This window comes from Sturnus vulgaris, chromosome W (assembly GCF_052056855.1).
Source record: "Sturnus vulgaris isolate bStuVul1 chromosome W, bStuVul1.hap1, whole genome shotgun sequence".
NCBI lineage: Eukaryota > Metazoa > Chordata > Aves > Passeriformes > Sturnidae > Sturnus > Sturnus vulgaris.
In genome coordinates, this window is record NC_142282.1 from 28969711 (window position 1) to 29041573 (window position 71863).

Below are 71863 nucleotides of genomic sequence, written 5' to 3' on the forward strand. Positions count from 1 at the left end.
AGATCACCTGTTTCTCTGTTAGATTTGTTTCTCCAGCTGATTTTTGACAACTGCCCCTATCTTGTGGCACCGCTCGCTCGAGAGAGGTGATTGTCCTGCTATGCTCTGGGCTGGGACTGCGCTCTCTTCAAGCCCTGGGGGCAATTTTGGATGCCACAACGTCAGAAAGACCTCAGGCTATTGGAGAAATGTCCAAAGGAGGGACACAGAGATAGTGAAGAGGCTGGAGGGGAAGCCATACAAAGAGTGGCTGAGGGCATTTGGTTCAGCAGCAGAGAGGACACTGAGCTCACACCTCACTTGGGACCTGATTGAAAAACAACCAAAAAGAAACACCTGTTTGGAATGTCGTGGTGGTATTTGGATCTCGATCTATGAAGTCGATTGTGCCTTGCAAGTTCTAAAAGCAAAACAACAACAAAAAACACCCACCACACCGTTTTAACATAGGGATTTGCTTTCTTCTAAGAAATCCATACCCCTTCTCAAAATGGATCTATTTCAGTAAGAGATCATCTTGAATAGATCACTTACTATCTAAAGAACCTGGAACACTCAAATCCATAATGCTAAGCCTGTTACCTTGTCGTTTTCTGTTCCAAAGGCAAATGAATTTGCTCAAGTGCCGTTTGTAACAAGGACAGAGTTCAAAGTGTGGCTGTGAGAAATGTTTTGGTTTCCCTCTCCTATCTCTATCAAAAGCACTTTCTTCAATGGCTGAAACAATACTTGATATAGTCTGAATTTTAAAGGTCATGAAAATTTTCTCAAAAGTGAAAAATTAATGTAGCAGTCAGGTTTTAAACCCAGAGGAATTTTTGTTTTACCTGTTTGAAGATTTCCTTCACACTAAAATGCTGGCTGATGGATACCTAGAAGAAATCAATTCCCACAAAATGCTTCCGGGTAAGCCATTACGTCATCCATTACAATTTGCTTCAGTGTCCCGTTCCTGTCCAATTGAAGGTCCCTGTTTAAGAGACTCAAGTACGGAGGGAAATAAAATTAAATATGACTACAGAGCCTTTAAATCTAAATCGAACTTCCTGATCAAGCTCATAAAACCTTTAGGCTAAATGTTGCCATTGATCTGTTTCTACTGAACACAATCACGTTCTGGCTTGTTACAGCTTAGTTCATTACAAAGAAAGAAATGCACAGAAGTTAAAATATTTCCAAAGAAGCATTTGACATCCTTCCTTTTGGATGGGGAACCATTTCAACACTGCTTACATAAGAGGTCAAATAACTGTCTTCCATGTTAGTTCTGCACTGTGCTCAGCGGAGCCTATCTGGTTTATTTGCCTTTGACTTGGACATAAAGCTGAGTCTTGATTCAAGAAAAATCAATATTCACACTTGTTTTCATTTACACGGACATTGGATTGGTCTCCTAAACAAAGAGAATGATGGGGAATTTATGTAGGTGTTCAGATAGGTAACATTCTCTTTCCGCAACCTGGCATTGTATTTTCACTTGGTCTGTTACCTCTGGCTTTGTTTTAACGGCTCAAATTATTAGGAAGAGTATCAAACCTCCAGCTCTAGCCACAGTCCCACTGCGAAGTCTGTGAAGGTATGTGCATCTGCCCCTCAGGTCCATACTGCTCTTCTAATGCGCCTCTGATCGAGCAGGTAGGAAAGACTGTTGCATTTCCTAGATGCATTGAAAATGGTACATTCCGTGACCCCTGCTATGCCTTGTAGCTTGGTCCCTCTCCCCTCCTAGCAATACAGGGCTGGCTGGGATCCAATTTCTCCCCGCCACCCTTTGCAGACACTTGAAGAGATCTGTGCCCCCTGACCTCTGTCTCTTTTTCCCTCTTTTTCTCTTGCTCCCTCTTCTCTACCCACGAGAAATAAACCCTCTCACTTCATCAGGGAAAAGAGCCTCTTTTGTTATCTCATTTACATCCATGAGGCAAGGGCCCCGGGAGCCATCACCCTAACACCTGAGCTAGACCGGAGGAAGGGCGAAGAACCCCATTTTAGGGCCGAGAAAAAGCCGCAGTTGGCTCCCTACGTGAATGGTCTCTACAGAGCACCCCATTTTCGGCTCTGACTCCTATTTTCAGGATTCAAGAAGCCTTGGAGCTGATCAACTAGCTTAAAATTATTTAGCTGCATTTTGTGCAGTTCAAAGACTTTTAAGCACGAACCGGGAGACTGTCAGAAGCCCGGACAGGTCGGTTCTGGACGTAGACCCACTACAGTTACTCGGACGCCTCTGCCTGCAAGATAAAAAAGGTGAGTGGAAGCCTCCTTTTGCGGTGGGTGGGTTCCTGGAGCTCCGCGTGGGGGTCTCACCCGTGGCCTTTGGCTGGCGTGGCGCCGCTCTCTAGGAGAGACACGGCGCGGGCATGTGCACGGCCTGCGCGACGGATCGGTGTGCCCGCGACCACGTGGTGTGGCGTACGGACTGGTGAGGGCTGGACGCGGTCACCCAGGCGCGGCAGCAGGCAGGCAGCTTTGATCGGTTTCAAAGCGGTGGCACGGAGTTTTTTTTCCGTTTTTTTCCGGTTTTTGTGGGTTTTTGCGGCGGGGTCGGTCCCTATAACGTCGCAGGCGCCACGTGGGTTTTACCGACAGAAACGGCGAAATTAACATCGGGTCGGCATCCAGTAAAGCCTGAAAACCGTAGTGTACCTGGCACGTTTTAACAACTAACTGTCTTCCTGTGTTTTTAACTGTATTGGGTAGATATAGTGGCAAATTGCTAAACATCATGGGCTTACAGCAATCTGCCTTACAAAAGAGTATATGAAACCAACTCAGGGAAATATTAAGTTCAGGAAATGTTTTAATATCTAAGAAAAAGTTAGCCCGTTTTGCCAGCTGGCTGTCTGTTGAAAAATCTGACCTTGAATTGCAAAATATAAATTCAATTTCATTTTGGGATGAAATAGGGGATTTATTAACTTTAAAAGTGGAAAATGGAGATAAAACAGCTTCTGTATTCCTCCCGAATTTTTTACAAATTCGGAAACTTTTAATTCAGACAGAAAACAACAGACAGCAGCAGCAAAACGGTTCAGACTCACCTTCCCTTTCCCCAAAACCCTATAACCCGGACCTGGAGGGGACGCACGGGTCTCCCTGGGGGGTGCAGGGCACCCAGCACGGCTGTAGCTGTTCTGAGTCCCTGGGTCCTCCCCGGTATCCCGGTTCTGACAATTTTTCGAAAATTGTCAGCACTCCTTCCTTGTTCCCTTCCCCTCTGGGCCACAGCCACGTGGCTACACCTGAAGGTGTCTGGGTCCCAGATAGCTCTGGCCATGCGATACAGCCTGTAGGGGAAGGTCCCATATGGTGGCAGCCACGTGTCTCCTCCTTCATCCCACAACCCCCTTCAGACCTCTGGTCCCTGCCCCTAAGCCTGTCCCCTCCCATAACCCATCCCTGCCCTCGGCTCCACTGCCCCCTCCCCCCTCCAAGACCCAGCCCTGCACGGCACCCAGCGACCCCGCCCACAGGTGTTGCAACCCTGAATCCCACCACCCCTCCCCCGCTCCGGTTTCACATTCCTTCCCTCCAAGCTGCTGCGGGGTGGGGGAGGGCAGTGGTGCCCCTGCTGAGTTCAGTGCCGGTGGGGGCGGGGAGGGATCAGCTCATAGCCCCTGCGGGACGGATGGTGTCCCGGTGGTGGGGGGGGGTGGACAGCCTCCTGGTCCGGGTGGGGGGGGGGGATGCCCAGCCCTGAAAGTCAACACCAGGAAAAAGAGTATATACCATCAGTTGCTCCTGTAGTTTATCTTGGTAAGAGGAATGGTAGAAGAAGTTATCAACCTTTGTCCTATCAAGATAAAAAAGGAAATTTATAAAGTACAGAGAGAATTTGGTAGAAATAGTGAAATCTTTAAAGGCTTGATGAGAGCCACCTTTACCTCAAACCAACTGGTTCCATATGATATCAAAGAGCTTTTCCGATGTCTGTTAACTCCTTCAGAATATGATCTATGGGAAAACCTGTGGAAAAGATCTTTGAAAGTGCTTTTACTAGAGCTTTGAAAAAGCTCACATGATGCAAAAGATGCTGATAATAATGACATAACATATGAACACCTATGTGGGGAAAAGGATTGGCATTGCCCCGAAAGCCAAACCAGAGTACTATCCAAGTCTGTCCTGGATAAAATATGCAATGTTGCAGAAAAAGCTTTTAATCAATTACCAACAGTAGATACTAAAAACAGTTATGTTAACATTAAACAGTTTGCTTCTGAGAATTTCTTACAGTTTGTGGACCGCCTTCGTGCGCAAGTGGAAAGACAGGTGTCTGATCCAGTGGTACAAGCTGAATTAATCAAAGAGATGGCTCAGAGGAATGCTAATGAAACCTGCCGTAGGGTTATTCTTGGCCTTCCCCTCGAGCCAGCACCTAGCTTAGCACAGATGATAGAAGCCTGCGCCAGGAAAGCAGAACTGCTCAGTGGACATGAGAGAAATCCAGGACTGGCACACCCAAAGACCATGGCAGCTGTAACACCAGAAGCCAAGAAGCAACCAATGTCACCAGAGCAGCTGCAGCACATCATCTGCTTCCAGTGCAAGCAGCCAGGACACTTCGCCAGAGACTGTCCACACAACCAGAAACAGAAGAAGACCAACTGTGTTGGTTTGAAAGTAAAACCAGTGCGAGACTCCAAGTCAGTAATACAATTTAATAGGAGAAAAGAGAAAAAAAGATAAAATACATGCAATAATATAAAAGAAACAACCACCAACACAGTCAGAAATACAACCTGACACCCTGTCAGTCAGGGTGTTGGTAGCAGTCCCTATAAATGGTGGCTGCAGTCCTCCTGGATGACAGATGTGGTTCTGTTGAAGCAGTGCTCCTGTAGAAGGTGCAGTTTTCCTCCGAAGATCCAGCGATGATGTGGAAAAAAGGTCCGACTTTCCTCTGGGATCCAGTAGAAAGGTTTTCCCTCGGGTCCCAAACCCCAGTTTTTTATCTAGGTAGGAAAGGCTTGGCTCCTGCCCCTGGTTGGGGCATCTCCCAATGGGGTGATGTAATCTTATCAGTCACACAATAGGACTTAATGGCCCATTAACGGAATATATCTTCTGGAGGAAGGATGGGTTGTGAATAGATAACGATGATCATCCCCGACCTTATCAGATGGCACATCAGCAGAGGATATCTCCCACAGAGATAAGGATCACCACCCCTCCCACATTTTAACAGATGGTGATAGAATACACATTTTTGCATTGTACCCCAGGACACCAACAAACAAAAAAACTAGCTTTACAGCGCGTTCCCGCCATTAACACAATAGCGCGCTCGGCTCGCAAAGGACTGTCTCTTAATAAACAAAAAGGGGGAGGATGGGAGAGAGGGTGTGGGGATGAATGGCAATGAAAATATTAAATGTTCAGTTAACAAGGTTTGGAAGCCACTAGGCTGTTTTAGGCTTGAGACTACCAAAAGTTTTCATTTCAGGTCACCTGATTGGACATTCATTACAGTGGACTTACCTAACAGTACACAGGACGTGATGTTAAACCACATGAAACTGGACAGTGAGTAATTTGTGGCGGGGACACAGCACACACATCCCCAGAAATTGAGGTAGCTCCCATGACCATCAAGGGAAGCATAACTGGCCTCATTCTCCTGGCACGATGTCCTCTACCACCATATTACCTGGTTGAGGGATAAATCCTTGCCCAAGCCATTCCTGTTCCAACGGAGGTCCCAGTAGATGGAAAATCACCTGTAGTCTACAGGGCAGAAGTGGTGGGTGAGGACAAACCTTCTCTGGCATGCAACCTAACCCGTGGATCAGATCACCTCCATGTGGAGGGGGTACTGGACACAGGTGCTGATGTGACTATCATACCCGAAAGGATGTGGCCGTCACATTGGGAACTTCAGCCTGTGGCAGGCAGAATCCATGCTGTAGGAAGAGTAAAACTGGCAAAAATATCAAAAAGCATCGTACAAATTGAGGAGCCGGATGGAAAACTGGCTAGCATCCGTCCATTTGTTACAGACTATAAATGCCCTCTATGGGGGAGAGACACCATGTGCCAGTGGGGGGTAAAATTGATTATTCCTAAGACTTCTCGGGATTTTTAGAGGCGGCTACTGTACAGAGCCTTACCCAAAAGTTGAAATGGCTAGATGATACCCCAAAGTGGGTAGCACAGTGGCCGATGAGTAAGGAGAAGCTCAGGACACTTGAGGAGCTTGTGGAGGAGCAATTGGCTAAAGGCCACATAGAGGAGACCACAAGTGCGTGGAATTTCCCGGTTTTTGTGATAAAGAAACCTGGGAAGGACAAGTGGAGGCTGCTCCATGACCTCCGGCAAATAAACAAAGTAATTGAGGACATGGGGTCTCTCCAACCTGGGATGCCTTCTCCAAAAATGCTTCCTAAAGATTGGCAATTGGCTGTTCTAGACATCAAGGACTGTTTCTTCCACATTCCCCTACACCCAGAGGATGCCCCACGGTTCGCCTTCTCGGTTCCTTCCATCAATCGAGAAGCCCCAATGAAGCGCTACCACTGGAAGGTTTTGCCCCAGGGATTAAAATGTAGTCCCTCCATCTGCCAGTGGCATGTGGCCTCATTGCTGTCCCAGGTGCTTGCCCAGAGAGGGGAGGCCATCATCCTTCATTGCATGGATGATGTGCTTGTGTGTGCCCGCGATACTCTCTACTCCACGACACACTTGACCTAGTGGTTAAAGTTTTAACCTCTGCTGGATTTGAATTGCAGGAGGACAAAGTCCAAAGGATGCCACCTTGGAAGTACCTGGGCTTGGAAATTACTGCACGGACTATTGTTCTGCAGAAATTGGAAATTAATTGTAATCCAAAAACCTTAGCAGATCTCTATTCCCTGTGTGGGTGGTCATTGAATTGGGTCAGGCCCTGGCTAGGCCTCACTAATGAGGACCGAGAACCTCTCTTCAATTTATTGAAGGGGGAGAGAGAGCTGCTTTCTCCCAGGGAACTGACCCCAGAGGCAAAGACTGCAATCAAAAAGGTACAAAAGACTTTAGGAGAGAGGCAAGCTCACCGTTACCAGCCCGAGCTGCCCTTCAAATTCATTGTCCTAGGAAAACTGCCACACTTACACGGGTTAATATTCCAATGGATCCAGGGGCAGAGAGAGTCAGTCTTAATCATAGAGTGGGTCTTCCTCTCCCACCAAAGATCCAAAACTATCACTAAGCCACAAGAGTTAATAGCTCAACTGATTCGGAAAGCAAGGATGAGACTGTATGAACTAGCTGGTTGTGACTTCACATGTATTCACCTCCCAGTCAAACTGTCTGAGGACAGGAGGAACTCTCCTGAGAGATTGACTAAAGTCTCCAATTAGCCCTGGACACCTACAGAGGACAAATATCAGTCCATGCCCGGTCTCACAAGCTGTTTAATGAGGAATTCCACCTCATTCCTCGTGAGAAGAGTAGTCGGAGACCACTCAAAGCTCTCACAGTGTTCACGGATGCATCTGGGGCGTCCCACAAGTCAGTGATTACTTGGAGAAATCCTCAGACTCAGCATTGGGAAGCTGATGTTGAGTTTGTGGAGGGAATCATCCCAGGTAACTGAACTGGCAGCAGTCGTGAGAGCCTTTGAGAAGTTCTCAGAGCCAATCAACTTGGTAACAGACTCAGCCTATGTAGCAGGGGTAGTGTCCACGGCGGAGCAGGCAGTGCTCAGAGACATCGAGAATGAGCAGCTTTTCAGGTTGCTTTCCAAACTAATTTATTTGATTTCTCATAGAGAACACCCGTTCTATGGTATGCATGTGAGATCACACACAGATTTGCCAGGCAAAATTGCAGAAAGGAACCGTCAGGCAGACTCCCTTGCAACCCCACCAGAACAAGCAACCCCACCAGAACAAGCACGCCTTCCTGACATCTTCCAACAGGCAAAGCTGAGCCACCAGCAGTATCATCAGAATACACCAGGTCTAATGAGTCAGTTCCAGCTAACACGGAGTCAGGCTCGAGCCATTGTGGCCACCTGTCCCAATTGTCAGCTGCACACCATGCCATCAATAGGCATGGGGGTTAACCCCCGAGGTCTTGGCAGTTGTGAAGTATGGCAGACAGACATCACACACATTCCTAGTTTTGGTCGTCTCAAATATGTGCATGTTAGCATTGACACATATTCAGGCGCAGTCTATGCCTCTGCCCATGCAGGAGAAAGGGCAATGCACGCCAAAAAACACCTAGTGCAAGCCTTTTCAGTGTTGGGGATCCCTAGGGAAATCTTAACTGATCAGGGCGCAGCATATAAGTCCAAGGAGTTCTTGGAATTCGTCCAGCAGTGGGGAGTGGAACATAAAACTGGCACCTCCCACTCCCCCACAGGCCAAGGTGTAGTTGAGCGAGCCAATCAGATGATCAAGCAGGTTTTGGCTAAACAGAGCAGTTCAACTGCGTGGATGTCTCCACAGCAGAAGCTCTGCAAAGCCATGTTTACTATCAATTTCCTGAATTGTTCATTTGAGAACATGAGTCCACCTGTGGTACGTCAGTTTAACAGTGCTAAACAGTTCAAGTTATCCCAACATCCTACAGTTTTGATTAAGGACCCAGAAACCTGGGAAATCAAAGGTCCCTATGAGCTCCTTACCTGGTGGCGTGGCTATGCGTGAGTATCCACTCCCTCAGGCTCTCGGTGGATTCCCCAAATGTGGGTAAAACCGTATGTCCCCAGACATCCTGCTCCAACTGAGGGGAATGAGGAGCAGGTGGCTGTGGCTTCAAAAAGAAGACGCTGCCAGAAAAAAGAAAAAGAAATCCTCCTAAAGGATGACATTCTGGCAGATAGAGTATTTTAACAGGTTTTATAATGTTTGTCTTTCCTTTTAGAGAAAAGCTTCCCTTCTCTAGGTCCTGTGAGGAACCCCATTCAAGTTGTCTTCCTGTTAACACTGAACAGTTTAGCAGCGGCATGAATCGTCCTTCAGCCACGTCAGAACATCTGGGTGACCCTGGCACACACGCTCCAAAATCGTGCTGCTACAGATTTTCTCCTACTACTGCGCGGACATGAGTGTCAGGAATTTGAAGGACTTTGCTGTATGGACCTAACCTCGAAAATTCCTAACATCCATGCTACCCTAATCTGAAGATTAGTTCAGTGGACTGTTCAAAAGCTGGGGACTCACAGGGTGGTGGGCAAAATCATAATTTGAATGAAACTAATATCCTTTTTTCAACTTTGTTAAACAAAAAATGGGGAGATGTTGCATTTCCTAGATGCATTGCAAATGGTACTTTCCGTGACCCCTGCTATGCCCTGTAGCTTGGTCCCTCTCCCCTCCTAGCAATACAGAGCTGGCTGGGATCCAATTAATCCCCACCCCCCTTTTCAGACCCTAGAAAAGACCTGTGCCCCCTGACCTCTGTTTCTTTTTCTCTTTTTCTTTTTCTCCCTCTTTTCCAAGCTACCCACGAGAAATAAACCCTGCAACTTCATCAGGGAAAAGAGCCCCTTTTGTTATCTTATTTACATCAATGAGGCAAGGGCCCTGGAGGCTTCATCATAACACCTGAGCTAGACCGGATGAAGGGTGAAGAACCCGATTTTAGGGCAGAGCAAAAGCCTCAGTACACCACAGCAAAGGTGTGAGGAAGGGCACTGCCCCAACTTTTGGCCTGGCCTGCCTGTGCTGCGCCTTTAGCCGCATGCCAGAACAATGGCATTTCTTACCCTCAAGGTAAAAAAGGCGTTAGTGTAGCCTCAGTATTGACAAGTGCCGAGGCATTAAGATGAGAGACCACGTATGAGGGAGTCTTTAGAGGATCCCTCCCCCGTGGTGCAGGTGTATTCTCATTCTCGTGCTGAACTGCAAAGTCCGGGCATGGCAATTCTGGCCTGCCTTGTGCAGAGATGAACACAAATGTGGGGCTATGGATCCTCTGTTCCGGAGCTCTGCTTTTGGGTGTGTGGGGCGCCATGAGCCTGCAGCAGCCGCCGAGGACACTGTGGATTGTGGATGAGGCTGGGTTGGCCCCCGGCCCCCTTTGATCTGAGGGCAGCAGGAGTGGCGTCGGAGCGGCATCGCCTGAGGGCCCCATGGGGGGCGGGAAGAGAGCCGGGAGTGACCCCGGCGACACTGGAAGCGATATCCCTAGGGCCCGGAAGGCCAGCTGTGGCACTGAGTTTCACGGGGAGGAGGCTGCTAAGCTGCCTGGAAAGCTGGAGGTCCTCTGCTCTAGGACAGACTGGGAGAGCTGAGGGTGTCCAATGTGGAGAACAGAAGGCTCCAGGGAGACCTTGGAGCCCCTTGAAGTGCCTGCTGGGTCTCCAAGATAGCTGGGGCGGGACTTTGGAAAAGGGTCTGGATTCGCAGGACAAGGGGGTATAGCTTCAAACTGCCAGAGGGCTGGGGTAAATGGGATATTGGAAAGGAATTCTTCCTTGTGTGGGTGCTGAGGCCTGGCACATGTTGCTCAAATAGGCTGTGTGGGAGCCCCATGGCAGGAAGTGTCCAGGGCCAGGCTGGAGCTGACATGGAGCAACCTGGACTAGTGGAAAAGTGTCCCTGCCCATGTCAGGATGTGGGAAGAAGATAATCTATCATCTCTAAGGTCGCTTCCAGTCCAAACCATTCTGGGATTCTAGGATTCATGGAAGGCCCTTTTCCAAGTGAATTGTTGAATCTCTTGGCTCCCAGCTTGTAGTTGCCAGTTCTTCTGGAAGCAGGCCTTGCCAAGCAGCTGTTATGAGCCATGGGTTCTCAATAGGATGAGTGTGATATATTAGCAGAGAGGAAGGCTGCAGACAGATCTTCAAGGCCCAGGTAAAACAACCAAAGGATTGAATAAAAGCCAAACGTTGGTTGTGTTAGTCAGTTTGCTGGCTGTTGAAATGGCCCCAGGTCATTTTCAACATTTCTAATTTGGATTTGTTTGAGTAAAAAATGAATGTGTTACCTCCAGCGTAGGCTCTCCAATGCATCTTCATGTGCTCCCATCTCTTTGTTGTATATCAGGTTCTATTAACTGAAGACAGAATCATAACACAGTAGTAAAACATTTAGAGGTGTAGTTAGACAGCTTCAGGAGTTTTCAACTCTGCTGTTGACTTTTCTGGTAACTGTAAGCAAGGCAACACAATCCAGTAACTCCACTTTTCCTCTCTGAGGAATAGATGATCTTTTTTTTTTCGCAGTTTGAAAATAGCCTCGAATGAAGAGAGTTAAGCATGTGGCATGTAGGATTCATTATTTGACCTTTCTCTTCTGCTGTCTTTCGTGAACAGATTTTTTTAATTTTTTTTTATTTGCTGTTCTCCATTCAGTAGGTTTGAAAGAATTCTAATTGTTGAGATGATGGTTCTTTGAAGGCTCACTTAGCCCACCTTTTGGGTGAAGGAAAGAAGAAGACAAGGTCCTCTAAGAAGAGTAAAAAGCATACTTTAAAGAGACATTCAGAGATGCCTGCTGATGTCATGCAATTACCGTGTAATCAGCAGAAATGTGTTGTAAAGACACCCATCAGTGACTTCACAAGAAAGCCACACTCAAGACAGGTAAAGAACAGAAGCATAAAACCCCAAAGGTATGAAATGGACAGATTTTCTTTGGGAATGAGCAACTCCTGAATTCTTGGTTCTAGAACTAGGGGTTTGTAATAAATAGACCGTCTCCTTGCCAAACGTAAATTTGGTGTAATGAACTGCTCACTGCCCGTTGAAGTGCAGGGCTAGTAGACTAATATTTGTCATGGAAGGCATATTGTATGGCTTTCCTGTTAAAAAGAAATTGGTTTTGCTCATAGCCAACTAGATATGTACCCAGTCTGACACCTATTTTTTAGGCTATATTTCCAAGCAAATGGCTTCCATGATGATGCAGTAAGTTTATGTCATGAACAGGAATGAGGTGATTGCATGCATCCTTTTTTACCCTAAGCCAGCTTCTGAATAATGAGACAGAGACTCTCACTGACGCCAAGGAGTGCCCAAGCTTTTGGGAAAAGCACTGGGCAGATAAAGCCTATTTCCACATTTCTTGCTAGCGTCTCCTTCAAAGTTCATGGGTTTGTTCATCTTTTAGAGCTGTTCTAGATGTCTTTGTAGTTTACATGTACTAAATGTAGCAGGTATTGCTTTCATGCCGTCCTAATAGATTTGAAGTTGGGATCTACTCAGGCTTCAATGTCTCAGAAGAAGCAACGTTGATTCCTTGAATTCTAATCTTGAACGTGAGAATGATACTTATGTAGTTAATGAATTAATTAAATCGAATTCACTTGAATGGAAAAATTGTCTTGTTCATGTAGATTTTAACTTGGGAAATTGATATTTGAGTTCTACTTTTCATTGTTGTTGCTTTTCTGTATTCTTTGATTGCACAGATAGCAGATGTACTGACCAAGTATTCTGTGAAACTGGAGGAAATGTCCTTCCTCTTGGCAGCTGATGTTCACAAGCTCATTAACGCTAAGGCCATGGTAAATGTTTTACCTGGGGCAAGATAGCAGTCTGAATATTCCTAGAATGTCTTTCTTTCCCCAAATGAAATTCATTTTTTCTGCCTATCAATCACTGAAATATAGAAGAAATTTCTACTTGGCAGGGTATTGGTTATCATTTGTGTTCTTTTCTTCCCTCATTTTCTGTAGAAGAGACAATGTTTTGTTTGTTTTTGCATGTTGTATGCTGCTTCTACTTCTAGTTTTATTTTTTAATACACAGAATATAAACAGAGCGCTGCTGGATAATGAGAGGGCAACTGCCAAGCTACTCTTGAATCGAAGGAAATCAGAGCTTGAGAAAGAAAAATGGCATCAACTGAAATGGCAAGGGGGAGTCAAGGACTGGAAGCTCATGCAAAAGAAGAGTGTAGTTCAGAGTTTCAGGTCAGAAATTTGGCAGTCTTCTTTTGGACAATGAGCAACACAAAGTGGCTAGTGTTCACTTTTGGTTTCTATCAAAGTAATACTTGATCATTTTTTCTTTCTACGTGATATAACATATGATATCACATATATCATGTGATTCCATTCTACATATCTACTTTCCATCCTGCAGAGAATTTATGGCGAGTGAAGAAATACAGAATCCCCCAACTGTGAATATGGAAATGGAAATGTTGGTAAAGGAGCAGATGGTACTCAGTGAACAGAGACTGAAGGTTTTGCAATATATCGCGTATGGCAAAAGAGGGTATAGCATAAAGGAAAACAATTGTAGGAGAAGGGAGACGCGGACACCATATGGTCATCAGCAAAGTCTCGTTTATTGATACGCAGAGTGGCGATTAAATACAATGCTTAATTAGCTCATGCATAGTGCAAAATCTTAGCTCCTCATTGGTCTAGATGTGCTGCTTAGCTAAGCACTTCGGCATTCATGTTTTTCTCAATTCTACGTGCCTTCCTTATCTCAAGGACACTGTATCCTTGAGACTGAGGCCTACTTTGCTAGCCTCACCAAGTTGATCTGACTACGGCCTTTCTCTTCTAGCCATTCCTGCACCAGGCTCTCTACACTTCCCCCGTTTTCTTTTTGAGCTAGAAAAGTGGCATGCCAAGCTTTGCTAACAGTCTTTTGAATAAAATTTTGTAAGCAAGTTATCAAGCAAGGTAGCAATAAAGCTAAGCACAAGAATATACCTAACACCATAATAGCATACTTAATAACGGTTCGAATCCATCCCCCAAGACCTAGGCTTTTTAACCACTCGTCGATGCCCCAACCATCTTCTTCTTTTAGGTTGTGTAATTTCTGCTGCATGTCTTGTATCTTTTTGTGGATGGACTCAGAGTGGTCAGATAAATTCATGCAGCACATTCCCTCGAACTCCTCGCAACCATGCCCCTAAGCTAGGAGTAGGAAGTCAATGGCTGCTCTGTTTTGCAATACTGCGTGGTTCACGCTTGAGACATCCTTGGCCATCATGTCTAACACCTGAGAGGTGGTATTGAGTTCATCTTTTGCCCAGCACCCTAATTTCTTGGCCAGGGTCATAGCTTTGAGGGCTGCTGCTCCGGGGAGGAGTGTGGCAACCGCTACCTGTGTGAAATCATTCCAAAAGTTTGGTTGCCCTATGTCGGCGCAGTCAAGATCGTGTAAGTTGCGTTTCTGTCTCCCTGCACTTTCGTTCCTTGCGAGTTGCATGAGGGTAGTTACATTGGGGTGAAACATGTTTAGTTTCCCTAGATAGCAAGGTCCTCCTTGTGGCTTTACGGGGATGCCATTCCAAGCACGGTCCCCACAGATTAGAAATATTCCTGAGGGTAACGCTTTGGGCTCGGTAATATTACTACCGTTGCACTGCGAGTAAAGTTGTGTATAAATTTTGGTTGATTCAAGGGCCGAGTCAAGGGTCGCCCAGTACTTATGATGTACGTTAAGGTTCTGTGTATCTAGGGGTTCGAAACTAAACCACCCTCCCGTGTTGTTTCCTATCGTGGCGTCGGTACTTCCAAAAAGGTCAATCTCCTCTGGGGGAGAGGTTAGGGTCCCGTTTAAGGCTAGAACAATTTTACATTGCCAACACCCATCGAGCTGCGCTGCTCCCAGCCCCCGGTCGACACCACAGCTCCCCTTTTGTTTGTCAAAACTCAATACAGTACTGTTGTTCACATACCTCGCAAACTCTCCTGGTTTCCATACGGGCAATCCCACAAGGCAGGTCCTAAAAGGGTTCTGCACTCCCCCTAAGCTTAAGCAAATTGATTCTTGCCTTGTTATGTTGGCAAATGTTACCCATACATTTTCTCGAGGCGCATGCTGCATTGGAGAAGCTTGTGCGTAAGTAAGCGTGATAAGCATAAGCAGTGCAATGCTCATTTTCGGTTTGAATTCTTTGGTAGCCTACTTCTTTTGTGCTTTGGGTTGCCTTTTGCTATCTGCCACTGCTTTACTTTTTCTATGCACTGATTTAATACCTCTTCTGGGCTTGTATCGGGCTTAAATGGCCCTATCGGGCGCCAAGGCAGGTGCGGTACCTTGTGTCTGCACCTTGCGGCGAGGATGCGCGAGCCTGCGCTGACTCGCTCCCTCGTGATCCAGTTGGTAAATTCCCACCGGGCCCAAGCTAACAGGAGCTGCTCTGGTGTCTCGTATAGGCTCCGAATCTGTGCATACGGCGCACCTGCTTCTCTCTCTAGGGCCCAACCCCAATCTGAGTTTCTTAGGTCTTCCCCCTGGCACCTTCCGCACCACAACCTAGACACCGTTCTCTGTTCTACCCAAAAACAGTTCCCACAGCCCCCGCACTTTAGAGCCACCCAGGCCTCACACAGCTGCCCTCCACACGCGTAACAAGGACGACTGCTAAGAGGCTGTTCTTCCTGGTAGGCGTGGCTCTCGATCCAGTCGGCCCAGTTCAGTGGCGGCTGCCTCAGTGCTTCACGGGCAGCGCTGTTATACTGTGCTAGCCTCCGCAAATAGGGCTGTGAGGTCACCGTCAACTTCTGCTGAATCCGCTCCTGGTCGGCTGGGGCCAGCCGTCTCCGCAGGAATCTTTCCACCAGTTCCGTCATCTAGAATGGGCTTCACCCACCTAGCAGGGACCCAAACTGTTCCTGTGGGGGTAGAAACACAAACGTAACCTCTACCCCAATATATTACTTCCACAGGGCCATTCCATATCCCTGTCTTTGGATCTCGGTACTTTACCCATGCCTTTGCGCCTTCTTCCTTGTTACCTTCCTTCTTCCCTCTATGTCTGATTGCAGGCGGCTCAGATTCATCCCCAAACACACACAAATAATTCATCACATAGAGAACTTTAGCTAATCTTTCCTGTGGATCACCTATGGACTTGTGTTTGAGTAAATATTGTTTGAGTGTCCCATTAGCTCTTTCTACTATGGCCCGTCCCGTGGGTGAGTGTGGTACTCCTGTAATATGTCTGATTCCCCAGAGTCTCATAAACTGACTTACTTTCCCACTGACATATGCAGGTCCGTTGTCGGTCTTTACCTCCCTAGGCGTTCCCATAACTGCAAAGCAACTTGTCAGGTGTCTAATTACATGGATTGCCTTTTCCCCTGTCTGTGCTGTGGCCCAGATATACTTACTATAAGTGTCTATGGTAACGTGCACGTACTTGAGTCTACCAAACTCTGCCACATGTGTGATGTCCATTTGCCAAATTTCATTACTCTCCAGACCCCGAGGATTTACCCCACACCCAAGGCCTACCCCACTATTGTGATGACTGCAGGTGGGGCAGGCTCTCACTATTGCCTTAGCCTCTTGCATGCCTATTTTGAACTCACGCACCAATCCTCTAGCATTTTGGTGAAATCGTGTGTGTGACTCCCTTGCTTCAATCCCCCTGTCATCAGCTACATTCATAACCAGTCTATCCGCCCTGGCGTTGCCTTCTCCCAAGCCTTCGTCCCACTTATGACTCCTGACGTGTATTATACAATAAGGCTTGAACCTTGCTCCTACTACTCGCTTTAGCTGCAGCAAGAGTTCATAGAGTCTCTTGTTCTGCACCTCTTTCACAGAGGCGTCCTCAATTCTCTGTGCTACTCCTGCTACATAAAATGAGTCAGTGACCGCATTCAAAGGCCCTTGCAGTTCACTTAGTGCCCATACAACGGCAAGCAATTCCAATGTTTGTAAGCTGTCCTCTGGGGCTGCATCTATTGTTTTATTCCTCCACCGAGGGCCTTCTTTCCAGGTGATCGCTGCTCTTCTCGTCTTTTTCCTGGCATCCGTGAAGGCTGTGGTGGCGCCCGCTATCGGCTGCTCCGATCGTAGTGGCTTCGCTATCCAGTCCCAATTTCCTAGCCACTGAAGGTGACGTGGCATCAGCGGTCCGGTGTGGATGGCTGCTCCGACTTCCAGCAAGGCCGTTTGTAGATCTCCTGAATTGAGGAGGTACCAATCTAAGTCCTCCTTTTTCATGGGCAGATAAATTGTTGTTGGGCTCGTTCCGGTGATTTCCATGATCCTTACGCGACCCTTCCGAATCAGGGTAGCTACCTGTTCAATTTTTGTGCTGATTGTCCTTTTTGCTTGTAAAGGTGGGGTTATCCATTCTAGTACCCGTGTCTCCCGCGTTTTCTTTTGTAGCTGTGTGAGTGCACCGAGTAGGTGGTTGGCAGTACTCCAGATGGTAAGATCGATGGGTGAGGAGATATCTCGGCGGGAGACAAACCCCTCATCGATGCAGCGTATAATACCCTTGAGGGCTTCATGTTGTTGCGGGGTCACGGTTACGGGTGCGGTTGGGTCAGTTCCTTTAAGTAGTGGCCTGAGGGAGTCTAGCAAGGAGTTGGGTATCCCAACAATCGGCTTGAGCCATTGCAGATCTCCTAGCAGTCGCTGTGCCTCATTTAGAGTGGTGATCTTTGTTGCAAGCTGGAGCTTCTGCGGCCGTACGATCTGGCCTGTGATAGACCACCCCAAGTACCTCCATGGTGTGGATCGCTGTATTTTTTCTTGAGCTATTATGAGGGATGCCTTTGCTAGGGCGCTTTGAATCTCCTGCATCTGAGTGTCTGTAAATGCTGATTCTTGAGCAAAGAGGATATCATCCATATAATGATAAATAATTGTGTTGGGCCACTGTATCCTCAATGGTTGTAATGCGGCATCAACATACAGTTGGCACAGGGTAGGCGAGTTCTTCATTCCTTGTGGAAGAACAGTCCATTCATACCGTTTATCAGGTTCTCCTCTGTTTATTGCTGGTAGGGTGAACGCAAATCTTTTAGTATCTTGAGGGTGTAAGGCTATAGTGAAGAAGCAGTCCTTTAGATCAATGATCAGAAGAGGCCAATGCTGTGGGAGCATTGCTGGGTTGGGGAGGCCTGGCTGTAATGCCCCCATCACCTCCATCTGATCATTTACTGCTCTTAAATCGTGCAGAAGACGATATTTTCCTGACTTCTTTTTGATCACAAAAATTGGCGTGTTCCATGGGCTTGTCGAGAGTTTCAAATGTCCTTGTTGGAATTGTTCCTTTACGAGTTGATGTGCTTGTATTAGACTTTCCCTTTTTAGAGGCCATTGCTTAACCATTACCGGTTCATTGGTAGTCCAGGTGATTGGGATCGGGAAAGTCCAAGCAATGGCAATTACCCCAAAGGGTGCTCGTTGGATAAAACGACCCCCATCTGAGCCAAGATGTCCCTTCCAATCAAGCAATGTACCGATGGCGGTAACGCAACTACGGACAACACAGTCACCAAATCTTGCCCATCTACAGTAACCTTTATTGGGGGCGTTTTTCTGGCGAGGGTGAACCCTCCGACGCCTGTCACGGTATCCGTGGTCTGCAGCGATGGCCAGTTGTGGGGCCATTTTTCTGGAGAGACAATGCTGGTATCTGCCCCAGTGTCTAGGAGTCCCATCATTTCTATTGTCTGTCCTGCATAGGTTAGTTTCACCTTCTTTTTGGGTCTGGTATGGAGATCCATTGTAAGCATAGCAATACCTGATGATCCGAATCCTTGGTCTCCGCGTGGGGTTTGTCTTTGTGGTTGAACACCCCGGCTCAACTGTGGAAGTGGAATAAATTGAGCAACACGCTGGCCCTTTTCAATCGTAATAGGAGGGAAAGGAGTATATACCATTATTTGTATTTCCCCGGTGTAGTCTGCATCAATGACGCCTGGAAGCAAAAACAGCCCTACAATGGAGCTCGACGAGCGTCCCACTATTAGTCCTCCATGAGCTTGTCCTTTGATATTTATCGGGCCATAAACTCCAGTTGGGACTTTGACGGGGCGAGCTGTCATCAAAGATGTTTTTACTGCGGCTGCCAGGTCGAGTCCCAGGCTCCCTGTTGTGGCTGGTTGTAGACAGAAGATGGCGCTGATGTTACGGCGGCTACTTGTGTCCGGGCGCGGCTGCCGGGCGCGCTCCGCCGGGAGTTTCCCGACTTGCGGCGACAAGCTGACGTGTTATGCGTGTTGCTCTGGCAGTTTTGGCACCATACTCCTGGGGCACGGCAGTCCCGTCGGAAGTGGCCTCCTCCTCCGCATCTGTAGCAGCGCGCCGAGGGAGGTCGGTGGTCGCTCGATGTGGCCGGGGCCGCCGTAGAAGCACGGAGCGGAGCAAGAGCGGCTAGCACCTGCGACTGTGTGGACTCGGCTTGCTTTTGTAGCCCCAAGCCTATTTCTTTTAGTGCACTAACTAGGAAGGCCTGCGCCCCTGACGGCTGCAGTGCCATCCTCTCCAACGCCTCCTCTATTGTCCAATTGGCCCCCAAAGTTGATAATACCCTTTTTGTTGCCTCATTGCTATTCTGCAACGCACATTGCTTTAGCAGCGCCCCTCTCATATACTCTGGGACTCCTGCCTTTTCAATAGCAGCAGCAGCCTTATCTACAAAGTCCCCAAAGGATTCATTTCTTCCCTGTTTTATCCCCATATACATGGGTATGCCTGAGCTATCCTTGACCTGATCGATGGCACTCCTTACTAGACGCATGGCTTCCCTAACCTTGTCGGGTCCCGAAATCATTTGAGCCTCTGTCCTGCGGTATTGACCCAATCCCATTAGTTCGTCTATGGTAATTCCAGCTAACGGATCTCCCGGGCCCCTCTGTACTGCAACTGACTCCTGAACAAGAGCCTGCCAGTGGGCGTTAAATAGCAACTGCTGATGTTGCGTGAAAATCAGCTTCACTATACTTCTCATATCATTTGGCAACAGCAGGTATGTATCGAACAAGAAATCTAGCATTTGCTTGGCTGGCTCGCTCCGGAAACCGAACTGACTCACTGTTTGTCTCAGCTGGGCTAGCAGCTTCCAATCGGGGGGCGAATATTCTCCCACTTGCACAACTTGTCCCTGCTGGTCTACTCCCTGGGTGTAGGTTACAGGAAAAGCCCAGGCTTTCGCTGCGTCAACAGCGCCCTCGTCCCCAGTCTCCAAGCCGTGTCTGGCCAACATACTCCACGCCTCCCTTCGCCGTTTAGCCATCTCCTCCCACAGGTCGCTTTCTGCCCCAGGGACAGGGTTTGGCTCCGCGGCGGGCTTAGGGGCGCTAGGCTCATACCGGCAAGGGGATTTTTCGCCGCTGGGCTGGGGTCCTTCGCCCTCATAGGGCGAGGGTACTCCGCCCTCCGCAATTGCCTCCACCGCCGCGGCGGAATCCTCCTCCAGATCGTCTAAAGGAGGTGCAGAGGGCCAAGCGCAGCTGGCCATGTCTGCCATTCCTGCCGTCCCCCCAGAGATAGGTATTTCTACTCTGGTCGTGCTGGGTGCTCGGGGCTCATTATCGCCATACTGAGCATTTCTTTTATATGCCTCTACTGCCTCCCGAGCCGCCCTTCTCTCCGCCTGCTGCTTCAGCAGTGCGTTGTGAACTACCCGCCAGATCTTCCCCAGCTTTTTTGCTGTTTTATCATCCTCTAATACCGCCTCCCACAGTGCATCCCCTAACTTACGCCACTCATTCAAATCATGCACGGTGTGAGGGTTAGAGAATAAACCTTTAGCATAACCCCAGGCTAACAACCCCGGTATGTCCTTCCTGGGATTAATTTCTTTCAGCCCTAACTTATCTACATGTACTATAAATAAATCATATGCTGCTTGCCTGTCCATTTTTTGTCGTCAGCGCTGTTGCAACTCTCCGGCTTCGGCAGCACGTATGGCCCAGGACCACCTTTGTAGCTCCTGGGGGTGTCTTCCCTACGTCGTTTGACACCGACCCGGTTGCAGCAGGCCCCAACTCTACTTCACCGACCGTGGTGCGTTCTCCCCCGTTTTCTTTTCAGCGACGGGGGGGGGGCGTCGGGGTCACCATTTGTCGGAGAAGGGAGACGCGGACACCATATGGTTATCAGCAAAGTCTCGTTTATTGATACGCAGAGTGGCGATTAAATACAATGCTTAATTAGCTCATGCATAGTGCAAAATCTTAGCTCCTCATTGGTCTAGATGTGCTGCTTAGCTAAGCACTTCGGCATTCATGTTTTTCTCAATTCTACGTGCCTTCCTTATCTCAAGGACACTGTATCCTTGAGACTGAGGCCTACTTTGCTAGCCTCACCAAGTTGATCTGACTACGGCCTTTCTCTTCTAGCCATTCCTGCACCAGGCTCTCTACAAACAATTGTTGCTGGAGTTAATGAAGGACTTGGCTACAAAATGCACTTTGCTTCCTGTCAATGTGTGGTTGCTAAATGCAGCAGAAAGGCAGGGTCTACATGTATTTCCGTACAGCTCTTTTGAATGGGGAAAATGCATTCTTGATTTTCAGTGCCCCAGCTACACTTAATAGGTGGCGATCCGGCTCTAAAAATGGAGGAATGCAGAAGTAAATCTTGAAACATAGTAGAAATGAGCAAGGATGGGTTGAGAGCTAGAAATTGGTGCTTTTGTCAAGGCTTTTTTTCTCCATGGCGTGGGATTTTATTTGTGTAATAAATTAAGAGAGGAGTCTGGATAGAAATCGAACGTTGCTACATTTGAATATCCATCCTGAACACAAGACGCATTGGTGTGGGTGAAATGCATTACGATATTTACAGGGAGGTTTTTCACGGTGGATGTAGGAACACGGTAGATGACAGTTCCTTATTGGGCAGTAAACAGTTGGCCTTGAACAACAACAATCTCAGGTTTATTTTCATTGCCAAGATGGCTGTAAATAAAAGAAAGCCCAGTAGTATGGATATTCGGATTCATAATTTTATATTTGAAGTACTGACTGGTTTGTATTTTAGGATACCTGACTCTTGTTTCCTACTTTGATAGCACCTTGTTGCATCCAACACGTGCCAAATCTGATGGAAGCGAATAGTGCAGAACTCTGGAGAACTGAAACAAAAGTCTAGGTAGCTCGGGAAATCCTGAGAACAGTCTGGAATTCAAGTAATATTTTCTTTTCTCCCGGGCAACGATGAGGCAGACAGTTGCTTTGAGAGTGCATGTTTGCTCTATTCTTTGTTCCATGTGTTCCCACATACCTTCTCAGTTGCTTGGAGGTGGCAGTAAGAGACAAAGAAGCTGCCTGTGGCATGGCTTTCCTTTGGCCAGTACAAACACCTGTGCATGGTGAGATCTAGCAGGAACTGTCTTGGTTAGAATCAATCTGGGGGAAATCAAAAGTTAATTTTGACATGGATCCCTTCTCAATCATACAAAAATACTCCTTTTTAACTCTTGCAGAAGAAGAGGGGAAGTATGAGAAGAAGAGGGGAAGTATTGGAGATACTTCCTTTCTCTGTGTCCTTGCAGCATGCCTTCCCTCTCTGTGTCTGCCTTCTCTTGCTCCAGAGCACATCCTGTTGGGATGTTTGTAGCCTGTATGGTAGCCAAGAAGTTGGTAGCGATTGTAAGTACCTTGCTACTTTGAAGCATAATGATAAAGAGCTGTGTATGAAAATGTCTTGATTTCTTTGGCTGGTAGTGTCTGGTGTCTGCAGGCAAAGGTCTGTAGGCACTACTGGGATCTGTTCCGTGTGCTGAGATTCAGCACATGGCCTCTGTCATGTTTCCATGTCACACTGCACTATGAATGATGGGAATTTTCACTGTGGTCTGTTCCATAGCATTCAGACAGCCCTAATGTGGAGTGCGTGGAGAAAATGAGCATCCAGTATGAGCTGGTCGAGGGCAAATGTCAGGAGAAAGGGCAGATGTGCAAGTTGAGTGCCACAGCTTTTGGCTGTGATAGCCGTGGTCCAATGTGTCATTCAAGTAAAATGCGTCGGAGGATGCACCAAACATTGAGATAACAAGTGGAATTCCTTTTTAACCTCCGCCTTACTCTGTTCAAAAAGTAAGCCATCCATTTGGTTTCACAGTAGTAGTTGATATTTGTACTTGAAATGTGGAAAAGCCGTAACAAATGCCGGTAATGAAGGGAGTGCTGTCCTACGTGAATGTGGAAGATGCAAGGAGCCTCAGCCCTTATGCTAAATCTGTCTTATCTTGGGAAAGAAATTCCACCTCTCCCTCAATTTCTCCCTTTGTGTCCAACCAGATGGTATTGTTGACTAATCTAATATGGCATGCAGGAGGCTGAATCTATCTCAGTCCATCACAGGAAAAGAAACACTACGTTTAGCCAGGCTCTCTGAAAGCCACACAGTACTTCTTCTGTGCATGTCAATAATTTGTTCTTCTTTTCCTTCAGATGACCCTGTTGGATATGAACATTTGCACAGCAGAAGATGCTGAAGTTGTGCACTCCAACACGCTTCAGATGACTGAGAAACTAAAATGTAGGTTTGAAGAAGAAGTGGAGCACGTGGATGTACGTTTTTTTTATTGATGACATATATTTTCATCACTCCTTGGGATTAGTCTGTTCTTCCTGTGCTCCCACCTGCAATGCCTTCTGCGTGGTAGGCTATTGATGTCACCTTAGAAAGAGGTCCATAATGTGACAAAACACTCCAAAGAAACAGTTTGGGGTGGAAGAGTTTCATGTGGAAGTGTTCACAATTCTTGTGTTTATTATTTGTAATATAAATAGATTGTATTTTTATGATCATTTCTATCTGAAATACATATGATAGCGATGAATGACATATGGCCCAGTCTGCTTAAGATCAGACTTTAGGAATAGCTGGAAATGATTTCCCAAATGTCTTCCAAACTTTTCTATACATAAAAAGAGTCGGGCAGTTGTTTCTAAAGGGATAAATTATAGAATGTGATTTGGTGCTTTATGGTGCCAGAATAACCAGAAGTTTTGATAATCCGCATTCCTAGCAGTTTGCTTGGAGGCTGACTTTTTTTACTCTCCAGATAGAAGACGCCATGTTGGATACCAGTCGTAAAATTCCAGGCAGCCTTTTATCATGTTACATAGCCTCTTACTCATTCATTTCACCTTCCAGCAGTTTAGAAAGAACTTGTTCACTTGAATGTTTTTCTTTGGAGTGATTTTAAGGAGACTGCTAAATGGCCATAATACAGGTAGAAACATAAAATCAAGGGTGTGCTATAAAGACAGGACTTCTTAATGCAAAGAGCCCTCTAAATTCAAAATACGTGCTGTAAAATTAAAAATGTAATCTTTGACTTTTAGATGGGAATTTCTCCTCTTCAGTTTCATTCTGTCAGGTGCATTTTTGCTAACTGCTTGATTCACGCTGAATGGACAGTCCTGTCTTATTCTTGGTATGGCAACAGTGATAGAGATCACTGCTGCTTTCTGTAGAAAGTGGCTGCAAGTTTCTATTATGAGATCTTGTGCAGGTCTAGAATCTGATTGGATGTGAGGTTCTCATTGTTTCAACAACCAACTTCGGGTGGCAGGGTCAGAGGTGTTCATTATCTAGGAAGATTTTCATAGGCGATGAGTTTTGCTGAGGTAGCTTTCTCTTCTGGGTGTAGAATATATCTGCATAATTAACTTCCTTGAATCCTAAATAGTGGGGGAGATTTTAGTATCTACGAAACCATTTTTACTAGCTTTTTTATGTGGTCTTAGATGATGAAAGTGATCTGGATACAATTTTAGAAAATGCAAAACGGTGAGCAGTGAGGAAGAGCTGAAGGAGTATTTGGAGAATACCCTTTCTTCTTGAGATCTAATTAGAACAAGGTATGAATTTTGTATCGTCAACTTAAAAGGTAGAGCATCTTTGAACATTGGTTGTACTACTTAGGCCTTGTGTTAATGCTGTTGTGTGAAGGTATGGAAAAAGAGTGCTTTTCACTTCATGTAAGAATATAGAATAATGTCCCTAGTGAACAAGGTTAAGGCAAATAATGCCCACGGTTTAGGAATGGGACAAAGGAAGACTGCTATCATTCAAAAACCATAGCACATCAGTATTACAGTGCATACCATCACATCCATGCCTTATTCAGAAGGTCAAAGTAGTAGCGCAGATTCTTGGATCACCGGATTCAAAAGTTGGTCTGCACCATCATCTCTTCACTCATAGATTTGATCTCATTCAAAGTTCTAGGAACTCAGATGTTTAAGATAGCCAAGCACTTACTACTTTAAAAACCCGCATTTCAGTGTGAAGGAAATTTTCAAACAGGTAAAACAAAAATTCCCGTTGGTTTAAAACATGACTGCTACATTAATTTTTCACATTTGAGAAAATTTTCATGACCTATAAAATTCAGACTATATCAAGTATTGTTTCAGCCATTGAAGAAAGTGCTTTTGATAGAGATAGGAGAGGGAAACCAAACATTTCTCAGAGCCGCACTTTGAACTCTGTCCTTGTTACAAACGGCACTTGAGCAAATTCATTTGCCTTTGGAACAGAAAACGACAAGGTAACAGGCTTATCATTACAGATTTGAGTGTTCCAGGTTCTTTAGATAGTAAGTGATCTATTCAAGACGATCTCTTACTGAAATAGATCCATTTTGAGAAGGGGTATGGATTTCTTAGAAGAAAGCAAATCCCTATGTTAAAACGGTGTGGTGGGTGTTTTTTGTTGTTGTTTTGCTTTTAGAACTTGCAAGGCACAATCGACTTCATAGTTCGAGATCCAAATAAGACCACGACATTCCAAACAGGTGTTTCTTTTTGGTTGTGTTTCAATCTGTATATCTTTGGATTGTAACCAGTAGAACTGTGCTTGACCTGGAAAGAAGTAGCGGAGGTTTCAGAAGTGGAACATACAGTGGAACAGTAAGCTGAGAGCATTGTGCAAGGAGAGGAAAGAGGGGGAAATGGTAAGAGTTTCCTGAGTCGGAAGGGACCCCTAAGGATCGTCAAAGTCCAACTCCTGGCCCTGCACAGACACTCCAACAGTCCCACCCTCTGCATCCCTGAGAGCATTGGCCAAACTCTCCTGGATCTCCGGCAGCCTTGGGGCTGTGCCAATTGCCTGGAGAACCTATTCAGTGCCTGACCAGCCTCTGAGGAAAAAAACCTTTCCCTGATAGCCAGCCTAATCATCCCCTGACACAGCTCCGGGTATTCCCTTGGCTCCTGTCCCTGGTTGTAGAGAGCAGAGAGCAAAGCAGTCCCTGAGCTGCCCTTGAGAGGAGCTGAGAGGTCCCAAATGAGGTTTAAGCTCAGTGTCCTCTCTGCAGCTGAACCAAATGCCCTCAGCCACTCTTTGTATGGCTTCCCCTCCAGCCTCTTCACTATCTCTGTGTCCCTCCTTTGGACATTTCTCCAATAGCCTGAGGTCTTTCTGACGTTGTGGCATCCAAAATTGCCCCCAGGGCTTGAAGAGAGCGCAGTCCCAGCCCAAAACAGAAGAGGACAATCACCTCTCTCGAGCGAGTGGTGCCACAAGATAGGGGCAGTTGTCAAAAATCAGCTGGAGAAACAAATCTAACAGAGAAACAGGTGATCTTGGCACAGGAAATGGAAGAAACAGAGGAAGAAGAAGATGAGGAGAGCATTCCTTTTAAAAGGGAAGAAAATGAGCATGCACAAAAGGGACTAAGCATTATGCAGGTAAGTGAGCAAGAGAATAAGTTTGAAAGTGAAGGCAGTTTTGTCCAAAAGAAGGAGGAATAGGAAGTCTATTTGCTGAGAATGAATAGAAAGGTTTTTTTCCGTTCAGCTTGTATACGAAGCGCACAGGGCTCTAGATCCTTTTGTAGGAAAATGGAGTGTGTAAAGTCGGCAATCATTTTGGAGCAAATTTGGAGGTTTTTGGGGTCCCAGGTGAATTTTGGGTTGAATTCTGGGGATTTGGGGGTTCCCAGGTGAATTGGGGGGGGGGGGGGAATCTGGGGAGATCCAGGTGAGTTTTGAGGGGTCCCAGGTTGATTTTGGGGGACAATTTTTGGAATTTTGGGGGATCCCGTCTAGCGAGGTTTGGGGTTGTGTTGGTTTGAAAGTAAAACCAGTGCGAGACTCCAAGTCAGTAATACAATTTAATAGGAGAAAAGAGAAAAAATAAAATACATGCAATAATATAGAAGAAAGACCACCAACAAAGTCAGAAATACAACCTGACACCCTGTCAGTCAGGGTGTTGGTAGCAGTCCGTATAAATGGTGGCTGCAGTCCTCCTGGATGACAGATGTGGTTCAGTTGAAGCAGTGCTCCTGTAGAAGGTGCAGTTTTCCTCCAAAGATCCAGCGATGATGTGGAAAAAGGTTCAACTTTCCTGTGGGATCCAGTGGAAAGGACTGCCTTGGTGTTCCAAATCTCAGTTTTTATCTAGGTAGGAAATGTTTGGCTCCTCCCCCTGTCTGGAGCATCTCCCAATGGGATGATGTAATCTTATCAGTCGCACAATAGGACTTAATGGCCCATTAACAGAATATATCTTCTGGAGGAAGGATGGGTAGCGAAAAGATAACAATGACCATCCCCCTGATCTTATCAGATGGCACATCAGAAGGGGATATCTCCCACAGAGATAAGGATCACCACCCCTCCCACATTTTAAGAGATGGTGATAGAATACACATTTTTGCATTGTACCCCAGGACAGGGGTGAATTTGTGGAATGTGGGGAGTCCCAGTTGAATTTTAGGGGGAATTTGTGGAATTCTAGTGATCTCAGGGGAATTTTGGGGTGAATTTGGTGAATTTTAGGGCGTACATGGGAATTTTAGGGTTCTCAAGTGAGTTTTGGGGATGCCAGGCTGATTTTGGTGTGAATTCTCTCGATTTTGGGGTATCCAGGTGAGCATTTGGGAGTCGTGGGAGAATTTTGGAATGAATTTGGGGGGTGCAGGTGGACTTTCCGGGGAAATTTGGTGATTTCCGGGAGTCCCAGATGGGTCTTGGAGTGAATTTGATGGATTTGGGGGTATCTGGGTGGGTTTTGAGGGGGATTGGAGACATTTTGGGGTGAATTTGGGTGGAGTTGGGGGGACTGGGTCTTAGGGTTGATATGAGATATTTTGGGGGTTGCAGGTGGGATTTTGGGGTGAAGCCCTGGGATTTGGTGGTTCCCTGTGATTTTTGGGGTGAATTTGTGGAATTCTGGGAGTTGCCAGGTGAATGCTGGGCATCCCAGGGAGGACTTTGGGGTGAAATTTGGGGATTTTGGGTTTCCCAGGTGAATTTCTGAGGTGAGAAGGCTCAAAAAGTTTTTTCGAAAACAAGTTAAAGCCAGAAGGTTATTGAAAATTAATAGATGTGATGCAAGTAGGTAATATGCAGACAATACACAGCGAGACAAATCATGGGAAAAATACAGTGGTAACACATGAATGTGTGAGGACGGGATCAGTATAGCTAAGGCTCAGTTGAAGCTGAATTTGGAAAAGCATGCCAAAAATAAGAATAATAAAGACACCTACAGGTATTTCAGTGGGAAAAGGAAGATGAAAAGAAACCTATCACACCTCCCCTATACCCCCCCACCCCTATTGGCCAGACAGGACTAGTGACAACAGACAACAAGAAGGCTGAGGTACTCAACAAGTGTTGGTCTCTATTTTTACTGCCAGTCACTATTTCCACCTCTCTCAGGTTATTGGACTGGTGGACTTGATTCTAAGCCCTAGTAGCAGGTCAGCTTTCAGACCACTTGAGGAACCTGAGCATTCAGGTCCATGGGACCCACCCATAGGCATGTCAGGTCCCTGAGAGAACAGGCAGCTGTAGTTGCTAAGGTCCTTCCTCCATCATATTTGAGAAATCAAGGCAACCAGCTGAAGTCTCCAGACACTGTGTTGTATTGACTCCAATACTCTTGGTCTTTTTTGTAAATCTTAGAGCTCTGAGTCAATTTCTGCAGAGGATTCCCAATGCAGTTTCAAAAATGGAATCTTTGTTATTGGTTGTTATGGTGATCTTGGATATTTCCATTTTCTGCACTCCTATATTTTCGAAACATTTGTAATGACTGAAAAGAAAGCTGAGACGAGGCATTATGCTCTTTCCAGTGATATAAATGGACCAGTATTCTTTTCAGACAAATACATTTTTGCTGTGTCTAGGCACATGTGCATACCTGTGTTTGATTTATGTGTCCAGGTTTTGGCAATGGGGCAGCCACAGGGCAGTCCTGTGACAATGGTGCTGCCCTGTCCCGCTTTCTTCCAACGGGCTCCACTTCAGGATGTCTTCCCTGCTGAGAGAAGAGGCTGGGACAGCACCTTTAGAAATGTGACTTTCTGGGTTTTTTTTGTTTTGTTTTGTTATTTTTAAAGTTACTAAAAGCATTCACCCTGATTTTTTGATGTGTTGGGATTGGAGTTTTTTTTTCAGTTTAGGTTTTTTTGTGGGCTTTTTTGTCTCTTTGGGGATTATTGGTTGGGGTTTTTTGTGTGTTTGTTTGGTCTGCCTTTTTTGTTTGTTTGTTTGGTTGGTTTTTTATTACGGTTTTGTAGAGTTTTTTAAGCAAATTGATTGGAAAACTGAATAGTCCTCCACTATAGTCTCCTGGATTCACCTGAGACTCTTCCTAGGCATTACCCTGATCCTTTTTGCAATGAGTCTCACATCATTCTCCTGAGGAAACTGTCTGCTTATGGTTTGGATGGGTGGGCTGTTTGCTGGGTGACAAACTGGGTGACGGCCAGGCCCACAGAGTGGTGGGAAATAGAGTTCATCCAGCTGGTCCCCAAGGCTCAGTCTTGGGCCCAGTCCAGTTTCATATCTTTATCAGTGATCTGGACAAGGCGATAGAGTACACGCCCAGGAAGTTCACAGATGATGCAAAGTTGGCTGGTAGTGTTTTTTTCTTCTGGAGGACAGCAGGCTCTGCTTCTTCTTCCTCCTGTTCTGAGGTGGCTGCTCCCTCTTCATCCCTCATTAAGTGTGCTGATTTTGTCACTTGGATGAGAAAACAAACAATTTTAGCAACAATACTAGAGGCAGGGTACAAGAAAGGAAGAGTTCACATGAATCCCCCCCCAACAACAGACAATACCTGATGGCTCCTCTGCACAGCTTACTGACTACACTGGAACCCACTGTCCCCCAAAGATACTCCCTTCTCCCTGCCCCCAGCCATGATGTGAGATGGAAAAGAAAAACTAAGATTAAGATTCTCCCTATGTAACTCCATCATACTTCGATTCTGAGAAAAAAAAAATCTTCAAGTTCTATCATTTCAGATCATTTGAATTTGAATTTGCATACTAAAAAGTCTTGCCAGAAACTCATGACAATATTAATAGCCCATTCTAGAATGTCGGAGATGATATACACTTCTTTCAAGAGAATGTGATGCCTCACATGACTTCTCCAGAATTTCAAAGAACAACGGGAGTAGTGTACAAGATTCTTGCAGCCATCTGGATTTCCTGGTATATGGCTGGTCTATGTAAGCCAACCAGCTATTCAGCAGAGGGAATATTAGTGTGATACTTGATGGTATGTGAGATGGAACACAGTAATTTATGGCTTTTTGCATAGTGATGAAGCTGTAAAGAAAGCTCCATAATGCTCAGACAAGGAGGCTGCTGGACTTCAAGCAGCAAAGGCCCAAAACGAACCAGTGATAAGGTGTCATTGAAAAAAAAAAAAAGCCACTCTTTTCAAGTTAGGCTCACCTCAGCCTCCAGCAAATCAATTCCTGAGATCCCCCCGTAACCCCAGCAATTGAAACAGGTTTCTCCCCGACATGTCCCGATGGTATTAATGTACACTGTGAACCAGTGTCAACCAATGCACTGTGATCCTCTGGCTCTGATGTGCCAGGCCATCGGATCCACACCATCCAAAAGATCCAGTTTTCCTGTGCCTCTCCCTGGCTAGAGGCAGGGCCCCTCTAGCCCTGGTTATTATTTCTCTCCTGGTCATACATACTGGAGGTTCCTTCAAGGGGATCTGACAGATCATCCTCTCTTCTGTAATACCCTGCACCTTGGTCATGGGAGGCTGAGGCTACCTTCACTTTAGTGGCGTTCCCTCTGTTGGTGTTCCCCTCCCTGAGTTGGCGCACCCGTGCTGCCAGGAGAGAAGTGGGTTTCCCATCCCACCTTCTCATGTCTTCCCCGTGGTCACGTAGAAAAAACCACAGGCCACCACGTGGGGTATACCCTCTCTCCCTAGCTGGGGGATGTTGGGCTCTACTTTTGGGGTCCGTGACTCACACTGGTGCTGCACTGATCTTCCTCACCTCTTCCCTTATCTCCTTCATCTCCTCCTTAATCTCCTCTCTGAGGTCCTTAGCCACAGCAGAGACATGAGCCTGCATTGGGCCAGCCATCATACTGTGATAATTCCTGAGCCTGTTGGCAACAGAACCCACTGTCACTTGGTTGCTATCAGCATCAATCATTGCAATAAAGGGGGTATATTGAGATGGGCCCAGGTTTGCCAGATTCCACAACCTCTGCCCTGTGCACCTGACCTTGTCAGGGTCATTGTCATGCTGTCCATTCCTCCCAAAGAGCACCTCCCGTACTGCCACTTCTCTCAGCTTCTGGATCCCTTCCTCAAAGGTATTCCAACGCATTCTCTGGTGGTTCTCCCACATTCTTTCCCTGTGGACAAATCTCTCACACTCATTAAAAGTCACTCCCAGAGGGAAAGGAAACCTGTCTCCCTTACAAATACTTGGTCCACACCTGAGTCCTGGGTCAAGGCTCCCAAATTCCTTGCCTCAGTACCATCCAGTTGCACACCTGTGCCCATAAGGTCCCAGACCCGCAGTAACCAGGTTGTAAAAGGCTCACGGCCCCGTCGTACAATGTCTTTTCGCAGGTTACGGAGACTCTCGTATGACAGGGACTCGGTGATGATCTCAACTTCTGGCTCCCCTGCTGGTTGGGAGGGGCCCCCTTCCTGACCCTTATTATCTAGGTGCCTTGTTTTCATCTTAGACTTCCTCGTTTCCACAGGAGAAACTGCTGCTGCTGAGTGCCCTTGCAGTTAAGCTGGAACCTGGACAGATGTAACGTCTGTGGGTCCCACTGCTGCACCATCAGAGTCTCCCTCTTTAAGGCAGGGGGAGGGTTTCTCACCAGCTGGGGAGAGGTACTCCTTCAGCATCTGGCCCATCTCACTTATCTCCTTCGCTAGCACCCCCACCCATTCTGGGTGGTTCCTTTCCAAGGTGGGCTGTGGGGCAGGGTCAAACGCTGGGTTAATATCCCTAGCCTCTTGGACAGGATCAGGCTCTGGGGTAACATCCCTAGTCTCTGGGACAGGATCAGGCTCTGGGGTAGCATCACTAATCCCTGGGGTAGGTATCAGGATTGTTATCCAAGTCAATCTCCCTTTATCTCTGAATGTTAGATAGAACAGGTTTAACAGGGATATAAACAACACTAGCCACAGTATAATGTCATTAGTATTTAAAGCGGATTTGAACCCCTTGAAGACTGGTGGGGTGAACTTCAAAAACCGTGTGATGGGTTTGGAGAATATTTCACCTGCTGCCACTTCCTCACAGTAAGTACCATTATTGAAGTAGCCCCAGAAACACACACTTGGAGTGCGATAGCTCTGAATCCATGTGGCCATCTTCCAGAGAAAATTAAAAATCCATGAATTCCTCAACTGATCAATCCACAAAATGAACCGGATAATAGCCACAGTAACCTTGGTTATGAGACTCATGTTTAAAAAAGGCCTTGCAAATGGGAGAGATATAGCAGTGACCACATGGAGGCCAATCCAGGGTAAGCTGGACAGCATGGTGTCACCTACCACAAGCTTGGGTAATTCAAGAACTGTTATTCCCTTTTCTACCCCTCTCTCAATGCCCTCAGGCAATGCCTCACGTCCCGGGCGTCAAAATCTGTCTTGGTTTGAAAGACAGGTATGGTCTAAGGAAAGGCAAGAGCCGCTTTCCTGCGATGCAGAGTGCAAACCCCCTCCCTTCTAATTATTTTAGTTTTAAATCAGAGGCCTTCAGGCAGGAGATGTGGGGATAAGAATAACAGTTCTTTACTGATCTCTAACAAGGCAGAAAACAACAACAGCTATAAAAATTGACAACAGAACAGAACAGTGTAACTCCGTTCCAGAACCTTTTGGCTGCAGGCCGTCTCCCTGTGCACAGGTACAGGTGCTGTGGGGGCAGGGCAGGTCCCGCCCAGTTGAAGAGGGCTGCAGCCCAAGGTGGGGGGGATGGGGAAAGTGACTTCCCCTTCACGGTGTCGGTCATGGTGCTCGGCAGAGTGTCCGGAGGTAGTAGGGTGAGGTGGGAGAGCAGCAGAGCGATGTCGAAAGGCAGGGAGCATGGATCTCAGCGCTGGGTTGGCAGTGGAGATGCCAGATAGGAGCACGGGGTGTCGTCTCCCTCCACGAGCCAAACGAGAGAGTTTTCCATCCCACCTTTCCTTTTTCCCGTTTCACCCCCCCTCCCTCCACACACCTCCCTGGGAGAGAACATTACCTAAAGATGTAGCCAATTAGCATAAAAATGGGATAAATTCCACAGAAAGAAAAGGGAAGCATTCACCCCCCAACAATGGAGTACACCACAGCGAAGGTGTGAGGAAGGGTACTGCCCCAGCTTTTGCCCTGGCCTGCAACGGCTGCGAGCTACTTTTCCAAGCAGCAAGGGCACTGAGAAGTGAAAGCGATTGTGAAGGAGCTCTTTGACTGCTCGCGTGCTCTTCGCTGCACTGCGCTCTCAAGCGGCTTCGTTCTTCGCCTTCTGCCGTCCGGAGAGAGCTCAAGTCCTGGGGTCAGTTTCAGCTCTGCCCAACAGCTTGTCCTCACTTCTGCAGGCAATCAAGCCCTGTTGCCTTGGCTCCTAGTGCAAAGCCCCTGGCGAGCTCTCACTCAGTGCAATGCACCCAGAAAGTCTTTCAAGGAGCGATTCCTAACAGCAGAAGCAGCAGAAGCACAAACTGGATGACGAGAAGGGACAATGTAGAACACGTATCTGTCCTGGCGCATTTTCGTGGGCGATATGTCCCTCCAGGTCTTCGGTCCTTGCGAAGCTCTATGTACTGTGAGAGCTGCTACTTGCAGCTGAGAATGACCGTGGCGCTAGCAGCGAATTTGGAGAGTGCTGAGGACGTAGTCAATGAGCGGGAAGTGCCCCTGCAATGCGGTGATAATACCAGCTTCCTCGCGGCGGGGGGGAGCTAGGGCCACAAGACCTTCTCGTCCTGGCAACAGATCTCTGTGAGGGGTGTAGGCGAAAAGCTTTCGTTTTCCATTCGAACTGCGAGAGAGGCAAACTGTTGCACATAGATCTGAGAACAAAGGTGCACGCCCTAGGCATAACGTAGAGAGACCACGTATGAGGGAGTCTTTAGAGGATGCCTCCCCCATGGTGCTGGTGTATTCTCATTCTCGTGCTGAACTGTAAAGTCCGAGCATTGCAAGTCCGGCCTGCCTTGTGCAAAGACGAGCACAAATGTGGGGCTATGATCCTCTGTTCCAGAGCTCTGCTTTTGGGTGTGTGGGCTGCCATGAGCCTGCAGCAGCCTCAGAGGACACTGTGGATTGTGGATGTGGCTGGGCCGGCTGCCCGACCCCCGTTGGTCTGACAGCGGCAGGAGTGGTGGCCGAACGGCATCGCCTGAGGGCCCCATGGGGGGCGGGGAGAGAGCCGGGAGTGACGTCGAGCGACACTGGAAGCGATATCTGTAGGGCCCAAAAGGCCAGCGGTGGCATCGAGTTTCACCGATAGGAGGCTGCTAAGCTGCTTTTAAAGCTGGAGCTCCTCTGCTCTAGGACAGACTGGGAGAGCTGTGGGTGTCCAATCTGGAGAACAGAAGGCTCCAGGGAGACATTCGAGCCCCTTGCAGTGCCTGCTGGGGCTCCAAGATAGCTGGGGAGGGACTTTGGAAAAGGGTCTGGACTCGCAGGACAAGTGGGAATAGCTCCAAACTGCCAGAGAGCTGGGGTAGATGGGAAATTGGAAAGGAATTCTTCCTTGTGTGGGTGCTGAGGCCTGGCACATGTTGCTCAAAGAGGCTGTGTGGGAGCCCCATGGCAGGAAGTGTCCAGGGCCAGGCTGGAGCGGACATGGAGCAACCTGGACTAGTGGAAAAGTGTCCCTGCCCATGTCAGGATGTGGGGAGAAGATAATCTATCATCTCTAAGGCCGCTTCCAGTCCAAACCATTCTGGGATTCTAGGATTCATGGAAGGCCCTTTTCCAAGTGAAGTGTTCTATCTCTTGGCTCCCAGCTTGTAGTTGCCAGTTCTTCTGGAAGCAGGCCTGGCCAAGCAGCTGTGATGAGCCATGGCTTCTCAATAGGACGAGTGTGATATATTTGCAGAGAGGAAGACTGCAGACAGATCTTCAAGGCCCAGGTAAAACAAGCAAAGGATTGAATAAAAGCCAAAGTTTGGTTGTGTTAGTCAGTTTGCTGGCTGTCGAAATGGCTCCAGGTCATTTTCAACATTTCTAATTGGGATTTGTTTGAGTAAAAAATGAATGTGTTACCTCCAGCGTAGGCTCTCCAATGCATCTCCATGTGCTCCCATCTCTTTGTTGTATATCAGGTTCTATTAACTGAAGACAGAATCATAACACAGTAGTAAAACATTTAGAGGTGTAGTTAGCCAGCTTCAGGAGTTTTCAACTCTGCTCTTGACTTTTCTGGTAACTGTAAGCAAGGCAACACAATCCAGTTACTCCACTTTTCCTCTCTGAGGAAAAGATGATCTTTTTTTTTTTCTCATTTTGAAAATACCCTCAAATGAAGAGAGTTATGCATGTGGCTTGTAGGATTCATTATTTGACCTTTCTCTTCTGCTGTCTTTCGCGTACTAGTTTTTTAATTTTTTTTTAATTCGCTGTTCTCCATTCAGTAGGTTTGAAAGAATTCTAATTGTTGAGATGATGGTTCTTTGAAGGCTCACTTAGCCCACCTTTTGGGTGAAGGAAAGAAGAAGACAAGGTCCTCTAAGAAGAATAAAAAGCATACTTTAAAGAGACATTCAGAGATGCCTGCTGATGCCATGCAATTACTGTGTAATCAGCAGAAATGTGTTGTAAAGACACCCATCAGTGACTTCACAGGAAAGCCACACTCAAGACAGGTAAAGAACAGAAGCATAAAACCCCAAAGGTCTGAAATGGACAGATTTTCATAGGGAATGAGCAACTCCTGAATTCTTGCTTCTAGAACTAGGGACTTGTAATAAATAGACTGTCTCCTTGCCAAACGTAAATTTGGTGGAATGAACTGCTCCCTGCCCCTTGAAGTGCAGGGCAAGTAGACTAATATTTGCCATGGCAGGCATATTGTATGGCTTTCCTGTTAAAAAGAAATTGGTTTTGCTCATAGCAATCTAGATATGTACCCAGTCTGACACCTATTTTTTAGGCTATATTTCCAAGTTAATGGCTTCCGTGATGATGCAGTAAGTTTATGTCATGAACAGGAATGAAGTGATTGCATGCATCCTTTTTTACCCTAAGCCAGCTGCTGAATAATGAGACAGAGACGCTCACTGACGCCAAGGAGTGCCCAAGCTTTTGGGAAAAGCACTGGGCAGATAAAGCCTATTTCCACATTTCTTGCTAGCATCTTCTTCAAAGTTCATGGGTTTGTTCATCTTTTAGAGCTGTTCTAGATGTCTTTGTAGTTTACATGTACTAAATGTAGCAGGTATTTCTTTCAAATTCAAATGATCTGAAATGATAGAACTTCAAGAAATCTTTTTTCCCAGAATCGAAGCATGATGGAGTTACATAGGAAGAATCTTAATCTTAGTTATTGTATTCCATCTCACATCATGGCTGTGGGCAGGGAGAAGGGAGTATCTTTGGGGGACAGTGGGTTCCAGTGTAGTCAGTAAGCTGTGCAGAGGAGCCATCAGGTATTGTCTGTTGTTGGGGGGGGATTCATGTGAACTCTTCCTTTCTTGTACCCTGCCTCTAGTATTGTTGCTAAAATTGTTTGTTTTCTCATCCAAGTGACAAAATCAGCACACTTAATGAGGGATGAAGAGGGAGCAGCCACCTCAGAACAGGAGGAAGAAGAAGCAGAGCCTGCTGTCCTCCAGAAGAAAAAAACACTACCAGCCAACTTTGCATCATCTGTGAACTTCCTGGGCGTGTACTCTATCGCCTTGTCCAGATCACTGATGAAGATATTAAACAGGACTGGGCCCAAGACTGAGCCTTGGGGACCAGCTGGATGAACTCTATTTCCCACCACTCTGTGGGCCTGGCCATCAACCAGTTTGTCACCCAGCAAACAGCCCACCCATCCAAACCATAAGCAGACAGTTTCCTCAGGAGAATGATGTGAGACTCATTGCAAAAAGGATCAGGGTAATGCCTAGGAAGAGTCTCAGGTGAATCCAGGAGACTATAGTGGAGGACTATTCAGTTTTCCAATCAATTTGCTTAAAAAACTCTACAAAACCGTAATAAAAAACCAACCAAACAAACAAACAAAAAAGGCAGACCAAACAAACACACAAAAAACCCCAACCAATAATCCCCAAAGAGACAAAAAAGCCCCAAAAAAAGCCCCCCAAAAAACCCACCCAAAAGTGAAAAAAATCCGCAAACCCAACACATCAAAAAATCAGGGTGAAGGTTTTTAGTAAATGTAAAAATAACAAAAAAAAAAAAAAAAAAAAAACAAAAAAAACCCAGAAAGTCACATTTCTAAAGGTGCTGTCCCAGCCTCTTCTCTCAGCAGGGAGGACATCCTGAAGTGGAGCCTGTTGGAAGAAAGCGGGACAGGGCAGCACCTGCGCCATTGTCACAGGACGGCCCTGTGGCTGCCCCACTGCCAAAACCTGGACACATAAATCAAACACAGGTATGCACATTTGCTTAGACATAGCGAAAATATATTTGTCTGAAAAGAATACTGGTCCATTTATATCACTGGAAAGAGCATAATGCCTCGTCTCAGCTTTCTTTTCAGTCATTACAAATGTTTTGAAAATATAGGAGTGCAGAAAATGGAAATATCCAAGATCAACATGAGGACCAATAACAATGATTCCATTTTTGAAACTGCATTGGGAATCCTCTGCAGAAATTGACTCAGAGCTCTAAGATTTACAAAAAAGACCAAGAGTATTGGAGTCAATACAACACAGTGTCTGGAGACTTCAGCTGGCTGCCTTGATTTCTCAGATATGATGGAGGAAGGACCTTAGCAACTACAGCTGCCAGTTCTCTCAGGGACCTGACATGCCTATGGGTGGGTCCCATAGTCTTGCATGCTCAGGTTCCTCAAGTGGTCTGAAAGCTGACCTGCTACTAGGGCTTAGAATCAAGTCCACCAGTCCAATAACCTGAGAGATGTGAAAATAGTGACTGGCTGTAAAAATTGAGACCAACACTTGTTGAGTACCTCAGCCTTCTCCTTGTCAGATGTCACTAGTCCTGTCCGGCTTATGGGGGTGGGGGGGTATAGGGGAGGAGTGATAGGTTTCTTTTCATCTTCCTTTTCCCACTGAAATACCCGTAGGTGCCTTTATTATTCTTATTTTTGGCATGCTTTTCCAAATTCAGCTTCAACTGAGCCTTAGCTATACTGATCCCGTCCTCACACACTCATGTGTGACCACTGTATTTTCCCCATGATTTGTCTCGCTGTGTATTGTCTGCATATTACCTACTTGCATCACATCTATTAGTTTTCAATAAACTTCTCGCTTTAACTTGTTTTCAAAAAAAAACCTTTTGAACCTTTTCACCTCAGAAATTCACCTGGGAAACCCAAAATCCCCCAAATTCACCCCTCAGTCCTCCCTGGGATGCCCAGCACTCACCTGGCAACTCCCAGAATTCCACAAATTCACCCCAAAATGCACGGGGGACGCCCAAATCCCAGGGCTTCACCCCAAAATCCCACCTGCAACCCCCAAAATCCCTCAAATCACCCCCAAGATCCAGTCCCCCCAACACCTCCCAAATTCACCCCAAAATGTCTCCAATCCCCCTCAAAACCCACCCACATACCCCAAATCCATCAAATTCACTCCAAGACCCATATGGGACTCCCAAAAATCACCAAAATTCCATGGAAAATCCACCTGCATCCCCCCCAATTCATCCCGAAATTCTCCCATGACTCCCAAATGCTCACCCGGATACCCCAAAATCGACAGTATTCACCCCAAAATCTGCTTGGCATCCCCAAAACTCACCTGAGAACCCTAAAATTCACTTGTATACCCTAGAATTCCCCAAATTCCCCCTAAAATTCAACTGGGATTCCCCACATTCTACAAATTCACCTGAGTCCTGGGGTACAATGCAAAAATGCGTATTCTATCACAATCTTTTAAAATGTGGGAGGGGTGGTGATCCTTATCTCTGTGGGAGATATCCTCTGCTGATGTATTGGGAATCCAAATCGCCCTGGGATTCTGGAAATAATTATGAACTGGCCTGAAGTTGAGACTTTTGGATTGTCTTCTGAAGAAGAAGAGGAGGAAGTGGCAAGTGCTGAGGAAGCCCCACCATATAATGAGCTACCGGAGACTGAAAGACGATATGCCCTCTTCACTGATGGTTCCTGCCAAATTGTGGGCTCTAACCGGAAATGGAAAGCTGCAGTATGGAGCCCCACACTACAAGTTGCACAAGCTACCGAGGGACAAGGTGGATCGAGTCAGGTCGCAGAGCTAAAAGCCGTCCAGTTGACTTTGGATATTGCTGAATGAGAGAAGTGGTCAAGGCTTTATCTCTACACTGACTCATGGATGGTAGCTAATGCTCTGTGGGGATGGCTGGAAAGGTGGAAAAAGGCAAACTGGCAACGTAGTGGAAAACCCATCTGGGCAGCTGAAATTTGGCAGGACATTGCTGCCCGAGTAGAGAAATTGGCCATAAAGGTTCGACACGTGGATGCACATGTAGCCAAAAGCCAGGGTAATGAAGAACATCACAACAACGAGCAGGTGGATCGAGCTGCCAAAGTGAAAGTATCACAGGTGGATCTAGACTGGCAGCACAAGGGAGAATCATTCCTAGCTCGTTGGGCCCATGATGCCTCTGGTCATCAGGGGAGTGATGCAACATACCGATGGGCCCATGACCGTGGGGTGGACCTTACCATGGACAGCATCTCACAGGTCATCCACGACTGCGAGACCTGTGTCGCAATCAAACAGGCCAAGCGGGTGAAGCGTCTGTGGTACGGTGCACTATGGTCAAAATACAGGTATGGGGAAGCCTGGCAAATTGACTACATCACCCTTCCCCAAACCCACCAGGGCAAGTGCTAGGTACTGAGCATGGTGGAAGCAACTACAGGATGGTTAGAAACCTACCCTGTGCCTCATGCCACTGCCCGGAACACCATCTTGGGCCTAGAAAAACAAGTCCTTTGGAGGCATGGTACCCCTGAGAGAATTGAATCAGACAAGGGAACACATTTCAAGAACAGCCTTATCAACACCTGGGCCAAAGAACATGGTATTGAATGGATATATCATATCCCTTACGACGCGCCAGCTGCCGGGAAAGTTGAACGGTCTAATGGACTCCTTAAGACGACTTTGAAAGCACCAGGTGGTGGAACCTTCAGAAATTGGGAAATAAACTTGGCCAAAACCACCTCGATGGTTAACACCCGAGGGTCCATCAATCAAGCCGGTTCTGCCCACTCTGAACACCTGCACACAGTGGACGGGAACAAGGTCCCTGTGGCACACATGAAAGGTATTTTAGGAAAGACTGTTTGGATTAATCCCACCACAGGCAAAGGCAAACCAATCCGTGGGGTTGTTTTTGCTCAAGGACCTGTTTGCACTCGGTGGGTAATGCAGAAAGATGGGGAAACCCGTTGTGTACTGCAAGGAGACCTAATTTTTAGTGAGAACTGTATGTAAGGCTTCATTTTGGATTATATATCTGTAACAGGGTATTGGTTTGGGTATGATGTAGATGGTAATAGAATAAGGGGTGGATTATGTCCTGGGGTACAATGCAAAAATGTGTATTCTATCACCATCTGTTAAAATGTGGGAGGGGTGGTGATCCTTATCTCTGTGGGAGATATCCCCTTCTGATGTGCCATCTGATAAGATCAGGGGGATGGTCATCGTTATCTTTTCGCTACCCATCCTTCCTCCAGAAGATATATTCTGTTAATGGGCCATTAAGTCCTATTGTGTGACTGATAAGATTACATCATCCCATTGGGAGATGCTCCAGCCAGGGGGAGGAGCCAAACATTTCCTACCTAGATAAAAACTGAGATTTGGAACACCAAGGCAGTCCTTTCCACTGGATCCCACAGGAAAGTTGAACCTTTTTCCACATCATCGCTGGATCTTTGGAGGAAAACTGCACCTTCTACAGGAGCACTGCTTCAACTGAACCACATCTGTCATCCAGGAGGACTGCAGCCACCATTTATACAGACTGCTACCAACACCCTGACTGACAGGGTGTCAGGTTGTAGTTCTGACTTTGTTGGTGGTTTTTCTTTTATATTATTGCACGTATTTTATTTTTTCTCTTTTCTCCTATTAAATTGTATTACTGACTTGGAGTCGCGCACTGGTTTTACTTTCAAACCAACACAACCCCAAACCTCGCTCCCCGGGATCCCCCAAAATTTCACAAATTCTCCCCCAAAATCAACCTGGGACCCCTCAAAACTCACCTGGATCTCCCCAAATCCCCCCCCCCAATTCACCTGGGAACCCCCAAATCCCCAGAATTCAACCCAAAATTCACCTGGGACCCCAAAACCCGACAAATTCGCGCCAAAATGATTGGCAACTTTACACACTCCGTTTTCCCACAAAAGCATCTAGAGCTGAATCATTAAAAAAACTGGTATAATCACGGACAAAGACCCTCTAACTAATTAAAGTTAGAATGTAGTATGTTTATTCACCAGCGGGCGGCCTGGGAGTCACCTCCGAAAGGCGTGACGGCCCTGAACAAGGTTCTTTGCCATCTGTTTATTCTCCAAGATCTTACATACAATACATATGCATAACCCCAGCACCTGCCATCCCCATCCCATATTAAAATGAACCCATTAGTCCTTCACGCATGCACAGCTCTTCTCTTGAATTGGGTCGGTGGTCTCGAAATGGGTCAGTGGTCTCGAAGGATGAAGTCAGGAGAGTCTTCATCAGGTCTCAGTGACCCTCTGGCACTATCCAAGGTTCCGTGCTTCATGGTTAGCAGTTTACTTATTTTACGTTCTTCTGTACGTAAATTTATAATAGCAGATAATTATACCAATTAGCTCTAGCCTAAGCATCGAGTAATTATTAACCTACCATTTACCTACCTATATTACATCTTGGTCATGGAAACTACTTCTACTCTTAGCAAAAATCTTAACTTGTTAAAACCATGATTCAGAGCCCTGGGTGCTTCATATACAAACTAAACAGAAAAAAACTTTCTATTCATTCTCAGCAAAAAGACTTCCTATTCCTCCTTCTTTTGGACAAAACTGCCTTCACTTTCAAACTTATTCTCTTGCTCACTTGCCTGCATAATGCTTAGTCCCTGTTCTGCATGCTCATTTTCTTCACTTTTATAAGGAATCCTCTCCTCATCTTCTTCTTCCTCTGCTTCTTCCATTTCCTGTGCCTAGATCACCTGTTTCTCTGTTAGATTTGTTTCTCCAGCTGATTTTTGACAACTGTCCCTATCTTCTGGCACCACTCGCTCGAGAGAGGTGATTGTCCTGCTCTGCTCTGGGCTGGGACTGAGCTATCTTCAAGCCCTGGGGGCAATTTTGGATGCCACAAGGTCAGAAAGACCTCAGGCTATTGGAGAAATGTCCAAAGGAGGGACACAGAGATAGTGAAGAGGCTGGAGGGGAAGCGATACAAAGAGTGGCTGAGGGCATTTGGTTCAGCTGCAGAGAGGACACTGAGCTTAAACCTCACTTGGGACCTCTCACCTCCTCTCAAGGGCAGCACAAGGACATCTTTGCTCTCTGATCTCTGCAACCAGGGACAGGAGCCAAGGGAATGCCAGGAGCTGTGTCAGGGGACGATTAGGCTGGCTATCAGGGAAAGGTTATTTCCTAAGAGGCTGGTCAGGCACTGAATAGGTTCTCCAGGCAATGGGCACAGCCCTAAGGCTGCCAGAGATCCAGGAGAGTTTGGCCAATGCTCTCAGGGATGCAGAGGGTGGGACTGTTGGAGTGTCTGTGCAGGGCCCGGAGTTGGACTTTGACGATCCCTAGGGGTCCCTTCCAACTCAGGAAACTCTTACCATTTCCCCCTCTTTCCTCTCCTTGCAAAATGCTCTCAGCTTACTGTTCCACCATATGTTCCACTTCGGAAACCTCAGCTACTTCTTTCCAGTTCAAGCACATTTCTACTGCTTACAATCCAAAGATATACAGATTGAAAAACAACCAAAAAGAAACGCCTGTTTGGAATGTCGTGGTCTTATTTGGATCTCGAACTATGAAGTCGATTGTGCCTTGCAGGTTCTAAAAGCAAAACAACAACAAAAAACACCCACCACACCGTTTTAACATAGGGATTTGCTTTCTTCTAAGAAATCCATATCCCTTCTCAAAATGGATCTATTTCAGTAAGAGATCATCTTGAATAGATCACTTAGTATCTAAAGAACCTGGAACACTCAAATCCATAATGCTAAGCCTGTTACCTTGTCGTTTTCTGTTCCAAAGGCAAATGAATTTGCTCAAGTGCCGTTTGTAACAAGGACAGAGTTCAAAGTGTGGCTCTGAGAAATGTTTTGGTTTCCCTCTCCTAATCTCTATCAAAAGCACTTTCTTCAATGGCTGAAACAATACTTGATATAGTCTGAATTGTAAAGGTCATGAAAATTTTCTCAAAAGTGAAAAATTAATGTAGCAGTCAGGTTTTAAACCCTGAGGAATTTTTGTTTTACCTGTTTGAAGATTTCCTTCACACTAAAATGCTGGCTGATGGATACCTAGAAGAAATCAATTCCCACAAAATGCTTCTGGGTAAGCCATTACGTCATCCATTACAATTTGCTTCAGTGTCCCGTTCCTGTCCAATTGAAGGTCCCTGTTTAAGAGACTCAAGTACGGAGGGAAATAAAATTAAATATGACTACAGAGCCTTTAAATCTAAATCGAACTTCCTGATCAATCTCATAAAACCTTTAGGCTAAATGTTGCCATTGATCTGTTTCTACTGAACACAATCACGTCCTGGCTTGTTACAGATTAGTTCATTACAAAGAAAGAAATGCACAGAAGTTAAAATATTTCCAAAGAAGCATTTGACATCTTTCCTTTTGGATGCGGAACCATTCCAACACTGCTTACATAAGAGGTCAAATAACTGTCTTCCATGTTAGTTCTGTACACTGCTCAGCGGAGCCTTTCTGGTTTATTTGCCTTTGACTTGGACATAAAGCTGAGTCTTGATTCAAGAAAAATCAATATTCACACTTGTTTTCATTTACACGGACATTGGCTTGGTCTCCTAAACAAAGAGAATGATGGGGAATTTATGTAGGTGTTCAGATAGGTAACATTCTCTTTCCGCAACCTGGCATTCTATTTTCACTTGGCCTGTTACCTCTGGCTTTGTTTTAACTGCTCAAATTATTAGGAAGAGTATCAAACCTACAGCTCTGACCACAGTCCCACTGCGAGGTGTGTGAAAGTATGTACATCTGCCCCTCAGGTCCATACTGCTCTTCTAATGTGCCTGTGATAGAGCAGGTAGGAAAGACCCCCTGGGTTTGTGAACAGTGCTGCTTCCTCTATGGCTTCAGAGCTGCTGCTAAGATCTTCACGAAGGAGAGCGGTATTGTACCAATTGTTAGATGGTTTTTAAAGTTGCAAGTGCTTGGCTATATTAAACATCTGGGTTCCTAGAACTTTGAATGAGATCAAATCTATGAGTGAAGAGATGATGGTGCAGACCAACTTCTGATTCCGGTGATCCAAGAATCTGCGCTACTACTTTGACCTTCTGAATAAGGCATGGATGTGATGGTATGCACAGTAATACTGATGTGCTATGGTTTTTGAATGATAGCAGTCTTCCTTTGTCCCATTCCTAAACCGTGGGCATTATTTGCCTTAACCTTGTTCAGTACAGACTTTATTCTATATTCTTACATGAAGTGAAAAGCACTCTTTTTCCATACCTTCACACAACAGCATTAAAACAAGGCCTAAGTAGTACAACCAATGTTCAAAGATGCTCTACCTTTTAAGTTGACGATACAAAATTCATACCTTGTTTTGATCTCAAGAAGAAAGGGTATTCTCCAAATACTCCTTCAGCTCTTCCTCACAGCTCACCATTTTCCTTTTTTCTAAAATTGTATCCAGATCACTTTCATCATCTAAGGCCACATAAAAAAGCTAGTAAAAATCGTTTCGTAGATACTGAAATCTCCCCAACTATTTAGGATTCAAGGAAGTTAATTATGCACATATATTCTACACCCAGAAGAGAAAGCTACCTCAGCAAAACTCATCGCCTATGAAAATCTTCCTAGATAATGAACACCTCTGACCCTGCCACCCGAAGTTGGTTGTTGAAACAATGAGAACCTCACATCCAATCAGATTCTAGACCTGCACAAGATCTCATAATAGCAACTTGCAGCCACTTTCTACAGAAAGCAGCAGTGATCTCTATCACTGTTGCCATACCAAGAATAAGACAGGACTGTCCATTCAGCGTGAATCAAGCAGTTAGCAAAAATGCACCTGACAGAATGAAACTGAAGAGGAGAAATTCCCATCTAAAAGTCAAAGATTACATTTTTAATTTTATAGCAGGTATTTTGAATTTCAGAGGGCTCTTTGCATTAAGAAGTCCTGTCTTTATAGCACACCCTTGTTTTTATGTTTCTACCTGTATTATGGCCATTTAGCAGTCTCCTTAAAATCACTCCAAAGAAAAACATTCAAGCGAACAAGTTCTTTCTAAACTTCTGGAAGGTGAAATGAATGAGTAAGAGGATATGTAACATGATAAAAGGCTGCCTGGAATTTTACGACTGGTATCCAACATGGCGTCTTCTATCTGGAGAGTAAAAAAAATCAGTCTCCAAGTAAACTGCTAAGAATGCAGATTATCAAAACTTCTGTTTATTCTGGCACCATAAAGCACCAAAGCAAATTCTATAATTTATCCCTTTAGAAACAACTGCCTGACGTTTTATATGTATAGAAAAGATTGGAAGACATTTGGGAGATCATTTCCCGCTATTCCTAAAGTCTGATCTTAAGCAGACTGGGCCATATGTCATTCATCGCTATCATATGTATTTCAGATAGAAATGATCATAAAAATACAATCTATTTATATTACAAATAATAAACACAAGAATTAGGAAGACTTCCACATGAAACTCTTCCACACCAAACTGTTTCTTTGGAGTGTTTTGTCACACTATGGACCTCTTTCTAAGGTGACATCAATAGCCTACCACGCAGAAGGCATTGCAGGTGGGAGCACAGGAAGAACAGACTAATCCCAAGGAGTGATGAAAATATATGTCATCAAATAAAAGAAACGTACATCCACGTGCTCCACTTCTTCTTCAAACCTACATTTTAGTTTCTCAGTCATCTGAAGCGTGTTGGAGTGCACAACTTCAGCATCTTCTGCTGTGCAAATGTTCATATCCAACAGGGTCATCTGAAGGAAAAGAAGAACAAATTATTGACATGCACAGAAGAAGTACTGTGTGGCTTTCAGAGAGCCTGGCTAAACGTAGTGTTTCTTTTCCTGTGATGGACTGAGATAGATTCAGCCTCCTGCATGCCATATTAGATTAGTAAACAATACCGTCTGGTTGGACACAAAGGGAAAAATTGAGGCAGAGGTGGAATTTCTTTCCCAAGATAAGACAGATTTAGCACAAGGGCTGAGGCTCCTTGCACTTCCACATTCACGTAGGATAGCACTCCCTTCATTACCGTCATTTCTTAAAGCTTTTCCACATTTCAAGTACAAATATCAACTACTACCTTGAAACCAAACGGATGGCTTACTTTTTGAACAGAGTAAGGCGGAGGTTAAAAAGGAATTCCACTTGTTATCTCAATGGTGGTGCATCCTCAGACGCATTTTACTCGAATGACACATTGGACCACGGCTATCACAGCCAAAAGCTGTGGCACTCAACTTGCACATCTGCCCTTTCTCCTGACATTTGCCCTCGACCAGCTCATACTGGATGCTCATTTTCTCCACGCACTCCACATTAGGGCTGTCTGAATGCTATGGAACAGACCACAGTGAAAATTCCCATCATTCATAGTGCAGTGTGACATGGAAACATGACAGAGGCCATGTGCTGAATCTCAGCACACGGAACAGATCCCAGTAGTGCCTACAGACCTTTGCCTACAGACACCAGACACTACCAGCCAAAGAAATCAAGACATTTTCATACACAGCTCTTTATCATTATGCTTCAAAGTAGCAAGGTACTTACAATCGCTACCAACTTCTTGGCTACCATACAGGCTACAAACATCCCAACAGGATGTGCTCTGGAGCAAGAGAAGGCAGACACAGAGAGGGAAGGCATGCTGCAAGGACACAGAGAAAGGAAGTATCTCCAATACTTCCCCACTTCTCCTCCAAGAGTTAAAAAGGAGTATTTTTGTATGACTGAGAAGGGATCCATGTCAAAATTAACTTTTGATTTCCCGCAGATTCATTCTAACCAAGCCAGTTCCTGCTAGATCTCACCATACACAGGTGTTTGTACTGGCCAAAGGAAAGTCATGCCACAGGCAGCTTCTTTGTCTCTTACTGCCACCTCCAAGCAACTGAGAAGGTATGTGGGAACACATCGAACAAAGAATAAAGCAAACATGCACTCTCAAAGCAACTGTCTGCCTCATCGTTGCCCGGGAGAAAAGAAAATATTGCTTGAATTCCTGACTCTTCTTAGGATTTCCCGACCTACCTAGACTTTTGTTTCAGTTCTGAAGTGTTTTGCACCATTCGCTTCCATCAGATTTGGCACGTGTTGGAGGCAACAAGGTGCTATCAAAGTAGGAAACAAGAGTCAGGTATCCTAAAATACAAACCAGTCAGTACTTCAAATATAAAATTATGAATCCAAATATCCATACTACTGGGCTTTCTTTTATTTACAGCCATCTTGGCAATGAAAATAAACCTGAGATTGTTGTTGTTCAAGGCCAAGTCTTTACTACCTGATAAGGAAATGTCACCTACCTTGTTCCTACATCCACTGTAAAAAACCTCCCTGTAAACATCATAACGCATTGCACCCACACCAATGTGTCTTGTATTCAGGATGGATATTCAAACGTAGCAACGTTAGACTTCTTTCCAGACTCCTCTCTTAATTTGTTCAAACCTTTGGGGTTTTATGCTTCTGTTCTTTACCTGTCTTGAGTGTGGCTTTCTTGTGAAGTCACTGATGGGTGTTTTTCCAACACATTTCTGCTGATTACACAGTAATTGCATGGCATCAGCAGACATCTCTGAATGTCACTTTAAAGTATGCTTTTTACTCTTCTTAGAGGACCTTGTCTTCTTCTTTCCTTCACCCAAAAGGTGGGCTAAGTGAGCTTTCAAAGAACCATCATCTCAACAATTAGAATTCTTTCAAACCTACTGAATGGATAAAAGCAAATAAAAAAAAGTTAAAAAAACTAGTACGCGAAAGACAGCAGAAGAGAAAGGTCAAATAATGAATCCTACATGCCACATGCTTAACTCTCTTCATTCGAAGCTATTTTCAAAATGAGGGGATAAAAAAGAATAAAAAAAATCATCTTTTCCTCAGAGAGGAAAAGTGGAGTAACTGGATTGTGTTGCCTTGCTTACAGTTACCAGAAAATTCAACAGCAGCGTTGAAAACTCCTGAAGCTGGCTAACTATACCTCTAAATGTTTTACTACTGTGTTATGATTCTGTCTTCAGTTAATAGAACTTGAGATACAACAAAGAGTTGGGAGCACATGGAGATGCATTGGAGAGCCTACGCTGGAGGTAACATATTCATTTTTTACTCAAACAAATCCCAATTAGAAATGTTGAAAATGACCTGGAGCCATTTCGACAGCCAGCAAACTGACTAACACAACCAAACTTTGGCTTTTATTCAATCCTTTGCTTGTTTTACCTGGGCCTTGAAGATCTGTCTGCAGCCTTCCTCTCTGCAAATATATCTCACTCGTCCTATTGAGAAGCCATGGCTCATCACAGCTGCTTGGCCAGGCCTGCTTCCAGAAGAACTGGCAACTACAAGCTGGGAGCCAAGAGATACAACATTTCACTTGGAAAAGGGCCTTCCATGAATCCTAGAATCCCAGAATGGTTTGGACTGGAAGCGGCCTTAGAGATGATAGATTATCTTCTTCCCACATCCTGACATGGGCAGGGACACTTTTCCACTAGTCCAGGTTGCTCCATGTCTGCTCCAGCCTGGCCCTGGACACTTCCTGCCATGGGGCTCCCACACAGCCTCTTTGAGCAACATGTGCCAGGCCTCAGCACCCACACAAGGAAGAATTCCTTTCCAATATCCCATCTACCCCAGCCCTCTGGCAGTTTGAAGCTATTCCCCCTTGTCCTGCGAATCCAGACCCTTTTCCAAAGTCCCTCCCCAGCTATCTTGGAGCCCCAGCAGGCACTGCAAGGGGCTCGAAGTTCTCTCTGGAACCTTCTGTTCTCCAGATTGGACACCCTCAGCTCTCCCAGTCTGTCCTAGAGCAGAGGAGCTCCAGCTTTAAAAGCAGCTTAGCAGCCTCCTACCCGTGAAACTAAATGCCACCGTTGCCTTCCGGGCCCTACAGATATCGCTTCCGGTGTCGCTCGGGGACACTCCAGGCTCTCTCCCCGCCCCCCATGTGTCCCGGCAGCCAAGCGCTCGAGAACGCTGCTTCAGCCCAAGCCCGCCTAGGGCGTGCACCTTTGTTCTCAGAGCTATGTGCACCAGTCTGCCTCTCTCACAGTTCGAATGGAAAACGAAAGCTTGTTGCCTACGCCTTTCACAGAGATATGTTGCCTCGACGAGAAGGTCTTGTGGCCGGAGCTCGCCCTCGACTCGAGGATGCTACTGATAGCACCGCACTGCAGGGACACTTCTCGCTCCTTGACTACGTGCTCAGCCCTCTCTGAATTCGTTGCTAGCTCCACGGTCTTTCTCAGCTGCAAGTAGCGGCGCTCACAGTGCATAGAGCTTCACAAGGACCGAAGACCTGGAGGGACATATCGCACATGAAAATGTGCCAGGACACTGAGGTGTTCTACATTGTCCTTTCTCCTCATCCAGTTTGCGCTTCTGAGGCTTCTGCTGTTAGGAATCGCTCCTTGAAAGACGAGCGAGAGTGTCTTTCTAGGTGCATTGCACTGAGTGAAAGCTCGCTAGGGACATTGCACTCGGAGCCAAGGCAACAGGGTGTGCTTGCCCTCAGAACTGAGGACAAGTTGTTGGGCAGAGCTGAAACTGACTGCTGGAGTTCAGCTCATTCCGCAAGGCAGAAGGTGAAAAAGAAGCCACAGGGAACCGGGATCGCGAGCACAGTGCAGCGAAGAGCACACGAGCAGCCAAAGAGCTCCTTCAAAATCACTTTTACTTCTCAGTGCTCTTGCTGCTTGGAAAAGTAGCAGACACCCATTGCACACCAAGGGAAAAGCTGGGGCAGTGCCCTTCCTCACACCTTCGCTGTGGTGTACTACATGAGGCTAGAGCGAAGTGAGAAGGACGCGAGGAAGAAGGCGGCATTCTTCAAGTAGCCCTCTGTCAGCAGCCGTGAAAGGGAGCATAATCAACGGCATCTCGCTGCCCGTAATTCTACATACTCGCAGCCCCCTTTGCCGACTTGCAAAAGTTGCTAGCAGAGCAGAGGGGGCCAGATTGAAGAGGCAGTGCCTAGGTTCACCTTCTACTTATTGCACGTAAGCCACGTCCAGCTCCTCGCCGCACTCTGTATTTCCCTTCTCCGCGGCATGTACCGTGGTGCTGTCTGCAATTCGGCGCCTTGAAGTGACCGCCAATGTTTCCACAGCGGGCTGCAAGGGAACCAAGCAGCAGCACAAGCAGCAGTGCTTCAGCTTGCTCCTTCCAACTGCTAGGGTCATGTGGGAAGGCAAGCGAGAGGCAACCACCTTCCTCTCCTAGTAGCCTGTAACGTGGTGCACACATGCACGGTACTTCTGCGGCTTCGTTCGCCGCCCTCGACCACGCCTGGCGCCGCTTTCACTCCCCAGCGGTCAGAAGCCGCTGAAGCGGCGCCACACATCCCGCAGTGTGCCGGCAGCCAAGCGCTCGAGAACGCTGCTTCAGCCCAAGCCCGCCTAGGGCGTGCACCTTTGTTCTCAGAGCTCCGTGCAACAGTCTGCCGCTCTTGCAGTTCGAATGGAAAACGAAAGCTTTTCGCCTACGCCCTTCACAGAGATCAGTTGCCAGGATGAGAAGGTCTAGTGGCCTGTGCTCGCCCCTTCCGCGAGGAAGCTGATATTGGCACCTCGTTGCCGGGGCACTTCTCGCTCCTTGACTACGCGCTCAGCCCTCTCCGAATTCACTGCTAGCTCCCCAGTCCTTCTCAGCTGCAAGTAGCTGCGCTCACAGTACATAGATCTTTGCATGGACCAAGGACCTGGAGGGACATATCGCACACGAAAATGTGCCAGGACAGAGACGTGTTCTACATTGTCCCTTCTCGTCATCCAGTATGTGCTTCTGCTGCTTCTGCTGTTAGTAATGGCTCCTTGAAAGATGAGCGAGAGCATCTGTCTGGGTGCATTGCACTGAGTGACAGCTCCCTAGGGACTTTGCACTCGGAGCCAAGGCATCAGGGTGTGCTTGCCCTCAGAACTGAGGACAAGCTGTTGGGCAGAGCTGAAACTGATCGCTGGAGTTCAGCTCTGTCCGGACAGCAGAAGGCGAAGAACGAAGCCGCAGGGCACCGGGCTTGCGAGCGCAGTGCAGCGAAGAGCACACGAGCAGCCAAAGAGCTCCTTCACAATCGCTTTCACTTCTCAGTGCTCTTGCTGCTTGGAAAAGTAGCACACAGCCGTTGCACGCTGGGCCAGTGCCCTTCCTCACACCTTCGCTGTAGTGTACTCCAAGCAGCTAGAGCGAAGCGAGAAGGACGCGAGGAAGAAGAAGGCGTTCTTAAAGTAGCACTCTCTCAGCAGCCATGAGAGGGCCATTAACACACAGCATCTCGCTGCCCTCCATTCTACGTAATCGCAGCTCCCTTTGCTGACTTGCAAAAGTTGCTACCAGAGCAGAGGGGGCCAGATTAAGGAGGCAGTGTCTAGGTTCACCTTCTACTTATCGCTCGTATGCCACGTCCAGCTCCTCGCTGCACTCTGTATTTCCCATCTCCACGGCATTTACCGTGGTGCTCTCTGCAACTCGGCGCCTCGAAGTATCCCCCAATGTTTCCACAGCGGGCTGCAAGGGAACCAAGGAGCAACACAAGCAGCAGTGCTTCAGCTTGCTCCTTCCAACTGCTAAGGGCACTTGGCAAGGCAAGCAAGAGGCAGCCACCTTCCTCTCCTAGTAGCCTGTAACGTGGTGCACACAAGCCCGGTACTTGTGCGGCTTCGTTCACCGCCCTCGACCACGCCTGGCGCCGCTTTCACGATCCACTATTAATACAGAGCGGGGGTCATGATGGTTCTTTTGATCTTAATGGTGCAAACAGGCAAAGTTCAGGGGACAAAATCACTTTCTTCAACAGCAGAAAATCAGTTTATTCAACAACAGCAATGCATTTCATCAAATGCCAACAACTCAGTTACTGTAAGGGGGAGAGGTATAGGAAAGAAAGTATAGGGAGAGGGGAAGGAAAGAAAGGGATGGGAAAATAGCTACCAACAGACAAGACGGGCGTCCTCACGGGTCATCCAATAGAGGAGTCTTCGTCCGTGGGGAGATCTCAGGGGTCTTCTAGAGGGGGTAGACGGGTCTTCATCAGTGGAGAGATCTCAAAGGGTCTTTCTCAGAGGATCGCTCTTTTATAGTCCTTCTCCAAAGCGAGTGGCCTCTGGCCAAGAGGTGGGAAGATTTATGGACCATTGTGTGGTGCTGCAGGAGACAGGTACGGTCAAGCAGTCCTCAGTTGGTGGTACAACACAACCTCTGGTTGGTGCCACGACAGCACAGTCCAGTGAACACAATACACCAGCACACAGTCATGAGCATCCACCTTGGCCGGGCCAGGAAACCATTGTTCAGAGTCAGCCTGGGTGGGGGTCCTCGAGGTCTCCTTGCTACGGTCGGGAGGCAAAATCGAGGGGAACTTCGGACTGACCCTTACACCACACCGTGACTCACGATCGGTGTCAAGAGCACCCCTTTGTACAGTCGTGGTGGAGTCTTCAGTTGTGGTGTCTTCAGGACTCGTCCAAGTTGGTAGCATATTCTGGAAAACAGAGACAGGAAAGTAGGAAAAAGATAAGGCACAGGATAAGGAAAAGGAGAAAAAAGGAAAACAAAACAGATCAATTATATTCAATTTTTGATTACTAACAATCTTAAACAATTTGTTCAATTCTTTAATTTTTCCATTTTTGATTAGAAATAAATCAAATTTTTAAAGCAAAATTTTTATTAAACAATTTTAATTGCAATTTGAAGATAATCAGTTCTAGTTAAAAATCATATTTTTTCCTATTAAAACCTTGTGTCAATAACCCTAGGGATGTCATCAGTAACCGATCTGGATACATTTGTCACAGATGCCAATTGTGCTTACCATTTCATTATTCTCCAACTCATAATGTATAGGATTGCTGAAAAAACAAAACCGATTAAAACCAAAATCAAAAGAACAATAGTGGGATGACACAATTTGTTCAGGACACCGGTAGCATTAGGTGACCACCCAAAGAGAGTATCCCACCACCTGTGTTCAGCATCTGTCTTTACCCTTTCCAAAACACGATGTATTTTTTCCACATTGTGAACAGCTGTTAGAGTTTTCTGTTCATTTTTCTTGATCTTCTCCAAAATTTCGATCAAATCTTGGTGGAGCAACAATTGCTTCACCAGAGAGAGGTTCATTCCAATTGGAGTGTGTCCTGGTTTTGGGCAAATTTGGGGGAAAACCTCCAGAAGGAGCCCCCAGACAGCAAACCCCACGACTCCTCCCCCCCCCCCCCCCCCCCCCACCGGGTTCGGGAAGAATTTCCTCAGAGAAGAGTGGGAGAAAAAAACCTGTTTATTTAACAAGCAAGACACTCCCCAGCACAGGGAAAAAAAACCAACACCAGCTGACAAAAAAACTCTTTCACCGTTCTGAAGGGATGACAAACTCAGTCTCTCCGGCGAGTGGTTGCTCAGTTATCAGTCTCTGGCGCTGGGGAATGACTGCTGCAGGTGACAGAATGCAGACTCCCGGTGTTTCTTGGGGTTTCCCAGGTCCCCGTCCAGAACAGGTTCAGATGGCATCCAGGAGAGGGAGGGGACGGGGTGGAAAAGAAAACAGTCCAGGGAAAAAGTTGGACTGCCTAGCTGAACTAACTAATAAGCAAAAAGCAAGGGCAAAGTGAAGGAAAGAAAAAGAGGCAGAAGCGAGCAAGCAGGCAAGCGAGCAGGAAAGCAAGCAAGCCGAGCTAAAACCTCTCCTAAACATAGACCATGGGGGAGGTGAGCCGGCTGATAACAAGACAAAACAAAGCTTCACTTTCAGAGTCAGTCCTGGAAGCACAGGACATAATACCAGACATAATCAGAACACACAATTGGAGATACAAACACCATAACATCACCCTAGGACAGAGTGGGCAATAGATGGTGGATCAGTGTGTAATTTGACTGCAAAAGATGGTGAGAAGTAACTGGGGCTACATAGGAAAAATCACATCCTGAAATCCTAGTAAAGTTACAGACACAAAAGTTTGAATGATTCTTAGTATTCACTACCAAATTTTCTATGAAAACACTATCACAAGCAGTTCTAAAGCATGCACATCCATTGCCTACATATACCAGTACTGTTTCAGGAATCTCGTTTGGATGAATTTCAAAATTGCAAACGTTCTGTTCTGTGTCCAAGCAGATATCTTGAGCTCTAATTGCATTACTTTCACAGATAAACCCTTGTTTTTCCGGGACAATGCAAGTTTCCAAATTGACAGTTTGCCACCGCCCACCAATTTGATGGGCCCATTCCCTATGCTCGAAAGGATAGAGAATAGCTCCGTCATGGTTCAACCCTAATGCAATGATGGGAAATATTGAATGCACTGAAGCATTACGTATAGTCAGTACAAAGGCTGTGGCTGTGTTTGTGCTGGGATCATAGGTAAAATTTACTAAGTTCCACCAGGACTGGAATTCTTTTTCAAAATCAGTGGCACTGTCCCAGACTATCTTTCGAATTTTAGTGGGAAAAGTGCCTTCCTCACCTTCTCTTATAATTAAAGCAGCAACCGACTGCATCCACAACTGGGCCTGGATACAACGGAGAGCCAAAGAGATGTTATTTTGAGTAGCACCAAGTGCATCGATTATCAATTTGTGGTCATTTACATTTACCTTTTCCCAACTTGGTAATATGTTTGATAACAAGCACTGTTGAGGCCCCAAAGCTGTTAAGGTTGTTTGCAGGGGCCGTTGTAATTTGGTTACATCTCCAGCTGTGGTAGCCAATTTATTCATTAGTACTTCTGAATCAATGCTATTCAAAATTCCCAATCCTGTTCCCACAACACCGGTTATGTCTCTTGCCATTCGTTTTTTGGAAGGATTCCGTTTCCGCAACCAGGTTGTCCATCCCTCAAAAGAAGTCTGTAGAAAGGGTGAACAAGCTGGCTGAACTTCTGAGACATTATTTTGCATCAGCAATTTGATTTGTTTGAGAGACCATGCCGGATTAAACAATATTTGTTGTTGGCCAGTTTTTCTTACGTATGGCCCAAATTGAAAAGTCGTAGGGCTAAACACAACCGGTGGTTGGGTGGTAGGTGTTACAACATTAACATCAAGTTCCCCCCAGTATTTTGTATTGTTTTTTCCACACATGACTTTATAGGAAAATTGTATAGCAGTTAAATTTAGCCAACAGTCTTGATTTTGGGTTCTACAATATAAAGTCCGGCCATGGGCTCCTATGCCATAACTGTATGCAGGTTCGGTGAGGGATCCAGCCACTAATTTACAAGTTATTGCGACGTCATCACCTTGCGTCACCACGAAAGGAGGGAAAACCTTGTTTTTGTCATCCAACACTAAGGGGGTGCTTACACCATGGTATGCAACTACTGCGGTCAGTGTGGGTTTTTCTATGGCATTTATTTTGAACCTATAGGTCAGACCTTTCAAGCTGGACTCACCTGTTGTGTTATTCTGCCAGGAGCATGTTACATAGGTTGGTCTGGTCAAAGTAAAGTTATGCCAACAGTCAGTAAGTTCATCCGCACAAAGCTTTGTAACTTCGACGTTGTTGGCATCAGGGTCCAAGGTATAGTTACCAACCTTCCTTTGGCCACAGCACAGTATTAGGGGGACTTGCTTTTTACATGTCCATACTGTCGTGGGGCAGAGACTCGCCGTGATGTTAGGGTGCAAGCTACTAGTTATATCTGATTTTAAGTAATTCCCGGCGATTGCAATGGTAGTGGCTTTCTCATGAAGGGATTTCTCCACTTTTCTGCATCCTACCTTGATTTCTTCACCAATTGTTCCTATTAGTACCCTAGCCCAGTCCTTTTTGTCCCAACCCCAGTCACTTGAACGGTATACCTCAGAATCGTGCAGTACTACGGTCGCAAGGCTTGGGTGACGATCTCTGGGGTAGGGTCCTAAAGCACTGGTATATCTGATGGAAGCTTCAGACCACGGCCACTCGGCCGAGTTTTGGCCATGGTGTTGTGGTAGGATACAGAGAAGTATCAAAAAGGTGATCATGGTTTGTCCGGTTCCCATGTCCCTGGGCATTCTTCTGTGAAAAGTAAACACAACAGAGTCTGCCACCAAGAGGCAGGAGGTCAAAATGATGGAACAATCCAACGGGTACTTATCCGATGCTCCTTTCCCAGAGCATTGGTGGCTACCCATGCATATTTATTCAGAGGAGTTTTTAGTACAAGTGGTACTTCTCCTACAGTAGGGAGGTTTACTAAAACAGGTTGCCTGGGGTAATGGGCTGGATTTTTAGGATCATTAGGTCCCTGTAGTGCAGGAATGATGCTTGGGGCTTTTGGACAAAAAGCAGTTATTTTGGGACACCCGTTTACCCCCCATCTATCATTTATACCTTTTACAGCTTACCATAATCGAAGATCCCAACTTCCCTCATGTGGTTTTAGGAGTCGCTTCAGAAGACCATTTGTCCTTTCTACAATCCCGTTGGCTTGAGGGTAATAGGGGGTGTGAAAAGTCCACTTTATTCCTTCCTCCCTTGCCCATTTCTGTACTACTTTAGCAGTAAAGTGAGACCCATTATCAGATTGAATCTCCTGTGGCTTTGGAAAAGTTCCAAACCATTCTTGTAATGCCTTAACAGTGTTTTCTCCCGTAGCTCTGTTAAAGGCTTCAGCTTGAGCTAACCCTGATATTATTTCCACTCCTACCAGCACGAAATGTTTACCACCAGACTTCTTAAAGGGACCGATATAATCTACCTGCCACGCGTCCCATAAGCCTTTACCTTTCCTTAAGTGCAAAGGGTCATCTTCCAAAGGATGCCTTTCTAGTCGTCTGCGGCATTGTTCACAAGCTGATATGCATGTTTTACACATTTCCCTGGTGACAGGCCAGCCACGAGCAAGGGCTTCTTTGTACAAATCTTTCGCACCTGTATGTTGTCTTTTTATATGCAGCCATTCTAGCAGGTGCTCCCAATCCTCTGTAATTTGTTCCTTTTCCAGGGGACTTAGTCTTGCTAACTCACCAGCAGCATTATTCCACTCACCAGCTAAATTTCCATCTGTCTGATGAGAAGCCACCCACCCCACAGCAGAGTTTCCTCGATTGGCTATATCTAGAATTTCTTGCCATTTTTCCTTATGCCATACTGGGATCCTGTTAACTTCCCAATCATTTTGCTGCCAGAAAGGAAGCCACTCTGTACATCCTTTAAACACAGCATAGGAGTCAGTGTAAATACAAACAAGAGAGGTATTATGTACCTCATGCTTGAAAACACTCCATACAGCAATCAGCTCACCAACCTGAGCACTGCCTTCTCCCTCAGTAATAATTCGTTCACCAGATGAAGTATGGAGAGCTACTGCCCTGTATTTCCACACCTTTCCTTCTCGTTTAGCAGAAGCATCAGTAAACCAAGAATTCACTGATTGTTCAGGGGAGAAAGGAGGGGCCACTTTAATTACTGAGGCAGGTTTATCGTGGCTGCTAGCCAAGTTCTCAGTTTCTTGTATAGCCAGATTTTTTACAGCTCCTTCTGTTACAGAGAAGATGTTACAGTAATGTTCTATCTGGGCATACCACTTCCTAACTGAGGATCTCTGGGCCACCCCGTCAGGGGGAGGGGTCCAGCTGGTGACTGTTTTAATAACTTTAAAAGGGCCTCTTAATACAATTGGTTGCTGATGTGTAATTTTCTCCACTTCTATGAGAGCTATGCTGACAACAAAAAGCCCCTTTTCCCAGGTAGTGTATCTTTTTTCAGCATCTTTAAAACCACGAGAATAAAAACCAACAGGCCTTGTAGGGCCTTCTGGGCCTCGTTGCCATATGTGCACTGACAACCCCGAGGTGGCAAATCCCCATTCTACCTGGAAAGGATCTGTGGGATGAATAGGGCCTAGAGCTTGATGTGCAGTTGCTTCAAAAATCAGCAGTTGTAATGCTTCCTCCTGAGAAGGAGTCCAATCCCATTTTACCCTTTTCCTCAGCAAGTCATAAAGAGGTCTAGCAATGATTGAAAAACCAGGGATGTGTTTTCTCCAAAACACTATTAATCCCAGAGCTTGTTGAAGCTCTTTCCTGGATCCAGGCATTTTAATTTGATCTAGGGAGGTTAGGGTATCAGGTGGAATGCATGTCATACCTCCTTTCCACCAAATCCCCAAAAACTTCACCTCCTGAGAAGGTTTCTGAATTTTCTCTGGGGGAATTTGTAAGTCAAGGCTTTCCAGATGAGAGATTATTTTCTGTTGGGTATCCCCCACTACTTCTATTTCATCTCCCCCCACCAGAATACCATCAATGTATTGATAGACAGCTACATTGTCAGGTTTGGGTATCTTTTCTAATTCCTGTGCTAAAGCATGGTGGGCTAGAGTAGGGGAGTGTTTGTACCCTTGAGGAAGCCTAGTGAAGGTGTATTGCTGTCCTTCCCATGTGAAGGCAAAACAGTCCATGTCCTCTGGCTGTATAGGTATCATAAAGAACATGTCTTTGACATCTATAGTTGCCATGATTGTATGAGCCTTCTCCTGAATTGAAGTTATAAGTTCAGCTAAATTTGGGACAGCTGCTGTGAGAGGATCTGTGTTTGCATTTAGTCTGCGAAAATCTACTGTCAGCCTCCATTTTCCGTTAGGTTTACGGACTGGCCACACTGGAGAGTTAAAGGGAGAATGAGTGTCAATTATCACTCCCTGATCTCTCAGGTCCTGAACTGACGTTTCTTCCACCCGCTGCCCACCTCACCTGGGCTACCGGCTAGCTCCGGGAAGCCTATGTCAGTGAGTGGCCCCTCCCCGGCACCACTCTGGGAGCCGCAGAAGGGGTGTAGCAACAGCTACGCCTGGGCGAGTTGTCAGGGAGGGATAAAGAGTCGCAGGAGAGACCTTTTACGGTTCTGGGGGAAGGGATTTATTGAAGGAAAAGGTAACAAGTCCAGAGGTTAGGAGGGGGAACCGCAAAAGGCAGTTAGAATGGGTTCTACACAGGCTTAAGTACAGGGGAGGAGCAAGGGGAAGGCACAAAACTCTGGCCAATAACGGGTAACGGGGGGAGGTACAGAAGGTGGGGAAAAGGGGTACATTGAGCCGATAAGGCAAACCGAGGGTGGAGATACATACAATATAACCAATCATGAATACAAGACGGAATGCTTGACACAGAAACTTCTAGAACAAAGGGAGGGGCTACAAAGGATTGACATCCCGTGGGGCAGGGTTTAGGGTGAGGGACAGGGAAGGTTCCAGATAAAGGGGAGGGGTTTAGGATGACTGACTAGGACAAGGGCAGGAAAGGGAAAAACCATTATGCACTTAACTTAGGGGAAAGAAACTGGGATGAACCATAAACACAGAAGGAAAATTAACATTAAACAACATAACACAACATCTCCCCCTTTCTTTTTAAACAGAACTGTCATTTTCAAAGTCCTTGCCTGAAGTGAGCCCATCCTTCTCTTCCCCAACTGCTTCCATATCTTCACCAGTTGGGGGATCTTCAAGATCCCAATCCAGGATAGGCCCCACCTCTGCACGGTTAACTTGGGGTGATGTGGAGCTGCTGCGGACAACTAAGGCCTTAATAACGGGGATAGCAATACAAACGAGAATAATAACAAGGACAATAGAAATAATGGTTTTGACAACTGAAGCCAGCCAACCCGAAAGTCCCCAGCCTTTAAAGATGTTTCTCAGCCAGTCTTCGGATTCCTCCTTGATGTTTGTGACAAGACCTTGTATTTGCTGTATCTTGGAGTGGACACTGCTGCTCCGAGATGACAAGTTGAGACAGCAGAGGCCTTCGAAGTCCTTGCAGCTGTGGCCATGTGCAAGCAACAGGAAATCTATTGCTGCCCGATTTTGTAGGGTCGCCTGCCTGGTAATTTCCTCATCTGCTAGGAGGTCGCTTAAGGCCGCTGACATAAGGTTTGCCTGTTTTGCTACCCAGCACTCTAGGCGGCCCAATTCACCTAGGGCTTTAGCTGCTGCCACCCACGGTAAAAAGATGGAGACAGCAACTCTTTTGGACTTAGACCAATGAAAAACATCTGCATTACAATTTTCGTCCAAATTATGAACCTCTCTCTTTTGGATTGCCGATTTTGTTTTTTTGGATTTCTAATTCGAAATTTGGGTATGGTTAGGTGAAAACAGGGTCAGTCGCCCAAGGGTGCACGGCCCTCCTATCAGGTGAGAGGGGATGCCTGCCCATGCCCGGTCGCCACAGATCAAGAAGACCCCCTTACCTATCTGGCGAAGTTGGTCTACAGGGGCCCCCTCAATCTGGGCGGTGGCGTTGCACCACACGGCAGCTCTGTAGTCAAGGTTGGGTTGGATAACATTTAGGTATGATTTGGGGTTGGACCATCTATAATGATTCTGAACACAAAAAGGGGATGGGGCTGAACCAAGTAACTCTAATTCCTGAGGTTCCTCGGGTGCTTTGGGAAGGTCTTTAGACCACTCCTGCCATGCCCAGAGGGGGTTGGTCATAGGATAGGAGGCATAGGAGGGGTGCCACCACCAGGGGGGGTTAAAATCATCCCGCATCTTGATGATTGTCTTGGGATATTCGTCAGGCTGAAATGGGATCCCCACCAGGCAGGTTGAAAGTGGATTCCCTGTTGCCGCAGTTGACAGGCAGAGATGGTCCTGCTGCATGGCCTGGGCCAGGGTGACCCACACATTCTTCCTCGGCTGCGGGACTATCCACTCCACCGAAGACTGGCAGAGGCACGCCCAGATGACAAGGGCGTACCACATCCTGGGGATCCAGGTGGCTGACTAAAACAGAACAGGAAAAGGGAATGGGTTACTCAAACAGGTCCTGAACTTCAGGTGGAGGAAACAACTTGGAGAAGGGGCTGTCCTGCCCGCTGGGGGACCCTTGGTGTTCCAGGGAGGGGTGCCGGCGACGACTAAGCACTGCGTATTTGACATCTCCGGAGGTTGGCCCTTACAGATGTCCCTGACTGGCAGTATAGGGCCGGACCCACCTTTGAGGGACCCACCTCAAACCAAAGGGCGTGGATACGCAAGTGTACCCACGACCCCAGGTGACTAACTTATGTGGGCCCTCCGTTTTACCAGGCTCCCGGTTCTTCACCATCACGGGAGGGTGTTTTCTCAACCATAATGATGAAGAATTCGCGAAGTGCCTCACAATGGGAGGATTCAACACTTCGAAGGAGCAGTTAAGAAAGTTGATGGTAAAAAGGGCTTTATGCAATTTAGTGTGAGGTGTATCGAATTGAGTATAGCCCTGTTGCTGCTCCAGGACCCGTTTGAGCGTTTGGTGGGAGCGCTCAACCATGCCCTGACCTGCAGGGGAATACGGAATGCCAGTCTTATGTTTGATTCCCCACCTCTGCAGGAACTCCCGGAAGGCTGTGGAAGCATATGCTGGGCCATTGTCCGATTTCAATTCCCTTGGGATCCCCAACACAGAGAAGGCCTGTACAAGGTGTTTCTGTACGTCCTTGGCCTTCTCCCCTGTGTGGGCAGAAGCGAAGACTGCCCCAGAAAAGGTGTCCACACTCACATGTACATATTTCAACCTGCCGAACTGCGGAACGTGGGTGACATCAATCTGCCATAACTCACAGCTCTCCAGGCCTCTAGGATTGACACCAGAGCTCAGGCTTGGCACCCCAAGCTTCTGGCACTGGGGACATGTGGCCACAATGTCCTTGGCCTGGTCACGGCTTAGTTGGAATTGCCGTACCAAGCCAGACGCATTCTGATGGAATTTCTGATGGCTCAGCTTTGCCTGTTGGTAAATATCAGGAATCCTGGCCATATCAGCTGGTGCGGCCAGGGTGTCCGCTCTCTGATTACCCTCGGCGATAAAGCCTGGCAGGTCTGTGTGCGATCTTACATGCATCACGAAGTACGGATGCTCTCCGTGGGAGACAGCATATATCAGCTTCGAGCGCAGACTGTGGAGGTTCGGATTAGAGACTTCTTTCAAAACAGCGTTCTCTGCCCTTGACACCACACCCGCCACATAGGCTGAATCTGTAACCAAATTAAGTGGCTCTGAGAACCTCTCGAAAGCTCTAATGACTGCATCTAACTCAGCAATTTGAGGGGAACCCTCAACAACCTTAACATCTGCCTCCCACTGCTGAGTCTGGGTGTTCTTCCAAGTCATGACTGACTTGTGCGAAGCCCCAGATGCGTCTGTAAAAACAGTTAGAGCTTTGAGCGGCACCGTGCTCAATTTTTCTTTCGGGACCAGATTGAAATTTGAATTAAATAATTTATGACTTTGGTGGTGGACAGATGTTTGTCCTGTGTAGCTATCAAGGGCAAAGAGAAGAGTCTCATTCTCCCAGAGCAAATGCTCCAAAACCTCCTTAGTCAGCTTGCCTGATGATAAGGCAAGTGGTACTTGGATGAACGCAAAATCGCAACCCACCAGGTCTCGCAAACAGGCCCTGGCCTTCCTGATCAGTTGTGCCATCAGCTCCTGTGGCCTGGTGATACTTTTGGACCTCTGATGACTGAGGAACACCCACTCTGTAATCAAGAGGGGGTCCCTCTGGTCCTGGTCCCACTGGTAAATGAGGCCGTGGAGGTGCGGCAGCCGTCCCAGGATAATAAACTCAAATTGCAGGTTCGGCAGGTAGCGATGGGCTTGTCTCGTCCCCATCGCCTTCTCTACCTTTTCCAGATCTGCCCTCGCCTCTGGGGTTAGCACCCTAGGAGAAAGTAACTCATCTCCCCCCTTCAATAAATTGAAAAGGGGAGCTAGGTCTTCGGTGGTCAATCCTAGCCAGGGTCTAACCCAATTCAATGACCCACACAGCTGGTGGAAATCCGCAAGGGTTTTTGGCTTGGTGTTAATTGCCAATTTCTGTGGGACAATAGTCCTGCTGGTAATTTGGAGCCCGAGATATTTCCATGGGGGCATCCTTTGAACTTTCTCCTTCTGGAGCTCAAACCCTGCAGAGATCAAAACCTCGATGACAAGGTCAAGGACATGCTGCAGTATGTCGTCTGTGGGGACACAAATTAGCACGTCATCCATATAATGCAGGATGACGGCCTCCCCTGCCTTGGCACGGACAGGAGACAGCAATGAGGCCACGTACCATTGACAAATACTGGGGCTGTTCTTCATGCCCTGAGGCAGTACCCGCCAATGGAAGTGCCTCATTGGGGCTTCCCGGTTGATGGATGGAACCGAGAAGGCAAACCGTGGTGCATCCTCGGGGTCAAGGGGAATTTGGAAAAAACAATCCTTGATATCTAGGACTGCCAAATTCCAATTTTGCGGCAGCATTGAGGGTGAGGGCATACCTGGTTGCAGAGACCCCATGTCTTCTATCTTTTTATTTATTTCACGAAGGTGGTGAAGGAGCCGCCACTTGTCCTTCCCCGGCTTTTTGATGACGAAAACTGGAGAATTCCATGGGCTCCAGGTTGGCTCAATGTTACCTTTGGCCAACTGCTCCTCCACGAGTTCGTTGAGCGCCTGCAATTTCTGTTTGTCAAGGGACCAATGATCTATCCATACTGGTTCATCAGATAGCCAATTCAGTTTCTGGACAGGGCGCTCCACAGTGGCCGCTAAGAAAAATCCCACGGGGTTTTCGGGATCTCAATACGAACACCCCATTGCGACATGGCATCTCTGCCCCACAGGGGAGCTTTATACTCCATAACAAAAGGGCGGACATTAGCCACCTGCCCTTCAGGTCCCTCAATTTTAATTACACTTTTTGACTGCCGAGCCAATTGGCCCCCCCCGACTCCTTGTATTCTGCCAGCCACGGGTTGCAACTCCCAATGTGATGGCCAATTCTCGGTTGGTATAATTGTCACATCTGCTCCTGTATCAAAGAGTCCTTCGAGGTAGAAGTAGTCTTCACCCCGACGGAGTCCGCATCCAATGATTGGTTTATCCTCACCAATAACTTCCGCCCAATAGACGCAGGTATTAGCCGGTTTCGCCACGATGGTGTTGGGCACTGGCATTGCCTGCGCTACTAGTTGTTCCTTTGGCAGGAAGTATGGTGGCTGGATGCACCGTGTCAGGAGAGAGAAACCGTCCGGACACAAAAGCTGCATCAGCGGCACAATTTCAATCTCCGGAGGGGTACACTTTGTATCCCCAAGCACAACATATGTGCAGTCGAGTCCGGCAAACAAACCCGGTGATGTGGGCTTCACCGACACCAACCGCCAGTCCTGTGTTTCAAAATAAGTGTTATCTGTCAAGGCCAAGCTCAGGGGAGGACGAGGAGTCCACCCTGGCGCTATTCATCGTGTTCGGTAAATGCTGGATCAGGTGGGAATGTCACATCCAGTATTAGTTTTGCCCCCCCCAAGGTCCCCCTCGCGGCCCCCCTCATTTTTGTTTTCACCCGAGGCGGGGTGGCGCTCCCCAGTTAGTTTTTTTTTGCTTGTGTGTTTCCTCCCACCTCCCCCTGCCCCTGCCCGTTATCGATTTTATTTTTAAGAGGGCACACGCACGATGTGACCAAGCTGGTTGCAGAGGAAGCAGCGCACAGGGAAAGTCTTTGCAGCTGCAGTCATCGCCGCCATCTTCACTCCACCTCTGGTGGGAATAGGTGGCGCTGGCACAACTGCGCGCTTGACACAGGCCTCCACTATAAGCTGGAGAGACGGCTCAGGGTAGAGAGGTAGAGATGTTATAACCTGTTTACATGCATCGTTAGCATTTAACTTTATCATTTCCATTATTAGTTCTTCTAGGGTGTCCTGGTTTTTCACTTGCTTTTCAATTTCTATCTTTAGCCTCTCCACGAACTCAATGATAGGTTCTGCCGGCCCCTGTTTGATGGAGGCATAGTGGACACAGGGCTCGGTGGTCGGCATCACCATGAATGCCTTCTCGGCAGCAGCTTGAATTTTTAAAATCACAGGCTTTGGGATTTTTTTCTGCCTGTGCTTCTGCCTGGGACCACTGCCCTTCGCCTCACAAATGAACCATCGTGATCGGTTTTTTGTCTGCGTCAATGGCGCACTTGGGGGTCTGTAAGAGCTCAGGCAGGAGTTCCCCTAGCATCCTTTTCCATGTGTCCTCCCACAATCTGTACTCAATTGATAGGAGGAGACATTTAAACAATCCTTTCAAGTCGCTAGGGACCAAGATATTGGAGGAAAAAGTAGCTTCCAATAAGCCTTTAAAATATTCGCTCTTTCTCCCGAACTCCTTCTGTGCCCTACAGAGCTCCTTTTTATGGGAGTATTCAAATGGCCGCCAATTTGGAATACCCCTTTGCCAAGAATAAAAAACCGGAGCGGCAATGAGTGTGGTCTCCGGTTCCGGGTTCCGATCCCCTGGCCTGTCACTTCCGTTTTCCGGAGCGTGGGAACCGGAAGGAGGGGCGTGGGAATCGGAAGTCAGAAGCAGAGGGGCAGGACCGCTTACCGAGGGGGAGCCAGAACACTGGCAACATTCATGGTGATGGGTGGGACCTGTTGAGCTCGGGGGCCACCTCTCTGGGGGTGGAGTAAGAGGAGGAGTTTTAGTAGGAGGAGGAGGACCCTGGGGAGGAGGAACACCCCTCCTGTGGGAGGAGACAGGGGCAGGACTTGGGGAAGGAGGCGGGAACAGAAAGGGGTTGGGACATGGTGCAGGGGGTGGAGCCACAGTCGGGTACGGATCAATGAGGAAGGGATTCTGGGAAGTAAAAGGAGCCAGAGCACAAGGGACTGGCCACGCCACGTGGTGGGCGCCATCTTGTGCGCCGGAGTCCAGGAGGTTATTTTGTGGCTCCGGGGGGGATGACTGGAACCTGACTGACTTTGGGGTTTTTGGGGTAGAGCCTGGGGGAGGAGCGGGGGAGGGTTTCGGGGTACATTTACAAACTTTACAACTCTTTAAAACAGGTTTTGGGGTAGAACTCGGGGTGCAACTGGGAGAGACTGAACTGCAAGAAGAGGGATTAGGGGAAGACTCCCTGAGGGCTGGCGCCTTGCCGCCCGGGCTAGGGTATCGGGAGGACCGAGAGGGGCCAGGCAAACAGCGGCTGGTCTCCCTGGCCAGGCTGGTCTGCGATCGTTGCCGAGCTGCCCATCTCGGATCCCCCGATGCAGGGGAAGAGGGATTGGAACGAGGGTTAGGAGAGGGGTGAACAACTGGGGGAAGCCGGGATGGCTTGCTTCCCTTCCCCGCCCTCTCCTGGTGGGGCGGAGCTGGGCGCACGCTCCCCGCCTTTTCTTTTACAGCTGTACGAATTTGAATGTATAAACTGAAAAGCCGATCCACAGAGGTGTCGTCCTGATTGCTCAATGCCATGAGCCTTTGTCCTACTAGTTCCCAAAATTGGACTGACTCCATTTGCTGGGGTGACACCCCGGGGAATTGGGAAGCAAGCCATTTTATGAACTTCTTTAACGAACCCCGTGAAAACTTTTTTTCCCTCCCTCCAGGGTACCCACAACTTGGAAAAAGATCTGACGCTGCTGTGTGGGCAGCTTTGCGCCCATTATGGTGTGCCTACCCACACAGCAGAACTCCCTCTCCCACTGCAGCAAACGTAAACTGAAACAACTGAGAATAAGGGTCACAGGGCCAGTGAGTCCCCCACCCTCAGGGACTAAAGGAAGGGGTGTTTTCACGGGCCCCCACACCTAGGGCTGCACACCCCACCCCGCCTAATGGTAAGCCCCCCTGCAACCCGTTGGGGGATACTTACTGGCTCCATCGGCCTCTGGAACAGGAGCTGCAACAGGAGGTCCCTCCCTCGAAAGTGGTCCTCTGGGCGCAGAGGTTTGCCACCTTCTTCCCGGGAGCGCTGCCAAACTGGCCTGCTCCGACCAGAGTAGTCGAAGCCCAATGCCTCTGATCCTCAGATCTAAGAGGCTCTTCGTGGGGTCACTGGCAAAGTGGCCCCGCCGTGAGCACCAAACTGACGTTTCTTCCACCCACTGCCCACCTCACCTGGGCTACCGGCTAGCTCCGGGAAGCCTGCGACCGTGAATGGCTCCTCCCCGGCACCACTCTGGGAGCCGCAGAAGAGGTGTAGCAACAGCTATGCCTGGGCGAGTCATCAGGGAGGGACAAAGAGGTGCAGGAGAGACCTTTTATGGTTCTGGGGGAAGGGATTTATTGAAGGAAGAGGTAACAGGTCAGGAGGTTGGGAGAGGGAACCGCAAAAGGCAGTTTGAGGGGTTCTACACAGGCTTAAGTACTGGGGAGGAGCAAGAGGAGGGCCAATAACGGTTAACTAGGGGAGGTACAGAAGGTGGGGAAAGGGGTACATTGAGCCAATAAGGCAAACCCTAGGGTGGGGATACATACAATATAACCAATCATGAATACAAAAGGGAATGCTTAACTCAGAAACTTCTAGAACAAAGGAAAGGGCTACAAAGGATTGACATCCAGTGGGCCAGGGTTTAGGGTAAGGGACAGGGAAGGTTCCAGATAAAGTGGAGGGGTTTAGGATGACTGACTAGGGAAAAGGTGGGAAACGGAAAAACCATTATGCACTTAACTTAGGGGAACGAAACTGGGACCAACCATCAACACAGAAGGAATATTAACATGAAACAACGCAACACAACAGATGTACGTTTCTTTAATTGGTGACATATATTTTCATCACTCCTTGGAATTAGTCTGTTCTTCCTGTGCTCCCACCTGCAATGCCTTCTGAGTGGCAGGCTATTGATGTCACCTTAGAAAGAGGTCCATAGTGTGACAGAACACTCCAAAGAAACAGTTTGGTGTGGAAGAGTTTCACGTGGAAGTGTTCATAATTCTTGTGTTTATTATTTGTAATATAAATAGATTGTATTTTTATGATCATTTCTATCTGAAATACATATGATAGCGATGAATGACGTATGGCCCAGTCTACTTAAGATCAGACTTTAGGAATAGCTGGAAATGATCTCCCAAATGTCTTCCAATCTTTTCTATACATATAAAACGTCAGGCAGTTGTTTCTAAAGGGATAAATTATAGAATTTGCTTTGGTGCTTTATGGTGCCAGAATAAACAGAAGTTTTGATAATCTGCATTCTTAGCAGTTTACTTGGAGACTGATTTTTTTTACTCTCCAGATAGAAGATGCCATGTTGGATACCAGTCGTAAAATTCCAGGCAGCATTTTACCATGTTACATATGCTCTTGCTCATTCATTTCACCTTCCAGCAGTTTAGAAAGAACTAGTTCACTTGAATGTTTTTCTTTGGAGTGATTTTAAGGAGACGGCTAAATGGCCATCATACAAGTAGAAACATAAAAACAAGGGTGTGCTATAAAGAAAGGACTTCATAATGCAAAGAGCCCTCTGAAATTCAAAATACCTGCTATAAAATTAAAAATGTAATCTTTGACTTTTAGATGGGAATTTCTACTCTTCAGTTTCATTCTGTCAGGTGCACTTTTGCTAACTGCTTGATTCACGCTGAATGGACAGTCCTGTCTTATTCTTGGTATGGCAACAGTGATAGAGATCACTGCTGCTTTCTGTAGAAAGTGGCTGCAAGTTGCTATTACGAGATCTTGTGCAGGTCTAGAGTCTGATTGGATGTGAGGTTCTCATTGTTTCATCAACCAACTTGGGGTGGCAGTGTCAGAGGTGTTCATTATCTAGGAAGATTTTCATAGGCGATGAGTTTTGCTGAGGTAGCTTTCTCTACTGGGTGTAGAATATACGTGCATAATTAACTTCCTTGAATCCTAAATAGTGGGGGAGATTTTAGTATCTACGAAACCATTTTTACTAGCTTTTTTATGTGGCCTTAGATGATGAAAGTGATCTGGATACAATTTTAGAAAAAAGGAAAATGGTGAGCTGTGAGGAAGAGCTGAAGGAGTATTTGGAGAATACCCTTTCTTCTTGAGATCAAAACAAGGTATGAATTTTGTATCGTCAACTTAAAAGGTAGAGCATCTTTGAACATTGGTTGTACTACTTAGGCCTTGTTTTAATGCTGTTGTGTGAAGGTATGGAAAAAGAGTGCTTTTCACTTCATGTAAGAATATAGAATAAAGTCTGTACTGAACAAGGTTAAGGCAAATAATGCCCACGGTTTAGGAATGGGACAAAGGAAGACTGCTATCATTCAAAAACCATAGCACATCAGTATTACAGTGCATACCATCACATCCATGCCTTATTCAGAAGGTCAAAGTAGTAGCGCTGATTCTTGGATCACCGGAATCAGAAGTTGGTCTGCACCATCATCTCTTCACTCATAGATTTGATCTCATTCAAAGTTCTAGGAACTCAGATGTTTAAGATAGCCAAGCACTTACTACTTTAAAAACCCGCATTTTAGTGTGAAGGAAATTTTCAAACAGGTAAAACAAAAATTCCCGTTGGTTTAAAACCTGACTGCTTCATTAATTTTTCACTTTTGAGAAAATTTTCATGACCTTTAAAATTCAGACTATATCAAGTATTGTTTCAGCCATTGAAGAAAGTGGTTTTGATATATATAGGAGCGGGAAACCAAAACATTTCTCAGAGCCACACTTTCAACTCTGTCCTTGTTACAAACAGCACTTGAGCAATTTCATATGCCTTTGGAACAGAAAACGACAAGGTAACAGGCTTATCATTACGGATTTGAGTGTTCCAGGTTCTTTAGATAGTAAGTGATCTATTCGAGATGATCTCTTACTGATATAGATCCATTTTGAGAAGGGATATGGATTTCTTGGAAGAAAGCAAATCCCTATGTTAAAACGGTGTGGTGGGTGTTTTTTGTTGTTGTTTAGCTTTTAGAACTTGCAAGGCACAATCGACTTCATAGTTCGAGATCCAAATAAGACCACGACATTCCAAACAGGTGTTTCTTTTTCGTTGTTTTTCAATCTGTATATCTTTGGATTGTAAGCAGTAGAAATGTGCTTGAACTGGAAAGAAGTAGCGGAGGTTTCCGAAGTGGAACATATGGTGGAACAGTAAGCTGAGAGCATTGTGCAAGGAGAGGAAAGAGGGGGAAATGGTAAGAGTTTCCTGAGTCGGAAGGGACCCCTAGGGATCGTCAAAGTCCAACTCCTGGCCCTGCACAGACACTCCAACAGTCCCACCCTCTGCATCCCTGAGAGCATTGGCCAAACGCTCCTGGATCTCTGGCAGCCTTGGGGCTGTGCCCATTGCCTGGAGAACCTATTCAGTGCCTGACCAGCCTCTGAGGAAAAAAACCTTTCCCTGATAGCCAGCCTAATCGTCCCCTGACACAGCTCCTGGCATTCCCTTGGCTCCTGTCCCTGGTCGCAGAGAGCAGAGAGCAAAGCTGTCCCTGTGCTGCCCTTGAGAGGAGCTGAGAGGTCCCAAGTGAGGTGTGAGCTCAGTGTCCTCTCTGCAACTGAACCAAATGCCCTCAGCCACTCTTTGTATGGCTTCCCCTCCAGCCTCTTCACTGTCTCTGTGTCCCTCCTTTGGACATTTCTCCAATAGCCTGAGGTCTTTCTGACCTTGTGGCATCCAAAATTGCCCCCAAGGCTTGAAGAGAGCGCAGTCCCAGCCCAGAGCATAGCAGGACAATCACCTCTCTCGAGCAAGCGGTGCCACAAGATAGGGACAGTTGTCAAAAATCAGCTGGAGAAACAAATCTAACAGAGAAACAGGTGATCTAGGCACAGGAAATGGAAGAAGCAGAGGAAGAAGAAGATGAGGAGAGGATTCCTTTTAAAACGGAAGAAAATGAACATGCAGAACAGAGACTAAGCATTATGCAGGTAAGTGAGAGAGACAATAAGTTTGAAAGTGAAGGCAGTTTTGTCCAAAAGAAGGAGGAATAGGAAGTCTTTTTGCTGAGAATGAATAGAAAGGTATTTTCTGTTTAGTTTGTATACGAAGCGCACAGGGCTCTAGATCCTTTTGTGGGAAAATGGAGTGTGTAAAGTTGCCAATCATTTTGGAGCGAATTTGGAGGTTTTTGGGGTCCCAGGTGAATTTTGGGTCGAATTCTGGGGATTTGGGGTTCCCAGGTGAAATGGGGCGGGGGAGGGATTTGGGGAGATCCAGGTGAGTTTTGAGGGGTCCCAGGTTGATTTTGGGGGAGAATTTGTGGAATTTTGGGGGATCCCAGGTAGCGATGTTTGGGGTTGTGTTGGTTTGAAAGTAAAACCAGTGCGAGACTCCAAGTCAGTAATACAGTTTAATAGGAGAAAAGAGAAAAAATAAAATACATGCAATAATATAAAAGAAAAACCACCAACAAAGTCAGAAATACAACTTGACACCCTGTCAGTCGGGGTGTTGGTAGCAGTCCGTATAAATGGTGGCTGCAGTCCTCCTGGATGACAGATGTGGTTCAGTTGAAGCAGTGCTCCTGTAGAAGGTGCAGTTTCCCTCCAACGATCCAGCGACGATGTGGAAAAAAGTCTTACTTTCCTCTGGGATCCACTGGAAAGGACACCCGTGTTGTTCCAAATCACAGTTTTTATCTAGGTAGGAAATGTTTGGCTCCTCCCCCTGGCTGGAGCATC

The 71863-nt window shown here is 46.7% G+C and overlaps 1 protein-coding gene across 1 annotated transcript; it reads right to left on the reverse strand.

Annotated features, from left to right (window-relative positions):
- Positions 1 to 13810: 13810 nt before the first annotated feature.
- Positions 13811 to 20114, reverse strand: LOC148220091 (endogenous retrovirus group K member 8 Gag polyprotein-like). Its single transcript, XM_088155775.1, has 3 exons — positions 20025 to 20114; positions 18960 to 19772; positions 13811 to 13900 (listed from the first exon to the last, which is right to left on the reverse strand). Exons 1-3 carry the CDS (start codon positions 20112 to 20114, stop codon positions 13811 to 13813), a joined length of 993 nt encoding a protein of 330 aa, XP_088011901.1.
- Positions 20115 to 71863: the final 51749 nt, after the last annotated feature.

What these genes read in the sequence shown, in the direction of transcription:
- LOC148220091 (XM_088155775.1), bottom strand. Translation starts at nt 20,114, where the DNA reads ATGGCCAGCTGCGCTTGGCCCTCTGCACCTCCTTTAGACGATCTGGAG. An exon ending in AGGCAATTGCGGAGGGCGGA is followed by an intron (nt 19,773 to 20,024) that starts GTACCCTCGCCC and finishes ACCTACACCCAG; the next exon opens with GGAGTAGACCAGCAGGGACA. An exon ending in GCGACCACCGACCTCCCTCG is followed by an intron (nt 13,901 to 18,959) that starts GCGCGCTGCTAC and finishes ACCACCTCTCAG; the next exon opens with GTGTTAGACATGATGGCCAA.